The 72089-nt window shown below is 40.7% G+C and overlaps 2 protein-coding genes across 8 annotated transcripts; one reads left to right on the top strand and one right to left on the bottom strand.

Annotated features, from left to right (window-relative positions):
- Positions 1–25613: 25613 nt before the first annotated feature.
- Positions 25614–49646, bottom strand: plekha4 (pleckstrin homology domain containing A4). 7 transcript variants are annotated; one of them, XM_080835263.1, is made up of 22 exons: positions 49541–49646; positions 45090–45162; positions 44896–44994; positions 39633–39705; positions 39317–39417; positions 39106–39224; positions 38728–38907; positions 36895–37111; positions 36536–36655; positions 36286–36354; positions 36068–36148; positions 35841–35978; positions 35487–35600; positions 35245–35353; positions 34611–34636; positions 29497–29580; positions 29310–29388; positions 29129–29202; positions 28503–29021; positions 28169–28251; positions 27568–27644; positions 25614–27477 (listed from the first exon to the last, which is right to left on the bottom strand). In XM_080835263.1, exons 1-22 carry the CDS (start codon positions 49573–49575, stop codon positions 26471–26473), a joined length of 3477 nt encoding a protein of 1158 aa, XP_080691389.1. In that variant the 5' UTR covers positions 49576–49646; the 3' UTR covers positions 25614–26470. The 7 variants fall into 7 exon arrangements, with proteins under 7 accessions (XP_080691389.1, XP_080691390.1, XP_080691391.1 ...); XM_080835264.1 differs by having other exon boundaries at positions 28503–29018; XM_080835265.1 differs by having other exon boundaries at positions 29497–29571.
- Positions 49647–66004: 16358 nt separating this feature from the next.
- Positions 66005–70943, top strand: LOC308362037 (potassium voltage-gated channel subfamily A member 1-like). Its single transcript, XM_080834528.1, has 3 exons — positions 66005–66181; positions 66721–67502; positions 69695–70943. Exons 2-3 carry the CDS (start codon positions 66798–66800, stop codon positions 70550–70552), a joined length of 1563 nt encoding a protein of 520 aa, XP_080690654.1. The 5' UTR covers positions 66005–66181; positions 66721–66797; the 3' UTR covers positions 70553–70943.
- The last annotated feature ends 1146 nt before the right edge of the window (positions 70944–72089 follow it).

Raw genomic sequence — 72089 nt, 5'->3', positions numbered from 1 at the left:
CTTCCAGAAGGCCTTTGGTTTATCCAAGTGCTCTCGGGCAAAGTTGAGACGGCCAGTTTTGTTCTTTCTTGAGAGCAGAGGCTTCCTTCTAGCAACCCGATCATGAATGTCATGTCTATTCAATTTTCGTCTGATTGTAGACCCATGTACATTTACCCCAGATGCTGCCAGAGAGGTCTGAAACTCTTTAGAGGTGATGTGTGGGTTGACTTTTACCTGATTTATTCTTCTTCTGGTGCTTCTTGGGGATGGTCTTGATGGGCGTCCACTTCTAGGCAGAGATGCGGTCATGTTGAATGCCCTCCATTTCTAAATTATTTGTCTTGGATGGATGGATGGAGCTGGAATCTTTTGGAGATGGTCTTATAGCTTTCCCAAGACTTGATGGGCGTCCACTTCTAGGCAGAGATGCGGTCATGTTGAATGCCCTCCATTTCTAAATTATTTGTCTTGGATGGATGGATGGAGCTGGAATCTTTTGGAGATGGTCTTATAGCTTTCCCAAGACTGATGGGCTGTCAGAACCTTCTACCTGATGTTCTCAGATATCTCGTTTCCTTTTGGCATTGTTGATCTGTGTGGGTACACCTTGGCACTACAGTAGTTTGGTTGGTTTCCTCTCTCTTTTAATCTGTGTTGCCCAAACCTTTCCCTAAGGATGTCTCAGATGATCGGTTTGCTTAATTAACTAATTAAGCACCCAAATAAGTTTCACTGAATCTGTTACCTGCTTGACTTTACCAATTCAGCTGGGGGTTCACTTACTTTTGAAATGGACTAATTCCATGTTTCATGTAGTCTTTTGGCTACTCAAACAATTCCCTCTAAAAAAAGTACATGCAAATGATAAACATAAACCTGACATTCCTTCTATGGAAAATTGGTGATGAAAAAAATGAAAAATTATGGTAAAACAACAGAAAACTCCTAAGTGGTCAAGGGGTTCACATACTTTAAAGTGGCACTGTATGTCACAATATCATGATATTTATTCCCATTCTATTCCTTGGCTCTGTTGGAATGCTACATGTCACAATCATGATATTTATTCCCATTCTATTCCTTGAATCTGTTGGAATGCTGTATGTCACAATATCACAATATTAAATGCATGGGCCTTTGGGCCTTTACGTACGTTCAGGTGGAAAACAAACATTACATTTTTTGACTACAACAGATCAGTTGAAACTGTTTCATAATGTTTGTCCCTCCCATCTCTGGGTATGTATTACAATATAACATGTACCTCAAGAGTCCACTATTATTGTATTGATTAATAAAATTGATTTTTACTAATTATCTGTTAATGAATAGTGCTTCCAAGCAAAGTTGTTATTCCTGGGCATTTTACTATTCTTTTTACAGAGTTCTCGAATAATTTGAATAAATTAGAATAATTAGAAAGTTCATTCGAACTTCATTTTGTACGTAGGTCTTGTACATTTCAGCTATGTTTTTTTCTACACTTTTTACTTCAGTAAATGCTTACATAAACAGGTCTTAAGGACTCAAGTTGTTTCCCCATAATTCACCAGAAGTCACCATCTAAGGGCTTATTTTTCTAAATTGTCTTCAGGAGGAGCATGCCTCCAGACCACCCTAGGATATTAGGATAAGGGATATTATATTATATCTTCTGATGAGTGAGTGTTTGTCTGGGTAGTCTAAGCTGACACTGAAGATGCTTCAAAATGGACAGTGTGGAAAACATATTGCAAAAGGATCCATGACAGCATGAAATAAATCTTAACAAGCCAAATTTGCTTAACGCACTGGCAGCCAAATTTGCTTGTTTTAAGCAAAATCTGCTTAAAACAAGCAAATTTGGCTGCCAGTGCGTTAAGCAAATTTGTCTTGTTAAGATTTCTTAAAATAAGTAATATTTGCTTGAAATAGGCAAAAATAACCTTACCAAGAAAGCACTAGGTAAGTACAATTTAGCTAGAAACAAGACCAACTAGATTTTTTCATCTCAATATAAGAGTAATAACACTAGGTTAGAAAAGCATTTTTGCAGTGTAATATTATATTTCATGGAAACCATAGCCTACAACTGCCAAGGGACAACGGATGAAAACTAGCTAACTCCGGTGCATTTACATTTTCTGGGAAATGTTTATCAATGTACACTGTCCCTTTTTTAAATAAATGCAAAAATAAAATAAAAAGATGGAGAGTCTATACATGCTGCTGGCTCCACCCCAATACTATGCATTTGAGAGAAATATATACAAATACTTGGTTCAGAGCAAGGTAACATGGAGGGCAATGACACACCTGGATTGGAGTAAAAACTAAACAACAATTTTATGGTAGGTCACGTTGAGACATTCAGGTTGCTACAGATGTAATAGCTCTATACTTCACATGAAGAGTAAAGAGACCAATAGGTCTATGGAATATGGATGTCACAGAGATAACTACAATCAAAGTTTGCTTGGCAGGGTTGGGAAAAAAAGTCCTTTTGCTTACTAGATTTCAAACTAGTAGGAGATGCAAAACTCACAGAAGACACAAAACCAAGAAGTTAACAACAAATCTAGAGCATGGAATGAGAGAGAGTTTTTGTTTTCGGTGTGTGTGTTGCCTGCAATAGACCAAGATAATTGTAAATGAAGCATGACAAGTGTTTGTGGGGTTTTAACTGACTACAGCTACTGACCAAGAGACATGTGGAGACGTTTTTAGAATACGGCAGAGTGCCAAAGGTAACAACAGCAATGGGGAGGATATTGATATGTGATATTGCTATATTTCATTCTGAAAAAATTCAGTGATCAAGAGTTGTATTGTGATTGTATTTTCCAATGTGGTGCCTTAATATGTTCAGATCAGACTCATTCTATCTGTAATGGGCTGGTTATGTCTGTGATCATGTTTAGATCGAACTCATTATATCTGGTATTGGATGGTTATGTCTGTAATCATGTTCAGATCAGACTCATTCTATATGATATGGGCTGGTTATGGCTGTGATCATGTATAATAGAACTGGTACTGGGCACCTGGGACCTGGTTTTTAAAGGTTTTTATGCACAACACCTATTGTTGTCGATAATTAGAAAACCGTATTTTGTGTGCTTAACAAGTCAATAATGGGCATGTCCATTTATGGACATCTGTGGGACTTTTGTGGTATGTATCAAACATATGGTGCATATCAAATCTTTAAGCATCTGTCCAATGCTGGCCCTTGCATTACATTGAATATGCTAGTCACCCATTGGGTAAGACATCGCCTGGGGTTACCAAACCTTGCTTGTGTAGTCCAAGGCCATTTAACATCTTTAATGCCTGAGCTGAGTGGTTAACAGACTCTTCCACAGATATGCGCTTCTGTTGACTCTCAAATGCTGTTTTGGGTCTACAAACTTTCCTGATATTAAAGGTACAGTGAGTAGTTTAAATTGACATCTAGTAGTAGAAATGGAATATAGTATTCACTATTGAATTAGTGTATAATCACCTGTAACTATGAATCATTGTGTTTTAGTTTGCTTAGAAGGAGCCATTCATAGGGAGCGGGTCAACATTTACTGCCATCTTGCAGTCTGCCATGTTGCACCGCCATGTTTCCTCATTCCATTCTACATGACAACCACTTATAACTACAAACTATTCCCTTGAGCAATATGGTGTGTGACTATAACTCTTACCCCAACCCTACCACACACAACATCCTTTCTACCATCCCTGCATTTAAAGTTAATGCTTCAAATCCTTGCTGTGCCATGCAGGCCAGTAGGTCATATGCTCCTGGCCTAAATTATCACTGTCACATGACCTCAAAGCCTCTGTCATATATTTTGGGAGCTGTGGTACAAATATAGATTCAGGGTTACGTATCTACACATGTCACCACACACAATTCATAAATACTGTCTGAAAGTGTGTTGGTAGATGTTTCCAACAGCAAACTAGTTGATGAAAGGTGTTGAAAGAGAAAGATAGTAGGCCTACATACATAATACATACAAGATGTAACTGGATGAAAATGGAGAGAGCCGGTGTGTATTAGTTACAGAACAGCTTAGTGGGAACACAGTGTCCTCATAAGGTTACTTTTAGAAGGATAAGCAGAGCAATGAAGCAGAAAACTGTCAGTGATGGCATTCGTTTACAGTATGGAAAAACAGGTTGACACACTTGAGTAGAACCCAAGACTGTCTTTTATTGGTGAGCTGATTTTGAGAAATTTTATTTTTCTTCAGGCTGTCCAGCAAAGGGTGTCACTTGTTGCTATGGTTGCCTAGTTGCTATGCTAGCTGTTAAACTAGCTAGCTAAAGGAAACTAAATTACCTTAAATGGTTCATATGACAGAGTTCTATTTGCATGACATGATGGCTAGTTATCAACCTGATGTTACCGTCTCTTGTATTAGAAATTATGCAAATTGCAAGGGTAATTGTATAAAAGACGTCATGTGAAGTGGAGAACTGGGGTGATTGTTTTTTCTGTCCTTGAGAATATAGTGTGCTGGAACAGTGCTGCTCCCTGTTATTCGTATCTCTGTAACCTTGTTAAATAGACACGGCCTGTGGGTAAATGATTTAATTCTCACAGACTGCTTGCTATTCACTCTGTGTGTTTCTGATCCTTCTGCAGAAAACTAATAAACTTTATAATTATCTCTTTTTATGAGACTGATCTCATTAGACTGATTTCCATCACACCCCTCACAATAATAGGAAAAGGAAGAAACCCTCAGGGTGCTTGTGCAACTTCTAACAAGAGTTCATATTAACACAGCCTAGCAGCTGTCAACTGTCAAGATGGTTCCCTTAGCACCATCCCCCCCTCGCAGAGGTTCAAGCTTCATAGCATCCCATTAAATAGGCTACTGTTAGGCTACGTTTCTTTATCTTTATGGAAGACAAAGTGTTAATAAATAGTCGATAATAGTTAACAAAAGTAAAACTTAGTAACTTTCTGTGACGGACCAAGCCACGGATTACCGTCTATATGTGGGTATGGCCAGAGTCAGAGTGAGGGTTCAAAGTTATATGGTTTTATGAACTCAAGCCTCTCAGTAAACAAAGGACAACATTCAGCAGTCTCTGGCAAAACACCTGCTAAGCCTCTTAGTATGCAGAGGACAACATTCAGTGGTCTGTATAAAAAAAGAAACAGATGACAAGTATGCAGAGGACACATACCTGACCAGACTTACCACCTAGACAGCGAAGTGAACATATATGAAGAGGTCATATAATATAATACGCAGATCACAACACTAAAACACAAATACGGTATATCTCTGTGATAAATTAATTTTCCAGGCATATAAAAAAATCACCTACACATAATACCATGAAGCAACAGAGGTTACATGCACTTGCTATACTATCAAGTGTAAGGGTGAGGAAGAGCCCCTGGGATCACGAACCTGGATAAGAGTACAGAAGGAACTGGGATACGAACCCTGATCATTTTAGACACCCAAAGAGAACAAGTCGTATGGCCAATCCAGGAATATCAACGACATATGTATGATATAGAGGGAGCCGAGGAGGTAGAAGGAGAGGTTATCCGGCATGATGTATGGGAAGTATGTTGCAACAGGTGCTGGATCTTGATGCATAATTCCTAACTGTAGGATGCACTAAAGAGGAATGTTTTAGACTAGACTTAAAGATGGAAAGCGTGTCCAATTCTCAGATCAAGACACAAAGGATATTGCATAGGACTAGATAGCAGAAGGCTTTGCCTCCTACGGGATGGAGTCTGGTAGACACGTTGATGGTTTAGATGAGATCAGGGAAGTGAGTTCAAGGAGGTCAATAAGTGTGAAGGATTTAGGAGTAACAGAGGTAGTCAAAGGGCATCTTGAGAGGATTGTTTACATTTAATTTTGAAAAAAAAGGCAATTACAGCTACAGGTTTTTAGCCTGGATACCAGCCTGAACTCCGCCCACAAAAATTTTGGTCTGGGAGATTCAGTCTGGAATCGAGTTAGTTGGGAGAGATTTAACGTTTCAAAAAGGTTGAAACGCAATCTAAACCAATCAAATTGTAAGGGCGGGCTTTATACGTTGATGGACAGAATAGATAGAATATACCGGAATATACATCGAACAAAGATGGCGCCGTCTCGGGAGCTTAGTGGGACATATTTTATATGATTTAAGCTATCTACACGACTTTTTTATGTCTACATTGACTCGGTTAGTTGTGTATACGCAAAACGAGTGTTGCCGAGGATTTTAGGTCCTAACTAAAGCACTCTAGACCATTATTGATCGGTTATGCTAACGTGTTGGCCAAAATAATCGTTAAAACTAATGGTAGCTTCTAGCCTTGAGTGCTAATTAAGTAACGTGAGCAGGCATATCTCAGCAGATATTGACAGCGCATTCATTTTGAAAGAGGAACAGAGAAACGCGATCAAGGCATTTGTCGATTGAAAAGATGTTTTTGCCGTCCTTCCTACGGGAGCAGGTAAAAGTTTAATCTGTCAGATGGTAATACTACGTTGCGCTGATTGGTTCTAGGTATCCAATTCAGAGAAGAGGAATTTTCTTTCCTGGTTCGTTGAAACACGCCCCATAATCACAGCCCAATTGTCCGATCTCAGACTCATATTCTGACTAGAATTATGAGTATGACATCGTCAGGCTAACAGGTTTTAGGAACAGAGTGTTCAACTGCATTGTGTTTTTACATCCCTCTCTAATATCGAAATACCTTTAGTTTGGTGTAATACCATTTTCTTTCCAGTTTTCGTGAAGTTTGTTTAAGTACACATGTCTGATTGATGCACCATGGGGCCGGTCTTTTCTTGTTCTCTTAATCAGTGATGAAACGGTTTTGAGGGTTGAGCAAAGTGCATTTGTGACACCTTCTGTTAGTAGGTGGACAGCAGATGCGGGTCTGCTAGTGCCACCTTCTGCACCTGGAGGAAGAAGTGAGGCAGGGGCCTCTGGTAGGTGAAGCATAAACTCTGTTGTAGTCTTGGTGCACAGAGTTCTTATTGCATATTTAAAGTTATTTGGTGATAACTGATAGGACAGTTCTTTGAGGTAGAACTATTAGATGATTGATTTCTAAACCATATGTTAATATAAGATCAATGGTGTGGTTTCAATAATGACTGGGGAGCTGAGGGGTAGCTGAGGTAGTGGGAGCAGGCAGTGTTTTCTAGGGAGGGAAGTGAGCAGTCAGTGATTTTTTGGGGTGTGTTAATTATTCTTCGGAGGGTTCCCTTGTCTGCAACAGTGCGACAGGAGTACCACGGTAAAATGCAGTATGCCAGTATGCTTTCGTGGTGAAGCGGTAAAAGGCCACCAGTGGCTTTAACTGCAGGGTGCTTTTTGGCAACGGTTGCTGTGTTGGCAGAGGTCATCATATATGTGGGAACTGTCCCCGGTGTTGTGGAGTGGGGCTGGGTCTACACTTCACCTCTGGAAGTCCAGAATGATTTCTGTAGTTTTTCTGGTGTTTAGTCTCAGATTGTTGTCTGAGCACCAGACTGCTAGTTTTTGTACCTGATCTCTGTAAACTGATCCATCATCTCCTGAGATGAGTCCGATCACAATAGGGATTAAAAACAAACAGACAAGGCTGACTTGAGTCAGTTTCTTTTTTTGCCACAAGTGATACACTGTGACACACACATGGATTTTATGGAGGCGACACAAGACACACACACACAAACACACGCAGGCTTGAGGTCGCTGTGAATTTTACGCTCTGCTTTTTTCTCAACCCCGACTGTCCTTCCCCCAGGACCCTCCAGGAGCAGTGGGCAGCTTCTCAGCACCCTGGGACCAAGTGAACCGTCCGTCTCGGTCACAGACGGACAGGAGAGTGTTCTGTTTTGCATGTTTTTTTCTGTTGGGGTTCTTATTGGAGGAAACCCCTTGTGAACACGGGAAGAACATGCAACTCCACACAGAAAGGCCCAGGAGATAGCCCACCTGAGCACTGAAGGTCTGGGGAGGACCTGCCCCCCAGAGCCAACAGCACCCCATGCGGGAATCGAACCCCATGACCTTCTTGCTGTGAGGCGACAGTGCAAGCACCTGAGCCACCGTGTCACATTATGATCACAATAGTCACCTTAAAGAGGGACTGCACACATAAATGTGAACTAAACTGGCTGTACTGTGATGAAACATCAATGCTGGTGTTTTTATTGACAAAATGACCATTTTTATAAAAATCAGCATTTATTGGATTGAAAATAGCTCAACACGCCATGCACTATTTAGAATCATCCATGTTACCCCTTGGTAGTGTAATAAGGAGGCACAAAATCGACTATCATAGTTACGCGGATGACACCCAGCTCTGTATTTCTGTAACACCCAACAACTACAGCTCTATTGATTGTTTGGTAAATTGCATTTCTGATATAAATGTATGGATGCTCCAGCTCAACCAAGATAAAACAGAGGTAGTCATTGGTGAAAAAAACGAAAGAGAGAAACTATCTGCACATTTAAAAACACTAGCACTTAACACCAAGCACCAAGCCAGAAACCTAGGTGTCATATTAGACTCAGATCTCAATCTCAAAAGCCGATGCTGATGTAGCGTTTGGGACTTGTTTAAGCCCCACCCCATCACCCCACCCAACTATGCAGTGGGTGGAGTTAGGCTCAGAGCTGGGGGATGAAGTTATTGTAATTTATAGTATAATTGATTGTCATTCAAGTTGTATTGTATTGCTTTTGTTTTTGAATGGCACAGTCAACTACTAATACTTTCAATGTGGTGTATGAATAAAGGAATGACCCTATGACATAAATATGCAGCATAAAGATGTTCAACTGACAAGTGTTTGACAACTGACAACTGTTTGCTTATTTTAGCAAAGGGCATGACACATGATACAGTGCCTTGCAAGCGCATTCAACCCTGTGAAAGTCATCACCATTTCCTAGTTAACAAAAGATACTTTCCCATGTTTTCCCAATCTCATTGTGAACAGTTGTGCTGTAGTATTTCTAAAAGCAAATCAGTTATTTGTCTCCTAAAATAAAAATAAACTAAAATATACTGCTTACATAAGCATTCAACCTTCATCCACCCAGGCTTGAGTCTTTTGAAGTGAGTACATACCAGCTTTGAGACATGTTAGATAATCTTGGCTGTGTGGATGACAACGCCAATGCAGCCAAATATACTACTGAAAACTAAGCCACTATTAGACTTTTTATAGGCTATAGATTGAGCAAAATGTTTTACACTTGTGAAATTGAAACGGAATACCTATAAGAAGTGGATCTCATTCATGTGTGAATTATTCAAATAGTTTAATTGATTTTATTGAGCGAAATATTAATTTGGCCTTTCACCATTAGCCCTAATAGTGGTGCTGACGATGATGATGAAACTGCGTGTCGGCGCTCGGAAAGTTCTGAATTCCTGCAGTACTCCAGTATTGCCACAAGGAAATGTACTTTCGCGAACTAGAACCAGATTAGAGATATGTCCTTTTCCACGTTTAAGACGGTTTTTATAAATCTGTACTTTGACGTGGATTTGATCGCACGCACACTCTAAGATCAAATCTGTGCGTAAGTAGGTTTTTATAAATGAGGCCCATTGTCTTATAGTGTAGGTGTATGCAGTAGGCCTTACAGGATTGTCTTATAGTGAAGGTGTATGTAGTAGGCCCTACAGGATTTGTCAAAGGGTCCCCATTTTTATGTTACAGCCCTGCTTCTCACCAGCCTATTTAATTCCATTTTGAATTGAATTCCCTAACATTATGTATTGTATTACAACGACATCAATGCTTTTTGCAGAAAAAACACAAGTGTGTTAAGAAAATTGATCACCTTTGAGGTTTGGGCGCATAACACCTCAGTAAACATGTAAAACTGCTGATGAAATTGTAATTAATGTACAACCCCAAATCAGAAATCAGAAAAAGTGAAATTCAAATTAAAACTGAAAACAGTCCTCTGTAAATTATCTTTGACCTGTATTACATTCAAAACAAAACAACAGCACATTATTTGATGTACCTCATAAATGTTATTGTTTTTTCAAAATAAACACTTCATTAAATCATTTTTTAAGTATTTAAAAGTATTTACCACTTTGTAATGTTTCCATTCCTTTTTACAACACTTAAAATAAGTTTAGGGACTGAAGATACCAAGCGTTTAAGGTGTAACTTTGCCCCATTCTTCCTGCAAAGTCTTAAGGCGTGCCACAGTACAGGGTCTTAGTTGTCGCATTTTGTGTGTCAAAATGCGCCATACATTGTCTTTTGGGGACTGCTGGCAGGCCAGTCCAGCACCCTCTTCCTTAGCCATGCCTTTGGAATGTGTGCAGAATGTGGTTTCACATTGTCTTGTTGAAATATGCATGTGCTTCGTCTTGAAGGCAGCATAAGTTGCTCCAAAATCTCTATGTACTTTTCGCCATTAATGGTGTTGTCACAGAAGTGTAAGTTACCTGTGCCAAGGGCCCTGACACAACCTCATACCATGACAGACCTTATATGCTGGACTCGTTGCTGGTAACAGTCTGGATGGTATAAATCACTGCTTTCTTTTCTGTTGCATTTTCCGTACCGTCCCAACTTTTTCCGAGTTGGGTTTGTATGTTCATAAAACATGTCAGATCAACTCATGGCATTGCCTCTAAAATGCTTGACAGTACCTTATACCTTGATTGTGCTCATGTACCTCTTGGCTTTCTGTCAACTCAGAAACAGCCTAACAGTGAGTGACTGAATCGCAAGTACTCTCATCTGACGTAAACAGACTATCAACAACAAATCTAAATCGAATTAAAGTAGCATTATGCAGTAATTGTACTTCAGGGTTATGGTTAGGATAAGCAGTTTAACCTTAAAATAACAGCTTAAAAAAATTGGGCATCTACAATCACTTTTAATATGAAGAATCGCCCCGGTGCCATTGCCCCACCAGGGTCTGTAGGCATATCAATTCTTTCAAGAGGTTTCGCTAGTTTTGGCCGCTAGCATCTCAATAGCGATTAGCAATTAATCCGTGTTACGACCCCCTGCGCCCCTGCAGACATTGCAGTGGCCATGCATGACCTGCAGGCAACAGTGGGGATGACATCACGCCCACAACGGGTTGATTGCCTGATCATCTACACCTGGGGAGGCGTGGGATATAAAAGGACTACTGGACACCTGGCTCTCTCTCTCTCTCTCGAGCTGACTAGGACAGCTACCGATATTACCCCTAGACATTTGAGCTATTGATTGTATGGACTAAATAAACACGCGCTATTTTTGTATAAAACGGTTGCTGTCTGCCTCCAATGTTATTGTTTCAGTCACGAGCCGGCTGGAACGTAACAATTGGGGGTTCTCGACCGGGATTGTTGTGTGTTTGGAGTGCAGACAGTCTTGTGGTGAGTGAACTAACTGTGTGTCGCTGGGTAAACGGAGCTAACTCCTGTAGGTAGAGCTCTCCAGCTGCGTCGGGTGCGACGTTTCCTTCGGAGTGCTGTTTGTTATTTTCGTTTGTTATTTTTCGCGGTAATCCCGGGTGGGGGTACGCTTCGGGGTTGGAAGTTGACTGTGTCTATGGTCTGCTTCCTTCCCGCGAGTTCAGCGTTTCAAGTTGCCTCGAGCCTGGTAACCCGCCGAAGACTAGCAAGGTAAAGTTAGTTTAGGCTATATACAGCTAGGTAAGGAGGGGAGAAGCTCTAACCCTAACAAAGGGATTGTTTGTTGGCGACACATAGTGAATACAACTCACCATGTTTGTTGGTTTTTCCGTTGAGGGAGCATTTATTTGTGTAATTTGTTAGACGGATTACTGTTGTGCAGGGTGCACATTATAAGTAACGGAGGTTTGTGAGTGAAGCTTCATTTATCCATTGAGCAGCGTGAGGCTGGGCTACTATGGTAAGCCATTTTTTTCTTAAAGTGACTGTGGCAAGTTTTGGGAAACTGAGAGTGCCTAGAGTTTTGTTTGCTGCTGGATTGTAGTGTGGGAGAGGTGGTTTCCACTTTTTCCTGATTTATTTGAACTTTGTTGTAGGCCAGATTGTATAAGGTGTATGCATTTGTGCCTGACAACTGTAAGGTGTAGAAAGTGGTTTACATCTTTGTATGTGTAGTTGCTGCTAAGGCTACAGTGTTAGTTAATAGAGATAAGTGTTCCTCTGATAGCACCTTAGGTAGGGTCAGTTAAACTGACATGGCTTCAGAGGCGAGAGAGATTGCTTATGAGCAGAAAATGATGAACATAGCATTTGAAATTAAGAAGTTAGAGTTCCAGAGGGAACAAGCTGAGTACGAATGTGAAGACAGACAGCGCGAGTATGAATGTGAGGAGCCTGAACACCAGCGCAAATTTGAATTACAAAAATTTGAATTAGAGTTGGCTGAACGCACTCAGTCCTCTTCCATTGCCCCCTCGTTTGACATCTACAAAAATGTCAGGATGGTTCCACCCTTTTCAGAGCAGAAAGTAGATCAATACTTTTCCCACTTTGAGAGAGTGGCTACCTCTCTGAAGTGGCCCAAAGAGTTCTGGACGCTGCTTTTGCAGACTGTGTTAGTAGGGAGGGCACTGGATGTCTATGTGTCTTTGCCCATTGAGAAATCTACCTCGTACGAAACCCTGAAGCGTGAAATACTTAGCAGATACGAGTTGGTGCCTGAAGCATATCGCCAACGATTCCGCCATTGTGAAAAGCCTTACCAGCACACTTATGTTGAGTTTGCACATCAGAAGAAATATCTGTTTAGTCGCTGGTGTGCCTCGCAGAAAGCAGACTCCTTGGAGCTCCTCAGGGAGTTAATCCTCCTTGAGGACTTCAAGAAGAGTGTTCCTGCTGCTGTGGCTACCTATCTTAGTGACCAGAGGGTGACCACACTGGCTCAGGCATCTGTGTTGGCAGATGAGTTTGTGTTGACCCACAGAGGCATGCAGAAGAGATATAGTGGTGATCAGGGCAGGTCCAGAGTTCCAGTCAAGGGCAGAGTGATCAAGCCTAACCCTGTGTCTAACCCTGGGGATCATAGGAATTCACCTGTTTTAAACTCCTGTATGTTGTGTTTTTACTGTAAAAGGTCAGGGCACAAGATCTCTGAGTGCCATGCACTTAGGAAGAGGAAGGCTAAGTCTGGATTTGAAAAACGCAAAGAGAATAAGTCTGAGATTTCTAAAAATCAGACTTTGGAGCTCGAAAAGCTGTCAGGGAAACTTGAAGCTGCGCTTAAACAAAACTGTGACACCCAACTGCAAGTGAACAGTCTAAAACAGGACGTTTTCGAGAAAGAACAGTGCTGTGAGCGAGCGCTAAAGTCATTTAAAGTTGAGCAAAAGAAGCTTCTGGCGGAGGCTAACGAACGGGTCGATGAGCTTCAGCACCTATCAAAGCAGCTTGAGGACCAGCTTGAGCATAAGAAAGAAAAGTCAGAAATCATATCTCCTCCGGAGCAGCAGTTGGAGAATGCCAACAAAGATTCTGAAGGTCAGATTGGGAAGTTGAGTGTTAAGCCTGAAACCCCTGTTGTGGATAAGGAAAGACTTGCAGAAAAATCAGAAAGTTTCTTCAGGATTAAGATTAATTTGAATAACCTTTACATTTGGCTGTTGATGCCAGTGACCGTGTTGGTGCTGTACATCTCCAGTGGGGCTCAGATGGTGTTGAGCATCCTGCTATGGGTTAGTCCACTGTGGAGGAGGCACTACCCCACGTCATGGAAGTACGGTAGTATGAGGTTTATTTGGGTTCTGCCTCTGATTTTGTTACGGTCTACACTGATAACGGGCCTCTGGGCCGGATGAGGAACCGCCATAACAAAATACACTGGAGTCTTATATTCCAGCAGTATCATTTATTTAATTGTGTATATTGGAGTTGTTGACTTCCTTATTGCTGATGCTCTCAGGAGCTTGAATAATTTGCCTTGTGACTTGTCTCTCTCTTTGTTCCTCTAGTTTCCTAGGGCCCTGGATGCTGGGGGACTGGAGTTTGTGCAGGGTCACAGAGGGTCTTTTTCTGTTCTTAGGTTTCCCAGGGAAACCTTTTTAGGGAGGGAGGTGTTACGACCCCCTGCGCCCCTGCAGACATTGCAGTGGCCATGCATGACCTGCAGGCAACAGTGGGGATGACATCACGCCCACAACGGGTTGATTGCCTGATCATCTACACCTGGGGAGGCGTGGGATATAAAAGGACTACTGGACACCTGGCTCTCTCTCTCTCTCGAGCTGACTAGGACAGCTACCGATATTACCCCTAGACATTTGAGCTATTGATTGTATGGACTAAATAAACACGCGCTATTTTTGTATAAAACGGTTGCTGTCTGCCTCCAATGTTATTGTTTCAGTCACGAGCCGGCTGGAACGTAACAATCCGTTATGCTACTTTAACATAACATCTACAAACAAAAACACACAACTGCGAAGCAGTTATCAACTTCAAAAGGCTGTTTCTCCTTTTCAAATAGAACTTTGAAACAAAGAAGACAAACAAATGCCTCCAGGGAAACAGAAGCGCCTAATGGCAGCATCCAAGTTAAAGGCACCCAGTGCAACTTTATAGGCTTGAGACTTGAAAAATAAACATTCAATTTCTAGTCTTTTTTACACGTAGTAAGTTTCAATAACTCCATACCATTACATATCGACATTCAAGGAGCAAAGATGAGACGTCGTTGTGTGGTGAGAACTGATAGAAAATCGTAAACAACAACAATCGCCGGTGGGGAGAGGCCATTTTTCCATTGACTGGAATCCTGCTTTATTTATTGGTGGCACCGATAAATAAAGAAAATGGCGCCGATTGTTGTTGTTATCGATTTTCTTTCAGTTCTCACCACACCACGACGTCTCATCTCTGCTCCTTGAATGTGGATATGTAATGGTATGCAGTTATTGAAACTTACTACGTGTAAAAAAGACTAGAAGTTGAATGTTTATTTTTAAGCCTCGAAAGTTGCACTGGGTGCCTTTAACAAACTCTACAGAATGCAAGGAAGCCTATTACTTCTTCTCTGTTTACTAATACTGGGTAACAGGGGTCACTTATTTCCATTAAAGGAACAAACATATTTAATGATGATTGAACACTTCTTAACATAAATAGAACAAACATTTGTATTCATGATTGATCACTTACCATAAAAAGAACAAACATATTTAATCATGATTGAACACTTCTTACCATAGACAGAACAAACATATTTAATCATGATTGAAGGAAGCATGTTTGTTCTTCCCCACAGGGGTTGCCTGTTCATACACTTTTTTCATTTATTTTTATTTTATACTATATCCAGAAGTGTCTCAGTTGTAGTGTGCCAACCTAGAACAGAAGCTGTCGATAGGGTTGTTATAAGTCTGGAGTGGGTCAGGCTCATATTATCGCCTTCATTTTCAACACGTTTTTTTCCAGCCCTTCTCCATCATCTGAAGTGTCTTCTTTCCTGTTATGTTCCCTCTTATGTTACTGGGACTTCTTGGTCAGCTAAAAAAACTAATCCTCTAAAACTCCCTTCTGAACTTATTGGCACGTTCTACATAGAACTTGCAACATAAGTTGAGTAGTTTACTCCACTCCAAGAGCTACCACATACTAGTATTGGCTCCCCAACTCCATCAGTTGAAAATAGCAATGCAGTTATGCTCTTTTTACAAGGTCTCATTTTTGTCCTCTCTCTCCGGCTGTGTATGTGTGTGCATAAAGGCATGTGTAGAAGTGTTGACACATTGTGGTGGCCAGCCTATGAAGAAGGCATCCCAGGTATGTTTATGATCATCCTTAACGTTTAGGGACTCTAAGGTTACACATGTTTCAAGTGTCATTTCTAACCTATTTACTATCTTTACCCCCATCCCAACAGTGTTCAGCTACAGGACCCCTATTTCATCCTCATTTCTGTCATTTCAAAGGCATCTCCCCTTCGCTCACCAGTATAAGAGAGAGCCTGAGGCTGACCAAACCCTTGTAGCATCACCTTTGAAGAGAGAGTAGGAGAGCTTAAACATGCCAACTAAAACTCCTACCAGGATAAGGCCTGACACAAAGAAATCAGGTAGAGTGCATGTCTGTGTGCTGTGCATGTTTTCTACATTTTGATTTAAATAAAAAAGAAATTCTATCTGAATTTTCAGATGTAAAGAAACAATGTTGAAAACAATAAAAGGACAGCTAAAAGTATTTTACTTGCTTAATTGAGTGTTCTAATGCAATGTGTTTTACACACTTTTGGTCTACTGCATAGTCTCTTTGTATGGGTGAGGTTAGCATCAATTTATGCGATGGCAGTGAACTTGTCTTCTTGGTTAGAAGGTTATTTTTTTGCCAGATCAATTCCAGAGGCAGCTACTATGTGGGTTGGTGTTTTGGAATTACTGTGTGTCATCCTCACAATTATGTCTTGATCATGCAACATTACATCAATTTAGTTTTATAACAAAGGCTTTTTTGCCTTTGCACTTAGCTCAGTGTTATACTTTATCAGGACATTTACTTGAAATGAGTCAGCAAGTTTATAGTAAAATGAGACCAAAGTCAGCAACTGTATAGTAAAATGAGACCAAAGTCAGCAAGTTTATAGTAAAATGAGACCAAAGTCAGCAAGTGTATAGTTAAATGAGACTGAAGTCGGCAAGCGTAAGTAAAATGAGACCGAGGTCGGCAAGCATAAGATAAATGACAGATACTTGTTGGGAACAGAAGTATGTCCTTTAATCTGTTTAGCTGTTCTGTTCCGGGCATGTGTGTTAATTTGGAGGGCAGACAAATAAACTACCAATAATTTTACATTGATGATAAGATAAATAAATAGCTCAGTAATATCATTATTTTTGGTTGTTTGGTTCATTTTATTGAAGTGTTGTTTTCATCCTTAGGACACAAAATTGCAAAACCAACAAAGCCAGGAAATAAAGAATCAGGTAAATTCCTTTGGGCCAAACATCATGACAGTAAAAACTCAATAATCACAGCCTCCTAAAATAGCTGGGTACAATGTCCTACTTTGTCAAATAAACACCACTCCTGAATAACACGCTTCCCTCTTATTGGACTGGCTTGACTGCCACATTTTTGTATTCGAACAGCTCAATTATCCTATGATCCTTGAGACAATTGTATTGTTATGGCACTATATAAATAACATTGAATTGATTCGATCCTGTGATTGAGCAAGCCATTAATCCAGTTTCTGTTATTTTGCATATTTTAATCTTTTCTTTTTATTTGCTAGTCTCAGATATGGCTTTTATTTTTAATTCTTCCTAGAAGGCTAGCATTACAGTTACCTATTCACTTTTGAAAATTATCTTGCTGTTTTGACCTGTGAGGGATCAGTTTTCCAAACTACAGATTATCCACCTGCACACTTGTGCCCTGGGTCCTCCCAAGTCTCTTTTTTATCCCTTTTAGAGCCAATTTACACTGTTCTGGGAAGGGAGTACAGAAGATAAGATAGGTGCACAAACATAATTACCATAAGATAATAACATTTGATTCACTGATATACTCTGCAATTGGCTCACAGCAATGAATATCGCTGTACACCTACTGAAATATTCCATTGAAAATCAGCCTTTTCAAGCGTAAACAGTAATTCACAAAATTATCATTGTCAAGTCTATCTGATAATTTTAATATTATGAAATTAAATAATTGAAAAAAGGGAGGAACTCAATAACAAGGATATGCCAAACTTTTGAACAGTAGTCTATATATTTGTTTAATTGTTGTTGTTTCTGCTATGATTCGAATCTGCTATCATTACTATGGTTGTGCTCATAAGCACATTTTGTAAGTAGCTTTGGATCAAAGCCTCTGCTAAATACACAACCGTAACACCTTCTCACTTCTCACGTGCCCTCTTCCCTCTAATCTTGTGTCCACAGAAAAGGTGCCCATCTACGAGCCCAACATCACAGAGCCAACATGTAGAGCTGAGCTACTGAAATGTAAGAAAATTCCCTGTTACTGCCTGCCTGCCTGCCTGCACTAGGATGGAATATAATACTCCCTGTTGGTTGAACACATTTGTAGGTGATTGGCAATGAAAGTCAGCATATATGAGAACATTTAAAATGTATGAATGTTGAACTTCTTTATCTCAAAATACAACAATGTTAGAACTCTGAAGTGTATTCAGTGTGACAAAGTTTGAATGGAAAAGGCTATCAGGGGAAAATGGCCGCAGTATGTCTCTATCAGTGAGCACAAAATAATAGTTACCCCACAAGAGATTTTTTTTATACAGATCCTCACAATGCCTTGGAATATTCTATCATGGATGAAATATCTGGGATGGAATTCATAGAATGGGACATTGCAATGTTCTTGAAGTAGTCCAAGTAGGCCAAGTAGTTAATTTACCTATCACCAACTGGGATGTCTCATTCTGGCTCAGCAAGAGAACATCAATTTCACCATCCCTCAAGATCTTAATTTTGTTTCAGTGCTAGTTTAGCTTATGACATTTTTTGCAATGGTTGGCAATACCCAGTGGCGTCGTAGGGGGGGGGATAAAGGGGACTGAGTTACCAGGGCCCCATGTGGGGGAGGGTCCTTGAGGAGTGTGGAATTTTATTTTTCCTTTAAATATTAATATCATTTAAAGGTCCAAATTTTCTTGCTAACTAATATAATTTTAATGTTTTGGGTAAATACATTGGTTGAATGATGGATTGAATTGTGTGTCCTAGTCAACATATAATGTCTGGAGACCCTCACCCCCCCGGCTCACGCACAAAATGGTTTAGTCCGCCTTCAGTGTGCGTTTTACGTATAGGCGCATTTGACGAATGTTAACGTTCATTCGACTGAGGCAACGGTGCGCATTGAAGATGTCCAAGAACGTTAAATCCGGGTTTCAGAAAAGAAAAGAAAGGCAGGCAAGAGAGAGAAAAAGAGACGAGGGAAAGCAACTACTAACAGACTTCTTTCCTAAGAAAGGTGAGCCCGAATGTGAAAGCAAACACCCTTCATTAAATTAACTCATGATGTGGTAATAAAACAAATCAATACCACCGCGATTGTCATTGCTAAAAACGGCATAACACAAAATTAGAAATAACATGCCCTATCTGTAATCTGAGGTAAACTCTAAATACATGTTTGTTTGCATAGCCTTCCACAGTTGCAGAGTGTGTTGCACGCACATCCAATCCAGGTGCAGGGTAAAAAGAGATCCGTAAAAATGAAAGAATACCCACACTGTTGCTGCTGACACCTGACGAACACCTGACGAAGACCAACAATGGTCGAAACGTTGTGCCAATAAAATACACGGGAGCTGCAGCAACAGTGTGCGGGTATTCTTTCATTTTTGGTAGCATGCCATTATTCCGACGCCCCTTTGGTCCGACCCGTCAATATTCCGAAAATTTCCCATTAATCCTACAGCCCACTAATTCGAAATGATTAACATAAACCCATTGCTCCGACAGCTCAATGTTCCGACCAATGGCTGTTTGGGGTCGGTCAACATAATTCCCCAGGTCGTATGTTCCTCGCCCCTCTTTTACCCGGTGCCAAGTAGACTGCCGCTGTAAGGACAGACGCACGTTGTTGCTGCTCTACTTTGCGCCCAGACACCAGAGACGCAATTGAGAAAGATACGGACAAGTTATTTCGATTTTTGGTCGAGCTAGAGAAGTCTAGGCCAGCAGCGTCTTTGCAAATGTAAAATAAACAAAACAAACCAACTACGGATGGGCTAACAGCAGCATAGGTCTACTGCAGCCACGCACAGTTCGAGGACGGGAGGATAGCTTAATGGAAAGAACCCTGTTTGCGCTGCTTTTCGAGAGCTGTCATGGAAAGATGATTCCGCTTTGGTTTTGAGATTCGCAGTTTTCTATCGATTTAGCCTATATAATTATAGTAACAATAATAATAATAATACTATAGGCCTGTAGGCATGCATTATTTTATCATGAGGTGACGGTGATCTAAAGCAGCTTTTGGTCGGAACATTGAACTGTCGGGACAAAGGGTTTCAATTTATTGGTGAAAATCTATCTAAGACTAAGGGCTGTAGGATCAATGGGACATTTTCGGAATATTGACGCATCGGACCAATGGGGCGTCGGAAAAATGAGCTGACCCCTCATTTTTATGCATAGCCTACCACACCATTGCAATAGTAGGTCTATACTAATTAGAACATTTGGCTAAATTAATATTTGTTAGGCCATAACATAATTAGGCTAATAGCCTTATTAAGTAGGGCTAGTCTAGGCTCAATAAGTTCATAAGGTTAGGCTGTCAAATTAGTTGGCTAGCAAAGTTAACTTGTGAAACATGGCACTCAGTTTCAGAAGCAGCTAGTGATGCAGACCCCTCATCCTCTGACACTGTGGTCTGGAGGCAAGGTGAGCAGTTTAAAATTAGGGCTGGGGGTAAACGATTATTTTCAAAACGATTAATCTGGCGATTATTTTATCGAATAGTCGACTAATCTAACGACTAATTGGACGATTAGTCTAACGATTATGTTTCTGTTGCTCGATTAAAACCATAATGTATCTCAAATAAATACCCCAAAAAATCTTAATAATATACTTTAATGAGCACCGTTTTGCACAGCAAAAGTCCAACAATGCATTTCATGTTTATCTAGAGTTCACAGTAAAATGTTTGGTACTCAAATGAGCCCTATCACATTTGGATGTGGTGCTCATTCATTTAAATGTTTTCAGTGCTTATAAAAACATTCATTCATTGATGAGCACTGCGCACCACCTTATGTGCAGCCCTGTCCTGGACATTGCTTGGCTGCATTAGTTGACATTGGCGATCTAACGTGGTAGTGAATCATGATACATACTATAAGCTGGCCAACGTTAGTCTAATGTTATGTGTTTGACTCGTAAATGACCACAGCATGAGTTAGCTCTCTGTGCCGTTTGTTGGTGCTTGGTTGGCGTGTTCTGCAGCCGTAAGTTAACGTTTACTAAACTGACACAGCTGTCTAGCCGCTGCCGCTATAGTAGCTAGCTACCAAGCACGAACAAACTGCACGGAGAGCTAAGAAGATAGTTAGCTAGCACCACCGAAGTGCGCAGAGCTCAAGCTACACAACACACTGAACAAACGTTAAATACGAGACGTTTGAGAATGGAGATAGAAACGCACCCCATTGTCTCTCGTGAAGGGGACAATAAGTAACGTTGGTTACATTAATTTAACGTTTGTTCAGTGTGTTGTGTAGCTTGAGCTCTGCGCACTTCGGTGGTGCTAGCAAACTATAGCTCTCCGTGCAGTTTGTTCGTGCTTGGGTGCTAGTAGTTAACGTTAGCTAGCTACTAGTGTGTCAGTTAAGTTAACGTTAACTTACGGCTGCAGAACACGGCAACTAAGCATGAACAAACGGCACAGAGAGCTAAGTCATGGTGTTGGTCAGCTTATAGTATGTATCATGATTCACTACGTTAGATCGCCAATATCAACTAATGGCGCCAAGCAATTCCCTGGGTTTCTGCTCTCTCAGTCCTTGCGCAATGTTTGTTTCTGTTTGGGTCAACCACGTGTATGTGCCGAAGCGTCGACGTAAAAATATGGCGTCGACGTAATTTTGAAATCGACGCGTCGACGTCATCGACGCGTCGCTACAGCACTATTTAAAATGAAAGTACATAATTGTAGCTATTTATACTGTAGGCTTAGCAAATAGCAACACAGGCTGTTCCATCCAAAGGTGACTTTTTTTTGTTGCAATCAGGGTGTGAAGGGGATTTTAAGCAATATAGTAAAAAGTGTTCCAGGAAAACATCCCATACTCTACCTTTAAACATGTTCAGTCACACAAATTAGGCTACATTGGAATTGCCTGTTACAGTAATATCTATCAGATGCTTCATGCTTGTAGAGGGTTCTGTCCAGGAAGATGGAGAAAATGTGGTAGAGGATGACACAAGTGAAGGAAGTGATAGCAGAGAAGATTCTGAGAAAAGTGAAAGGGATGAAGAGAGGTCAGAAAGTAGTCAGAGCAGCGCCAGGGAGTGTATGCCAGAAGATCCAGCACTATGGACAGAGAAATGAACTAATGAAGAGAGAGACAAAATTGTTCACAGACTGGCAAGCAACATAAAAACAAATAAAATTACATAAAAAAGACAAGGAAGGGAAGCCATTTCCTAACTACCTTCAATTTGCACAGTTTCACCGTCAGGGGGGAGGGGGCGTGGCACTCTTTTTTTTTTTTGGCGGGGGGGGGGGCCTATGAACCTACTGTGTATAGGGCCCAGAATCTGGTGCTACGCCCCTGGCAATACCTGTTACTTTTAAGTTGTATTACATTACAGAAATAGAAATAACGGAAGCTAGTAATTGCCAAAAACATTATTCCAAGTAATATTTTCTGTGATGATCCTTTTTACTCTTGCACTACTTTCCACTACTTTTAACACTGTCTCAAGTAATGCACAATGTTATATAGGGCCAGACCTATCCTGTACCTGTTATCACCCCACTCCCTTTGTACATGTTCTCCCTATGTGTATTGTATTTATTGTATTGTAATGTAAGCTACTGGATGAACTTAATTTCCCTCTGGATCAATAAAGTATCCATCTATCTATCTATCTCTATCTTATACTTTTTGAAAGTAGCAGTATAATAAGCAAGATAATGTATAGCCCACCAGTAAATCTTTAAAAAAAGAAATCCCTTCTGTCCTGATCATCCTGTTGGGAGATATTTTCAGGGATGATTAGCAGACTACATACAGTATTATCCATCACAATGGTACATGAAAAGGGTTGCATTAATTCATTAAATTCAACAGATGCAGTCGAGGATATTACTTTTTGAATTTGAGTGTTTGTTGTTCTCTTTTGTAGATTGGTTTAATCTATCCCTTGATGACAAAACAGCCAACAAGATGCTATGGATTTCAGACACAGGGTCTAAAGTCACTCGTCGGACACAAGAGGTGTGTCCTTGCTTGGATCGTCCAGAGCGCTATGAACTTTCACCACAGGTATTGGGCATAATTTATTAATTCTACCATTCTTGCTTCTCTCCATATTAGTTTAATTCATCCTATTCCAATCTCCTTTTTGTCTTGCTCCCTCAGGTGCTGTGTAAGCAGTCTCTGTGGTCTGCTCGGGGTTACTGGGAGGTGGAGTACTCAGGATGGGTGGTCATTGGGGCCGCCTATGAAGGTATGGGGAGGAGAGGGGGTGATGGTCCCTGCGGTCTGGGAGAGAATGAGGAGTCTTGGGCTCTGGAGTGGTCTGGAACCTGCTATCAAGCCTGGTTTAATGGGGTCAACAAGAGAATCAGTGGGGTGCCACAAGGCTCAACCATTGGTGTCTACATCGACCAGCCTGCTGGGATCATCAACTTTTACTTGGTCCAAGGGAGGAAAGAGGGGGAAGAGCAGAAAGAGGTGACACTACTCTACAGAATACAGACTGAACTGACACAGAGAATTCTGCCAGGCTTCTGGATGGGAATAAACTCCACCTGTACAATCCTCAATAAAGAATGAGAAAAGGTGGCTATTGCCGTTTCAGACATTGCGCCCCATGCAAAAAAACTAAAATAGTTCTTGAGTCTGTGGGAGCAGAGTTATATATTTCTGGGTCCATACACTTTATATAAGAGTTGATATTACAATGAAATGAATGATGTTATGATTTTATGTTGATTCTAGGTGCAATATTAACTGAAATTAATTTCCACTGATTGTGTTTGCATGTTGATTTTATACAGCTCAGAATACAATTATGGCTTGAAATGTTGTTAGTATTATACTGGTTCCAGATTCTATAGGTTAGTATCGTAAAGTATAGGTATAAGTATCTACAACTTCCCACCTGTGTTTTGTGACTCTCTGCACACATCCAATAAACAATCTGAAGAACATCTGTGTTATTTAGGAGATTAGTTCATAGATTGTTGTATGCAGTTGTGAGGGACTGAGGCAGCCACCCCACGTGTTGGGATGTGGGCTGACTGGAGACGGTGGTGAAGTCAGGGGAAAACGTTGTTGGTGATAGTTGTTTTGTTAGACAAATATATAATGATTTATTTGACCAGGGTAGTCTTTCTAACAACCCCAAACATGTATACAAAACAAACATATATCAAAAGTCAACTAGTACTCACAAAAACTAATCACCCAGGTCACACAGGATTCACGGTATTCACGGTATTCACAGTATTTACAGTATTCATGGTATTCACAGTATTTACAGTATTCATGGTATTCACAGTATTTACAGTATTCACGGTATTCCCTTGCAACCTTGCAGCAGGTAAGTTCTCCTTCTCTAATGCCCCCCTCTGAAGGAATGAGGCACCCTTTAAATAATCCTGCCCTCTGGGCTAAATTGGTCAGCCCTAGTTAGACACAACCATTGAATCACATTAGTCCCAAAGAAAACATAATAATAAGTGGAAGTAATATATACATACCAAGCCCACCACCAAGTTAACTAATGCACCCAAAACCATATATTTACAATATTTACACACCTTACACACACAACACATATCATCATCATACATACATAACACAATTAACATCCACCACCTCTCAAGACAGTCCCTTCTCCCTCCCCTGTGGGACGTGGAGAAATATCACTCCTCAGCAGCGCGCGCTTCTGCATACGAGCAGCAGGACGACAGTGTGCGTAACCTTATGTATGAATGATCCAGGGTTCTAAATGGAGACAGAGATTAAATGGGACATGAAACAGTGGGTACCGCACTACATGCCATGGATGGTGATGATAATAAACGGGCGAACAGTGTCAATGTTGGTTTAAGTGTTTTCTGTTCTACAGCGAGAAAATCAAGTTGTAACCACGTAATGGAGACTCTTATTTGGTTAACAATGAACAAAGCAGTATGAGAGAACACATTCCACCAGTTCAGCAGGCATTCACTAGTTTAACAGTCTGTACAAATTGCATGAAAGACAAACACCCGTCATGCAAGCCATGTTAAAAAAGCGTCTTGTCCTATACAGTCAAAACATAGCCATACTAGCGAGCTTTACTCTGATCGTAAGGTTTTATAGGATCATTCCAAATATATCTGACAAAAAGTAATCAAAATATGAATATGAGAAAATAGTCAATATATAGAATTATCAGACTGTTTGATGCTTGTAAAATATAGATGGTCTATGGCCTACTCACTTCTCTCCAAAAAACTCAGTACAAAGGCTTGAGCTAAACATTGTGTCTAGAAGTCATTGAATTTTCCAATCTGGTCTTTAATACTCTTCAATGTATTTGCTTTAAATACTTACTTTCCACACTTCAGTGGGACCTACTCAGGAGGAAGGCAAATGCCAAGGCTCTCCTTGTTCTTTCTCCAGGGCTAAGACCTCCCTCCACATATGTGCTGGAGCCCCCCAAACATGTCTCAGTTCTGATGCACCAAATCTTCCCTTAGTCCAAATTGTAATTTGATTGACTGTTAATTGATTAGCTCAAATATCATGCACATTTTAATTGACTGTTAATTGGTAAACTCAAATATTAACCACATTTGGGCAGAATCATGGACTGCACCTTTAATATATGTATTATCTTTTTAATGTCTGTGACATTACAAGAACCAAATTACAATGAGTTCACATTTACATTCATCCTTTAATGAACCGAGGTTTTCACTAAAACAAATACTAAATAAATGCATACAGTAGCAACTGTATGAACTTCATGAAATTCATAAAAAAAAGTATTCCAGTAAGAGCAATATAAACAAATCTTTATTGCTTCTTCATTTTCCAAGGTGATCAAAAGAGCCCTGAAATAGGCAATTGTTAATATGGTACATCACTGTTTATACAGTGTTTCATCATCCAACACCCAAGATAATGTAGGGTAAGGTACATAATAAGGTCATGTACTTTATTTGTATTTCAATTTTAAATGTTCATGGTCATCTCAGGAAACAGACAGATGTCATTAAGTGGATTTTAATCTAATACATTACAACATCATTATGCATTAGTAATGTTCCAAATGTAGGTATGTCATCGTGCTGCAATGTTACTGTACTGTTCATAAATGCACCCTGAATGCTTCCTGTACATGCAGTGATTGTAAAGCATGACCACAAATCTATTTCTATTCTGCCTGTTTTATAAAATTGTTAATGTATAAATATAACTGTAAGCACCTACTTGACCTTCTCTCCATTTTTCTCGGCTTTGCTTTCTACCCTCTATTTTATTTCTCTCCCTACGTATCTTGTTTTCTTTCTGTTATGTTCCTCAACCACCTTCATCTACCAAATGTCACATACAAATAAATAAACCTTCAGGATGTATTGAAATAGTTTGTTGAATGTATCCCACCAGAATTTAAAGATCTACAATGCCCGCAGCAAAAGCACACACTGTGACAAATAAACAAATCGTCAATTCCAAATCTCTATAAGAAAGCTGGTAGGTTGTTCATAGTGGATATGTGTGATAACATCTATGAAATAACACCAAACACGCTATCATATGTTTCAAAAATATAATCACAACGCCTGGTGTGAAAAAACTAATTATTCTGGATGTTACTAATGGTGTTATAAACTTGTGCTGTCCACGGTAACCTTTCTCCAAACAAATGAAGAACTGCGATTTTCTGCTCCATTCATAATAGCACTGTACACTGATTGATTACCTTTTCGGCTTTGGCTGTTTTCAGGTATACTTCTCTGTGGCTCACTCTGTGGACATCTGTTTTTTCCTACCATAACATCCTCTGGACTTTCATCTACACATGTATTTCTTAGCTCTTGCTTCTCCTGTCCTGAGTCTTCGGTTGTTAATAAATCATCGTCATCATTTTTAGATTTTTTACTTTGAGAAGAATAATCAACATTGGGTATCTCCTCATAAATAGACAACTCAAGGCTTAACTGGTGAGGTAAACAACTCATACTCTTGTCGGTTGATACAGATGTCGCCATTGAACGGTTGGGAAATTTGTTTTTCTCATTTTTGGCCAGACTACCATTTTTTGTACCATCATAACTGCAAATTGCTGCTGGTGTCATGACCAATGACTTTGATGGAAGTGATAGGCCACCTAACCTTTCACCCTTCCTCTCTTGTTTATGTCGACTTCTAAATGCCTCATTGAGTAACTGCACTCTATTGTCCTTGCACCTGGGTCTTGCTCCTGATGTGTATGTCTTGTTTGTGTTTAATGGTTCATCAGCTGACTTGTTTTGCTGCGTTGTAGATGAGTGCTCTGACAAATCCTCCAGTTCAGACTCAGTTGTATCATCATAAGAAAACGGTTCAACTCCATGACTGGCCAAGGATCTAAATCCCTGCCATTCACAAGTTGACAGGAACCATTCAGATCGGTTATTGGTGGATGCTGAACGCTTCTCTGTTGCAGCCTCATCAGTTAGTGCAGTGTTTCGAACTGGGACTGATGATATGAGAGATGATAAATTGTTGCAGGTTTCATGGATGATGCTTTTTGCAGGCCTGTGGCAAGAATCCAAGGCTTTTTTGGATTTTCCAGTGTCACCATCATGAATACTTGAAGAGGTGTTGTCAGATACCTGCTCTTCAGAATCTGAAATGGAAAAGAATGTTGAGTCAAATATTGAGACGAATTTAACAGAACAACCAGAGCAAAATATGAAATGTTAAAAAGATGAATTACCTGACAATTCAGTTGTTTGGATTGTGGGGGTAATGGGAGGAAGATCGCCAGTCAAGATAGGGTTCTCTTTAGATACACTGAGAGAGAAATATATGTATAGATATGGACTTTTAAACTTGTATTTAAGACATATTCCAAGGGAATAGGTATTTTAGTTTTTATCAGACTAAAACTGAAGCCATAGTGACACGGACATTACATATCCATTGACTAACTCTGATAGATCGATAGATCGATTGATAACTTTATTGATCATCAAATGGAAATTGCAGTGTTGCAACAGCAATTCATATAAATCACGAAACCCATAACTTCTATAAAACAGAAAATGAGGTAGGTCAAAAACACTGTATTTACATATACAGTATATATGTATACACAGTGCTATATATGCTATTATTTAAGCACAAACTCAGCAACACAAATCTGAGAGCAGTAAGAATGCCAATTAGAATTTGTGGATAAAAAAAACCCTGAGGTATTGTCAAAAACAAAAAACAAAAAAGACAGTCTGAAGCTAGATACAGTATGTGTTTAGGATGTGTATATTTTATAGAACTTGACCTGAATGTAAGTCAGTTCTTTCATCTGGTCAACCCACCTTCTGATGACTCTCTGTCTGATGCGCTCCACTCGCTTCAGCTTGGCTTCTCTCTGCTCAGGACGTAGGTGGAGGTCTGAGGTCTGGGGAGAGGTCAACAGAACACAGCATATAGTTGTACATGTTATTGGATGTAGTCACATTAATGCCATTATAAACACGGGCTATAAAAGGTCCTTTGTACATTTGTAACATTATTATCTGACCATGCATTCTTTTTCTGTATATGAGGTTTGTCTGAGCATGTCTTTATAGATATAAAATCTTTGACCAAATCTTTTATTCAGTTGAGCAAACACCACTATGTGACACGTTTAAATCTTATAAACCTCACCTTCTCTCTTCTTTCTTCACCGCCATTGCTTGGATGCACATTCCTCTCCACCTCTTGAGCAAGCCTCTGTTCTTTGGATGTTGATAAATGTCTCCTGTTTTGTTGAGTGGCTTCTCGAGCAATGAATTCCTTCCTTTGTTGTGCCATTCTGACTGATCTCTGAGCTTTCATCTCAGTTTTGCGTTCTTCTGGTACCCTGGGTGCAGTGTGTTGAGAAGACATCCGTGTGGGTTTGCTTGGAGCCCTTTTAGGCAGCGTTTGGGGGATTTGCTCCGGAAGTGGATTAACCAGTTCCATTGGTGGGTCCTGCACAGAGACTCGATGTGCCACGAGTGCAGAGGGCAGGGTGGCTGTGATGACACGCGTCACCGTGAGGGGCATGGCTGTGGCTTCATGCACACTTGAACTCCAATCCTGATCAGTGGCAGAGGGTTTGGATAGGGATGCTTCCCTCTGGACATCAGCCGTTTCCTCACAGCTCTTCGTCTCCTCAATTAGTTCTTGCTCTCTCCTTCCCTTCTTATTGATACAGAGAGTATTGTGTGTGTTAGCATCTGTTTACATTGGCATCTAACAGTGGCAGTGTAGGGACAGCTTTGGTGTAGCTACACATTTTCTTCACTTACTGTGTCATCCTTTGTGTTTGTTTTAGAATCATTCACAGCTGGATTTGCCGATGGCCAGGTATGAATTGTTTTATCTATGTCAACAAGGGAAAGAACAATTTATGTAAGACTAACAACCTTTTTGGGGATTTGCTTTGGATTAAATTTCATTCTCGTAGTAGAAAATAATACTTTGAATTACCTTGACTCCATTCATCCTGTTTCTGCTCCTGGTAGCAAGAAGATACTTTACTATAGATATGGGAATCACATCTTGGAGTCTAAAAAAATGATGTGTACATATACAGTCATACATATGGTGAGTTATGATGTCATCATTCCTACATCCAATGAAACAATGTGTGTCATAACTCAAAATGTAGCCTCACCCTACACAGGTTTGGGCTGGTTGTCCAAAGGTTGTGAGTCAGAGGGGGAACAAATGGGGCCTCCAACTCTCTTTCCTGCATTAACTTTCCATAATTAACATGTTTTATCATTTATATACACCAATACACACAAACACATATTCATCATTATTACGTTTCCATGATTAACATGCTTTAACATCATTTATATACACCAATACACACAAATACATATTCATCATTATTACGTTTCCATGATTAACATGCTTTAACATCAGAATCAGAATCAGAATCATGTTTATTGGCCAAGTACATTTTCATATACAAGGAATTTGTTGTGGTGTTTAGTTGCTCTCAATGTACTTTAACTGAAAATGTGCAATATATCACAACAGTTTAGGATCAAATAAATAAATATAATGTAATATAAATATAATAATAAATATAATACATTTTCAAGTGTTCATTAAGGTGACGACAAGGGGAAAAAAACTGTTCCTGTGTCTGGTGGTTTTGGTGTGCAGGGATCTGTAGCGCCTGCCAGAGGGGAGGAGCTGAAACAGATTATGTCCAGGGTGTGAGGGGTCTGCAATAATTTTCCCTGCCCGTTTCCTGGCTCTGGTGGTGTACAGGTCCTGGATGGTGGGCAGGTCGGCACCGATGATGATTTCTGCTGATCTGACTGTCCGTTGTAGTCTGTTCCTGTCCAGTTTAGTGGCCGATCCAAACCAGACAGTGATAGATGAGCAGAGAACAGACTCAATGACTGCAGTGTAAAACTGGATCAGCAGCTCCTGAGGCAGGTTGTACTTCCTGAGCTGGTGCAGGAAGAACATCCGCTGCTGGGCCTTTTTGGTGACCGATCTAATGTTTGGCTCCCACTTCAGGTTCTGGGAGATTGTGGAACCCAGAAACCTGAAGGATTCCACGGCAGACACAGTGCAGTTCAGTATGGTGAGGGGGGGCAGTGATGGGGGGTTCCTCCTGAAGTCCACTATCATTTCAACAGTTTTGAGCGAGTTCAACTCCAGGTTGTAGCGACTGCACCACAGGGCGAGCTGTTCAACTTCCCTCCGGTATGCAGACTCATCTCCATCTCGGATGAGGCCGATGATTGTAGTGTCGTCTGCAAATTTCAGGAGCTGAACAGACGGGTCTCCTGAGGTGCAGTCATTTGTGTACAGGGAAAAGAGCAGCGGGGAGAGCACGCAACCCTGGGGAGCACCAGTGCTGACTGTCCTGGTACTGGATGTTATTTCTCCCAGCCTTACCTGCTGCTTCCTGTCTGTCAGGAAGTTCGTTATCCACTGACAGGTGGAGGCGGGCACAGTGAGCTGGGTGAGTTTGGTGAGGAGGGCTTCCGGCATGATGGTGTTGAAAGCCGAGCTGAAGTCCACAAACAGCATCCTAGCATACGTCCCTGGGGAGTCGAGGTGTTGTAGGATGTAGTGCAGTCCCATGTTTACTGCATCTTCAACTGACCTATTAGCCCGGTAGGCGAACTGGAGAGGGTCCAGCAGGGGGCCTGTGATGACCTTCAGGTGGGACAACACCAGTCTCTCAAAGGACTTCATGACCACAGACGTCAGAGCGACCGGCCTGTAGTCATTCAGGCCAGTGATGGAGGGTTTCTTGGGAACCGGAATGATGGTGGAGCGTTTGAAGCAGGACGGGACTTCACTCAGCTCGAGAGATCTGTTGAAGATCCGTGTGAAGATGGGGGCCAGCTGGTCAGCGCAGACTTTCAGACAGGAGGGTGACACACCGTCTGGGCCTGGAGCCTTCCTGATCTTCTGTTTCTGAAAGAGCTGACACACATCTTCTTCACTGACCGTCAGTGCCGGGGTGGAGTTAGGAGGGAGGGGGGAGGTGATGGCAGGGGGTGCAGATAGTTGGATAAAGTCTGAGTTAGAGCGGGGAGTGGATGTAGGGTGATCAAACCTGCAGTAAAACTCATTCAGATCGTCAGCTAGTTGAGGGTTCACTGCAGTGTGGGGGGACTGTTTCCTGTAGTTGGTGATGTCCTGCAGGCCTCTCCACACTGACGCAGGATCGTTGGATGACCTGATTTTAAGCTTTTCAGAGTAGCTCCTCTTTGCTGCCCTGGGGCCGTATTCACAAAGCCTTTTATCTTACCACTAGGAGTGCTCCTAACTCGCGCTAAAACCTTTTACGTAGGAGTAATTTCTTAAAAGTGATTCACAACGGCTCTGAGACCTACTCATACTAAGGATAATACCAACTCCTAAGCTTAAGATAAAAACTCCGTTGCTATGGATGACGTCGCTTCTCATGCACGAGTTTAGAAGGGGTGAGGACGGTGATTGGTTGTTGACAGGCTCTCTCATTAAAAACTCATTCGTGACGTCTCTCTAACAATCCCACTATATCGACTGAAAATAAGAGAATAACCTAGGCTTCAAATTAAGTCATATTAAATAGTTATGGACAGTGCAGTTAGCAGAATGCACACGCATGATGACAAGTTTGTGCATCCAACGGGAATGACACTTAGCACGTTAAGAGAAATATAAAGCGATCAATATAAAATATGGCAATTGCATGTAATCAAGGCAGTAATAATTAAAGCACCCAGCAAACTGTTAGGATATTATATTTCCAGCCCTTGACCACTTCAAATATCAGCACATACGGCCCTTCAAGCCCTCCAATCTTAATTGATCAAAGCGAAACGAACGTAAACCGTAGCCTAGGCGAAAGCCTACTGGTCCCAATAGCCACTGTCACCCCAGCGGCATCCAGCTGGTAAGTTCTCAAAAACCTGCGACCGCAAATGCACCAGTCATCGGTACATCCAGGCCACGGTGGACGAATTATTGTAATGTGTGTCCCGTCACTGGACATTCCTGCGATCGCCATGGAATTTACTTTGATATTGTGTAATAAGCGATTGTCTGGATAAACTGTTGGATGATGTGGGGTCTACAGTGCGTTGATAGTTTGATGAATTAAACGGCTGACTGATGATTCCCAGTGTCGTCAGTTGCGTTTTCCGCGAAGCCAAACAAAAATCTTTATGTTTCCAAACATTTCACTTCGGGACACATCGTTGTTTAAAGGCGTCATTGCATCCCGCGCTAATTCTACGACAATATTAATACCTTCACGGTTTAAGCAATGTCTTTTATCAATTCCAAGTCGGCTGCAGCCATCTTACGATTTTTTGTGAATAGGTCTTAGTGATTTAGGAGTCCTCATGAGGAGTTTTAAGCTGTCCTAGACTTAGGTGCTACTTTTAGGGATAAAATATTTTGTGAATTGCTCTTAGTAAAAAAAATTAGGAGTCCTACATTTAAGACTGACACGCCCATTATTTTTAGGAGTTTCTCCTAAATTCGCCACTTATGACCTACTTTTAGCCCTAAGATTCTTTGTGAATACGGCCCCTGATCTCCTTTGTCAGTGTGTTCCTGGCCTGGTTGTAAAGGATCCTGTCCCCACTCCTGTAGGCCTCCTTTTTGGCCTTCCGAAGCTGTCTGAGCTTTGCTGTAAACCACGGTTTATTATTGCTGAAGGTGCGGAAAGTTTTGGTGGGTACACACATGTCCTCACAAAAACTGATGTAAGATGTCACAGTGTCAGTAAGTTCGTCCAGATCTTTAGATGTAGCCTCAAAAACACTCCAGTCAGTGCAGTCAAAGCAGGCCTGTAGCTCCAGTTTTGACTCGTTGGTCCATTTTTTCACTGTCTTGACTACAGGCTTTGCAGATTTTAATTTCTGCCTGTAGGTTGGGAGCAGATGGACCAGGCAGTGATCAGAGAGTCCCAAAGCTGCACGGGGAACAGAGTGATATGTGTTCTTTAAAACTGTATAGCAGTGGTCCAGTGTGTTTTTGTCTCTGGTCGGGCACTTAATCTGCTGCCTATATTTTGGCAGTTCGTTGCTGAGGTTTGCTTTATTAAAATCCCCAAGGATAATGAGAAGGGAGTCTGGATATTTTCTCTCCATGGTGATTATCTGGTCAGCCAGGTGCTGTAGCGCCTCGCTAACGCAGGCCTGAGGTGGAATGTAGACACCGACCAGAATGAAGGAGGAAAACTCACGCGGAGAATAAAACGGTCTGCAGTTGATGGAGATAGTCTCTAGGTGTGGAGTGCATATTATCCTTAATACTGTGACATCTGTACACCAACCTTCGTTAATGTAGAAGCAGATTCCGCCTCCCCTAATTTTCCCCGTTAATTGTTTCACACGGTCTGCACGGTAGAGTTGGAAGCCCGGCAGGTGTAGAATGCTGTCAGGGGTGGACTCACCAAGCCAGGTTTCAGTAAAACACAGGGCAGCAGAACGTGAAAAATCCTTGTTAATCCTATTTAAGAGCAGCAGTTCATCCATTTTGTTGGACAGAGAGCGGACATTCGCCAGATGTAACGATGGAAGCGGTGTACGGAACCCCCGCTGTCGCAGTTTAACCAGCGCTCCAGCGCGCTTCCCTCGCCTGCGTCTCATCCAAACTCCACAGGGTGCTGCTGCTCCTCCGATCAGAATCTCTGAAAAGGATTCCGGATGTATAAAGACAGGTGAAAAAGTTCGTGGACTGGACCGTCGGATATTCAATAGGTCTTCCCTGGTGAAAGTGATAGAAGACGGAGTAATGAAAACCGCATTTGTTTTCATCTCCATGGTAACACCCGAAACCGGCACCATTGTAGCCATTGACAGTGCTCCTCCGACCAAAACAATCTTTTAAAACAATAGTTTGTAAGTGTGTGAACACCGGAAAAATGTTTGTAAAGTGGACTAACGAGCATACAGTAGTTCTTCCCTGGTTAAAGTGTCAGGAACGGGAAAACTGAAGACACAATTTAAACAAAACAGAAAAATTACAAGAGAGCGATACACCGAGGCTGCCATCCGAGGCGCCGTCTATGACGTATCATATATATATACACCAATACACACAAACACACATATGCATCATTATTAAGTTTCCATGATTAACATGCTTTACCACCATTTAGTATATACACCATCACACACACACACACATATCCATCATAACAAGGTGATCAATCTTTATAGAGAAAATAAACTTCATGTCTTAATACAGTGTAGCAGAGTAGTGTCACATAAGGTTGTGTGTTTAAGTATTCTACTGACTAGAAGAACTTACCAAATTGTGTCCAAGTATTTCTTCACCTGAGGGGTGTAAAATGAAATAATAAAGTAACAAAAAGGTGAAACTAAATACTTGAGATTGATGTCTGTGAGACAGATTCTTTTAAAATGGCAATAATAAATAATGATAAGAAGTCATTTCATGCCTGTGCCAAATAATGTTTCAATAACAAGAAATTACGTTACGTTTTCTTCCTTTACCAATTCACATAAGGTAGCACACTAGATTACATTATAATAGACTACATTGTTCAACAGAGAAACAAAGTTTTAATCATATGATCTTGTGAACAAGCTTGGCAAATACAGTAAAAGTAAATTTCAGTAAAAGCAATGCCCAGTAAAGACAGAAAAGAGCTTGCCAGGTAAAGACAGAATAAAGCTTGCCAAATACAAAAGTAGCCGCTAGTGTTCCAACTCTGTTTGGATGTACTGGAGCTTAATTTCGACTTGACAGTGAAGCCATAATCCACTACACTTGTGCAGATGCCTTGATGAATGACCTTAATGCCCCAGTAATCATCTACATTCTCTGCTGGTCCTCATCATAGTAATTAGTGTTCTGTCTGTCCTTGTATCTGGTCCATTTACGAGGGTGGCTGGTATAATGCAGATACTTTAAGACTTACCTGGCTGATCTTGCAGGCTTAATACAAGCCTATAGTGATTTCTGCTGTCTCTCAGACCACACAGAATGTCCTCCATCATCCAAAGTTGCTTTTGTGCTTTATGCTGCTCCTTACAAAAGAAGTGAACGAGACAGGATATTCCTTTTGAGTTTGTCCTTACTCTGCTCAGAAGTGATAACCATAGTTATGTTAACCATATCAAACCAGAAGTGATAACCATAGTTATGGGAACCATATCCAACCTGAGGTCTCTGTACCTGATGCATGCCATAGTGGCATACATGCTGAAGCTGCGAGCGAAACACGGCCAGCTCCGATTCCATTCTTTCATACTGACACCACACATAATCCATGTCCTGTAAAGCACACAGAATACAATCAACTGACACATTATTCTCTCATACTGACACCACACATAATCCATGTCCTGTAAAGCACACAGAATACAATCAACTGACACATTATTCTCTCATACTGACACCACACATAATCCATGTCCTGTAAAGCACACAGAATACAATCAACTGCCACATAGTGTTGCCATAACAGTGATTGTGTCTAAACAACTAGCATAATGTGGGTATTTATAAACGTACCGTTGACACATCACATATTCTGGCTCTGATATTGACCAGCTCTTCCTGTAGAGAGGCCTTCTGGGTCATTTGTGCCTCTGTATACCTGCACTCATCCCGCTGTAAGTGGCTCACTTCAAGAGCAGCCTGAAGACTCTCCTACACATAGAACACACCCACCCACCTGATTCATTGGTTGTTAAGTCATATTAATCTTTTCAGAGGACATTTGCGAAGACACTGCTTACCTTTTCCACTTGCAAATGGGACAGTTCCATACAAAGGGACTGGAGTTGCTTATCACATCCACAGAGTTTGGTTAAAACAGCCTGAAATGGACAGACAATGAGTCAGAGTAAACAGGGAAAAAGGAGGAAGGGAGGAGGAAAAGGAAGAGAACATACAGAGATTATAACCCAATCCTTGCTAGCAATTTAATGAATCAATCTTTGTGCTGTTCTCTTACATCAACATGGTTGTCAAGGGTTTTGCTGGACTGAATTTCACTCCCTTGAAATGCATCATACCTTTCACTCTGAAAAACAGAAAACTGTATTACAAACAGTAATTTCATACAGTATTATTGTGTAATCTCTTAGATGGGGACACTGAGAGATGCTAGTGAAGGAAATGGGCACAAGGATGGACCAGCAGACAGCGTGACTGTTACATAGCCAAGCAGAAACACATTTGTGCACATCACAGGCTGACAGTACCAGATTGGGTAGATGCTGGCACATATATGATTGGTTGCGAAGGGACTGAGAGTGTGGATTGGCTGGATTAGGGGAGGGCCTGGGAGATGGCAGAGGTGGCAGCTGGCTGCCCACGGACCCCTGGAGAAAGAGAACAAATGATGGCATGATGGCTGACATAATTAAGACAACCCCTGTCTACCTTACAACATTGTGTATCTGTTTGTGTGTGTATGCATGCTATGTCTCTGTCTGTGTTTGTGTTTCTTACCTTGTGTGTATGTTACAACATGTTTATGTCTCTGTCTGTGTGTGTGTTCCTTTACCTTATGTGTATGTTACAACATGTTAATGTCTCTGTCTGTGTTTGTGCTCCTTACCTTGTGTGTATGTCTCTCAACACCAAATGTTTGTTTGCTGGATGGTGGTAGTGGTGGCAGGTCATTATGAGGTCTGATGTCCACTCGCCCCACTGGAGTGTGTGGCCGGGAGTCTAACTGCCCTCTGGAGCTCAGGGATTGAGAGTAGGAGGAGAAGTATTGAGGAACAGTGAGGAAGGGGCTGTTGATGTCAGTCTGTTGTTTGCTTGATGGCACGCTAAGAAGAGCAAGAGAAAAGCCTGGATTGGTCAAATATGTTTACATCCACTTCATTGAATTGTCCTCAAAGAACACAAAAATCCATTAAAGATTCTACAGATAAAAGTAGCTTCTAAAAGTCTGTTTCCCATAGCAATAGGAAAATATATACCGTAACAAGGCCATTGACATATTTTTACATGAGGTTATTTTTTGTACACATTGAATGGTGTGCCAATTTTATTTAAGTTATAGTGTTTATTGGACCTTTTGACAAAATGCAAAAACGTGTAGTCATACATGATGTATTTTTTTGTATCATATTTGCAACATCAGGCCTTTGAGTCAATTTATCGATCAAACAATTTGTTTTTGTTAAGAAACATTGCATTTGGAACATTTTTGAATATTTCATGCAGGAGGTTCTTTTTTTAAAACCTTTCTGTTTTTTCGCCTTGTCATAGGAAAAGTATATTTGCATGATTCAGCATCATGAATTGCATTACCTTAAATACTTGTCATGTCATATTTCATATTTGATATAATGATCTTAAATACTTGCTATGTCATATTTCATATTTGATATAATGATCTTAAATACTTGCTTTGTCATATTTCATATTTGATATAATGATCTTAAATACTTGATAGATCATATTTCATATTTGATATAATGATCTTTAATACCTGCAGTATCATATTTGATACAGTTTCCAACAAGATTTCTATATAAAATAAAGTATGAAATATTAAGAAATTATAAGTTGCTTCTATACAGAACATATTTTTATATTCAAATATAAGTTATAATATTAATGTTATTCTTACAGTAACTTTTAAAAATTTGCCAAAGATTTCCCTGCCAAATACAAATAATGCCTTTTTAGATTTTGCATTCAAAGGCCCAATACTGCTAACAGTGCACCTACAGTGCACAGATAATCCACCAGAGGGTAGAAGACATGTGTTAGATGTCATATGCCAGGTTTTTCAGGGAAGTATTCATCATGATGATGATGACATTTCAAAAACGAATGTAGCATATGATAGAACATGCATTACAGGGATAGGTAAAACAAATATGCCATACAGGGTTAAGTAAAACAAATACGCCATAAATGGACTGCTAAGTGTCAAACGAGGCCAAAAGTGGCCACAGTATTGGTCGAGCTATTGTTTAAAGTGCTTTGAGTCTACCCCACTTCAGGGCACTATAACGATGGGACACGTCCATCTAGGGACCCAAACCTTACATTCTGTATCAGCGATGTGGCGCTACAATCATGACAATCTGATAGGTGATTCTCATTGTCAATGTGTCATTAATGTGTAAAGCGCTTTTTATGTGCTCTCTGAGTAGAAAAGCACTAAATGCAGTCCATTTACCACATTCACAGCTCTATGTATACTAAATAAGGCATATAGACATATAACGTATAGAGGTACATTCAAGGCCAGGAAGGGATCTTTTGAAGGAAAAATAAAATATTTTGAAGAACAGAGTTTAGGGATTTAATCAATTCCAGGAGAGGAACTTTGAGGACTTTGTACTGTTCCTAGTCGACACCATTCACATTAGATTAGTAGTAAGAACCTCTAATAAAGTAAGTATCTGATGCTTTTATTTGACCAAACCTCCTTTGACCAGCCTTCTTCTGTCCTCCATCATCTATCTGAGAGTCTGCTCCCCCCTCTGGAGGCTGAGTTGGTTCAGTCTGTTTGTTGGTTTGTACATCTCTCATAGAGGCACTATGATGAAGATGCTCAAACTCACTGCTGCCTAACTGTGTGAAATCTTGGTAACTAGAGCAACGCCTGGAAGAAAACATACCCGAATAAACATCAGAGTTAACTACAACTGTTAACGCATAATAATAAAAATAACACATAGTATACATTTGCATGTTTATCCTGTGGTGGGTAAACAGACCAGTTAAAATTGGCATCTTTGGAGTTGAAGTTAAAATTATATTAATAGTCTTGTGACAGAAAAGTTTAATAGGATTAATTCACTTATTAATGGTAGACTCTGTATCCATGCTTCCTGATTGGCTGATAGCTCTGACCCAGCCCAGCATATCTTCCTGGGTGTCTGCACTGAAGAAATAGGTGCGCATGCCTTTATGTACTACCTGTCGAACACAGACACACATTTACATTCGTATGGTATAACGCAATAACATGGAAGATGTCAAAAAGTGGTTATATTTCAACATTTCCTTACTTTAAATGTGTATTTCCGGTTCCTGCATTCCCTTGGGGTACAGAACAGAACGTTGTAGCTGGGCAATGGGATGCTGCCCAGGACGGTCTCCTCTCTGCTGTCTAAGGGAAAATGTCCTGACTCTTTGATCTTTATTTCATAAAAATTCACACATACTCTGCACCAGATTCAAAACATATGTGGGTATTTTGTGTGTAATCAATTTTTTTCTATATGAACTTCAATAATAATGAGTTTAAGTATCAACTTGGTCAAATCAAATGGGAAAACTGTGACTGATTTCAATTAAATGTCTGCAGGTTCTCTGGTTATTTACCTTTATAGTAGAACAGACAGTACTCTGAGAGCACAAACCATCTCCGCTTCCACAACTTCAGGCCACTGCTATCCTATAATAGGAGCCAAATTCCAAGCAAGACATCAAAACAAATTCTTTGTGCAAATAAGGAAATTCTCTGTTGTCTGTTCTGCACTGTTCAAAATTGTTGTAGCGAGAATGGCTGTCTCATCTGTGGGTCTATACTGAGGTCTTAATGCCCTGCATTCCTGTAGGCCTACTCTTTACTGTATCACTGAGCTCCTGTAAGTGAAAGTGTCTAAAGAGTCTGCATAGTCAAGCGAAAGAAAAGATGAGTCAAGATCAAATCATCTAAGTTAGTTAAGTGTTAAAAAGTAAAAAGGGACCATTTGAAACAGATTCATATTTATATACTCTATATAGTAATGCATTACGCAGGTTTTCACCTTCATGAAGTGTTACCCAAACTCCCTTTCATGGTGAGCATATCAGAGGTAGACACACCTGTCACTCCCTGATGGCTTCGCTGCCCAGACTCTTCTTTATGACTCATTATTCAACACCTCACCAGAAGCATCTTACTTCATGTCATGGATTTCAACTGATTCACGTAACTGTGAGCAATCTTAAAACTGGCCTGTTTTTTTGTTACCAATTGTAACATGTTGGTGAGTAATTTTTGCTACCCTGAATCAACATATTTATCTAACTAATTGCTCAAATCTGAATGGATTGAGCCAAAATTTTAATTAAAAATATTTTAAAAAAAAAAGTATTTAATTGTCTGTATTTCAAAGTGAAATCCAATGGACATCATCTGCTGGATGCAAGCATTCATTTCAGTTCAATAGCCAACATACAGCCGTGGAAAAAATTAAGAGACCACTTCAAAATTATCAGTTTCTCTGGTTTTACTATTTATTGGTATGTGTTAAAGTAAAATGTACATTTTAGTTTTATTCTATAACCTACTGGCAACATTCCTACCAAATTTCAAATAAAAAATATTGTCATTTAGATCTTTTATTTGCAGAAAAATGACAATTGGTCAAAATAGCAAAAAAGATGCAGTGTCTTCAGATCTCGAATAATGCAAAGAAAACAAGCTCATATTCATTTTTAAACTACACAATACTAATGCTTTAACTTAGGAAGAGTTCAGAAATCAATATTTGGTGGAATAACCTTGATTTAAAATCACAACTTTCATGTGTCTTGGCATGCTCTCCACCAGTCTTTCACATTGCCGTTGGGTGACTTTATGCTACTCCTGGCGCAAGAATTCAAGCAGCTCGGCTTCTTTTCATGGCTTGTGACCATCCATCTTCCTCTTGATCACATTTCAGAGTTTTTTTTATGGGATTCAGGTCTCGAAATTGGGCTGGCCATGACAGGGTCCTGATCTGGTGATACTCCATCCACACCTTTACACCTTTAGCAAAAGGAAGCAAGTTTTTCTTCCGGGACAACGTTGTACTTTGCCTGGCTGAGGTTTGTAAAAGACCATAAGGATTGAACCAAAGCGGACTGGAGGGTCTCCTAGTTCGTCTTCTCTGATGAGTCCAATTTCACAGTAGGTGCAAGACTCTGTGGCTTGTAGGCCTCTCCAGGTCTCCCTCTAACCATCAGACGACCATGTGTTGGGCAAAGCTGAAAATTGGACTCATCAGAGAAGACGAACTAGGAGACCTTCCAGTCCGCTTTGGTTCAATCCTTATGGTCTTTTACAAACCTCAGCCAGGCAAAGTACAACGTTGTCCCGGAAGAAAAACTTGCTTCCATTTGCTCTGACAATGTTCCCCAACTCTGAGAAGTGTTTTTTCCAGCAGGGCAATGCTCCATGCCACACAGCCAGGCCAGTAAAGGTGTGGATGGAGTATCACCAGATCAGGACCCTGTCATGGCCAGCCCAATTTCGAGACCTGAATCCCATAAAAAAAACTCTGAAATGTGATCAAGAGGAAGATGGATGGTCACAAGCCATGAAAAGAAGCCGAGCTGCTTGAATTCTTGCGCCAGGAGTAGCATAAAGTCACCCAACGGCAATGTGAAAGACTGGTGGAGAGCATGCCAAGACACATGAAAGTTGTGATTTTAAATCAAGGTTATTCCACCAAATATTGATTTCTGAACTCTTCCTAAGTTAAAGCATTAGTATTGTGTAGTTTAAAAATGAATATGAGCTTGTTTTCTTTGCATTATTCGAGATCTGAAGACACTGCATCTTTTTTGCTATTTTGACCAATTGTCATTTTTCTGCAAATAAATGATCTAAATGACAACATTTTTATTTGAAATTTGGTAGGAATGTTGCCAGTAGGTTATAGAATAGAACTAAAATGTACATTTTACTTTAACGCATACCAATAAATAGTAAAACCAGAGAAACTGATAATTTTGAAGTGGTCTCTTAATTTTTTCCGCGGCTGTATGTGGGTTCAGAGCGGTTTTAGCCCCTGGGGTGTCAAGTATAAAAATCAATTTCAAATGTATACATTTGTATAACGTTTGCATTAAAGGATTTGACTGGAATCTTATGATTACAATTGAAAGTTAAAACATGCAGCAGCATGACTTAGTAGCTGGCCATTATAAGTGTAAAATGGCAAGACAAACAGAAATTATACATTGATTTTGATGTCCATATCCATACATGATGATCGCACTTCATCGTCCAATATATCATATAATTTATTAAATGGAGCAAAATGATAAGTAATCAGTAGCACTTTACTTCACAGATTGGTAATACGTGGGTAGTATCATGGCAACAAGTGTTTAAAATCATGGTTACAACTCATAATGAAAAAAAGAATTGCATAATAGTTTCCGAGTTGTTTTTAAACAATAACCCATAATTTGTGGTAACAGTTCCGTTACAAAATGGTGATATCTTGTAGTTGATATGGAATTACTTTTAAAATTTAGTAATTAATGGTGAGATTTGACGAAAAAGTTGATGAAAAGAAATTTGGTGAAAATATACAGTATTTTTCCAGTAACGACCCAGAAACAAAACCATTCATTTCATATCTATTCCATGGAATCAGGGATTGCCCTTTTCTATTTAATTTCTCTGCAATGGCTAGGACTGGCCTTCTAATGATGGTCCTAAAACTGATGTATTATACGTACATACTTTAGTTTTAATCTGTTTATTGTGTTGGAGACATGTTAAGAGCTTGACAAATGAAATACCAATATCAATAACAGTTCAACACTAGCATTCACAAACTGAATACAAATTTCAAAAAATGACACCAGGAGCATGCTCATTTTGAAAAACATGCTAGGCAAAGCTAAACTCATTACTCTATTTATATTACTCTATGTATCTATTAATACATAGATACAACTAGACTAACATATCTACAGAAACAAAGGACCTTGCCTTCTCAGTCAGAAAACTACATTTAGCCATTTGATCCTGAACTGCTTTATCTTATAGTGCATCTGTATGCAAGAAGAAAAATGTGCTCGCCAAAATAAAATTCCTGCAAATGTTAACATTCAGACATTACAAAATACAAAATACATTGGTATAAGGTCAACCAATATTCTTATAAATGACCCTGCTCAACAAGTATGAGGCTTGAGTTTTCTTCATATACTTTTTGTATCATCTGAGTGTGAACATTGAGAGGATCTCTATTTTAGCCAGCACTTCTTGTTCCCTGCACATACAGGTAAACCACACAGTGGAAGTTGCCTAGAGAATTGAAGCTAAATGTCCCGCCTATGGTTCCATGGTCTTACAGTTAGGACCTGACTTAAAGGGTGAACAAGTAACATCAATTCTACAAATAAAATGTTATTTGATTACTTGTATCTGCTCTCTTTGTTTTTTTATGGAGTTATGAGTTTAGCTATGTCTAGCATGGATTAACATAAGCTGTGAAAATGAGTGAGCTACCAGTGCCATACTATGACGGAAATGACGGACGTATTACTTTGTTTCGTTTGTCTAGCTCTTAACATATTTTCATTGCAAGAAACAGATGTAAACTGAACGTTGTATGGAAAATCAGGTTTTGGACAATCATTCAAGGCTAGCCTTCCAGCCACTGCAGAGAAATGTATGAATTTGTTTCGGGGTAATTACTGTATCTTACCATTTCATTACTTCATTTACAATCTCACCATGAAATCTCACCATTACTGGTACATTTAAAAAGTGCTTCCATATTAACTACAAGACTTATTCCACAAGTGGCTATTTATTCCAAACTCAAGGCTGCAGTGACACGCCATCCCATTGGATTATATCAGGGACCAGAATGCCTCAGGCTATGGAAGGGCTAGCGTACCAAAAAGGAGAGTGATGGAGTGCAGTATCAGATCACCTGACCTCCACAATCACCCAGCCTAAACCCAATGGAGATGGCTGGGGATGAGTTGGACTGCAGAGGGAAGAAGAGGCAGTGCCAACTCTCAGCCAACTAGTTCTCGGCATATGAGGGAACCCCTTCAGCATATGAGGGAACCCCTCCAGCATATGAGGGAACCCCTTCAGCATATGAGGGAACCCCTCCAGCATATGAGGGAACCCCTTCAGCATATGAGGGGACCCCTTCAAGGGGAAAAGCATTCCCAATGACTACCTCATGAAACTGGTTGAACGGATGACAATATGCATGAGTGTGCAAAGCTGGCATCAAAGCAAAATGGCATCAAAAAACTCCAATTGATACATATTTTGGAGTGTTCACACACCTTTGCTCAATACATAATTGCAAATGTGTTATTTCACACAGTTTTGCCTTCAGTATTCATATAAAACATAGAATATAATAGAAACAAAGAGAACGCATTGCATTCAAACATGTTACTGATACTGTATACTGAGTGAGATCACTGACACAGGAATGTGTTTGCTAGCACACACCCTTGCTTCTTTCTTGTCCCGCCCCTAGCTGTTTACACTGTAGTGATTCAACTTTGTCTGGTCATTACAGTGAGGAAAATAAACATATTTAAACATCTTCACATCTCAAATCTTTGATCTTAAATCCCCATTGCTGATTTTAGATTGTGACTTAACTCTGTAATTTTAAATTGGATTTCTTTTTTTTTTTAATCAATGTTTTGCTAGGTAAATATGCAGATTGCTTCCAAAGTAGTTCTATAGTTCCAATCAACTTTTCCTGAAAAGGTCTTCCCCTATTTTATGCACATATACTGCAAATCCATAAACTCCTTTGTATCAAAATAACAGAAGGACGCAGAACACACATTCACCCACTCATTCAACAGCAAATAACAAAGAACATCAAAGTTATACCTTTTTATAGAGCCATCCTCTTATTACCACTGCGCAGTTAGGATCTCGCTTTACTGCATGACTTCTTTTCCCAAACGTCTGAAGCTTCTCTTCACCTGTCTATACAAACGATCAAATAAAATGGATTCTTCATCTACATGAGAATTCCACTACACACATGTGTCAGTATTGTTTAACAGGGTGGTGTGTTGTACCTGGGACCTCACAGGGAATGAGGAGATGGTGACCACGCTTGAGGCTTGACTCAGTCTGTCCTGTTCATCCATTCTAAAGGAGATCAAGAAGAGGGGTCTATTCTGGACACCATGCAAACATTAGACAATTCAGTTAAACTTATACTGATATCTAATAAAATAAATAAGGTAAATCTTAACGTTTAAAATGTAAGGAGACACACAAAGTCTCCCCTAAACTTCTTAAAATGACCTATGTGTGGGAAATATGTGAAAATAAACATACATGTTCTATGTGGGTACTCCTACAATACTACCAACTCTTTCCTTTGATCCACGAGATCACCCATCCCCACAAACAGCTACAGTTAATGCCACTAAAAAGACAAATATACCTGAGGTTTTTAAGCAGTCAGATCCATGAGATGTTTAACCTTTTGTGAAATTGTCTTCTGAGAGTTTGTGTGAGGTCTTAACCCAGCAGTGTGATCCCTTTCCGGCTCTGGCCTGCTCTAATTCTATTTTCAGCAGCAGCAGCAAACTTTACCCACCACATGCTCTTACTGACAGCTGACAACCTCTTGGCTGTAGTAGGGGAGGGGACTAGACAGAAGCCAGGGAGATGAAGAGAATGCCACACATACTAGTGGTCGAGTTTGGTAATATCCAATCTCCCTCGTGTGTAACACTCACAGCCCTAATTTCATTGAAGTGTAACCTGCTTTGTTGGTCTGTTGGCAAGGACATAACTCCTTGACTGAACAAACTCATTTAGGTAATTTAATACCACAAGTCTTAGGCACATTCGAGGGCAAGCCAATGCCTTATTTGGAATTTCATGCCATTTGTACTGTACAAGGTTCATAATTCATGCCAGGCTATGTGCTAAGTGCATTAATGTTGCCTTGCGGTCAGATTCATTTCAATTCAATTCAATTTTATTCATAAAGCGCCAGAACAATAAAATTGTCTCAAGGCGCTTTACAGAGCCCAGAGACTGGACCCCTTTTGTCAAATCACAATGGCAACAGGGGCAACTACCACTTAAAGCTTTGTTCTATCTAAAATGCAATTGGAGTTATTGTAACAGTTCCAGTGTTATGAAACTATTGCTTTAATCCTACATATAATGATGATATATTCATTGTATGTGTGTTGTAAAACATTGAAAGCTTGGCCAGATGCTTACTATATCTCCTTTATTCAATTAAATTGAATTCCATTCAATTTTATTTATATAGCGTCAAAACAATAAAACAGAGCAAGGAGAGATGCTGGGATATTTAGGAAACATTGCCTCCTTTGAAGACAAAGGGATGCAAGGCCAACACAGAAGAGACACTTTGGTGCGGACAATATCTCGTAATCAACCCTACTTCTCTCTCTCTCCATTGTAGCATGTTGTGTGCACAGATCACACCTACACTGCACTCTTCACGGCAAACAGCCCAGGTCTGAGACACTTCCTCATCAAGGCCTCCCCTCTGCAATACAAGCAGGCACTTGGGCCTCTAAGCACCTGGGCCTTCACTGGACCACAGGCTGCTCTGCCACTCTGTTTCACCTGGAAGTTCTCAGGTACTGCTGCTCTCTATAGAGATGAGGTAAGGGGCTTGGTAGCATGGTTCCAAGACAACAACCTGTCTCTCAACGTCTGCAAAACAAAGGAGATGATCGTGGACTTCAGGAGGCTGCAGAGGGGGGGGAGGGGGGGGGGGGGGGGCACGACCCCATACACATCGAGGAAGCTGAAGTGGAGAGTCTCCAACTTCAAATTCCTCGGTGTGTACATCAAGGATGACCTAACCTGGTCCATGCAGGCAGGCTCAGCAGTCAAAACTGCACAGAAGCGGCTATACTTCTTGAGGAGACTCAAGAAGTTTGGCATGTCTTCAAAAACACTTCCAAACTTCTACAGATGCACCATTGAGAGCATCCTCTCAGGCTGCATCACTGCCTGGTATGGTAGCTGCTCCGCTGCCGACCGCAAGGCCTTGCAGAGGGTGGTAAAGACAGCGGAGCGCATCACCGGCAGCCATCATCTATCACACTAGATGCCTGAGGAAAGCACAGAAGATTTTAAAGGACCACAGCCACCCAGGCTATGGAATATTCTCATTGCTGCCGTCTGGTAGACGCTACCGGAGCATCCAAACACGGACTACCATACTTACAAACAGCTTTTAACCCCGGGCTGTAAGGCTTCTGAATCAGCAACACTGATCCACTGAACAGTCGCCACCACCACTTACTCTCTGCTCCCCCACTCATACAATACACTTCCTACATACATTTGCACAATTTTAAAAATGTTTTTGCTTAATTTTAATATCCCTCACTTCACACTTTAAACTGCTGCTAGCTAGTCTGGGAAGTCCCGCCCCACTTCTTCCGGCCAAATTGATTTTGCCTCAGAACTGGGTCTGGCAAGCTTTGGATAGCCGTTCATTTCAAGATTTCCAGAATCCTTGGAGCCAATCACAAACTGGCTTTTGGCTACCTGGCGCGCCATTGGCGGATTTAAAATAACCACGTCTACCGTAACAAAACGAAACTTAAGAGAAAAGCACAGTAAACTATATACTGCTTTCGCGGCTGTCTTGGATGATTTCAAAGGCAAGTTTTCTTTGAAAATAGAACAGAAACCTGCTCTGGAACAATTCATACAGAAAAAAGATGTGTTTGCTTTATTACCGATCGTTGTATCGTTGTATAGTATCGTTGGTCTGATTGGTTAAAGGCGTGTCCAATTACGTGAGTGAAGTGGACCTCCATTGAGGAGTTGGCCAGACTAACTGAACAAATGAAATGCAGTGAAGGGGCGGGGAATTCCCAGACAAGCTGCTAGCCCTTCTTCTACTTAAATTGTTGTATGTTAATGTTATATGTTATATTTTGTATTGTTATAGTGTTATAGTGTTACAGAGTTGTATGTTGTCCTTTAAATTGTTGTATGTTACATGTTATATGTTATATGTTTTATTGTTATAGTGTTATAGAGTTATATGTTATTTTTTTGGTAAATGTTACTTGTTATCTGTATGACGTCTACTGCGTAGATGATGATGCGTGCCAAGTCTTAAGAATTTTGCTGTACTGAAGCTATTTGGTGCATGCAACAATAAACACTTTGACTTTGACTTGAGATAACATCGTAATGCCTATGTCATTCAGAGGACAAAGAGAGAGGTAGGATAGGTGTAAGACTCATTTTAGGTGTACTGCACCTATATGGGTCAAAAGTGGCTCGATGGGTGAAAAAAAAGCTACTGCTTGGTATCTATATGGTCCAGTTCATGGAAGATGCACGATTAAGGCCCAGCAGAACCCATAAATCGTGAACTTCAGCTCTAATGCAGTGGGTAATAGTAATCACAGGACAGGAGAATTCACTGTCCACAACATTATCAATCCATCAGTGTTTCAACATGTCCCTGGCTGTTTGAGGTAAGCGAATTAGGATGCAGTCGCTAGCCCATAACGAGGACACAGACAAAAAAAAACAGACAAAGAAGCAGAAAATGGAAAAAAATTCCAGAATATTTCCTAACCCCCTCACTACACCCACTCAGGAGAGTTCATCACATAGCCCTGTTGTTGAATCTCTGAAACAATGAGTGCACACAGCAGTGCTCACACTGTACATTAAGAAGTAGAAGACCTCCTGTAAGAAATTCAGAACAATACATGAGAACAATACATACAAATAAAGCTTTAAAACAGTTTGGATTTAGATTACACATACAGCCTGATACTGTTTCCTATTTACTTTCTGTCAATAGGAAATGAATTGACAGAATTGACATGTTGAATGTGACAACGCAAATACTGAGAAGAGTACCAAAATGTAACAAAAATGTTTTTAATTCAATGCTTCTATTACCATAATATTGGTAATATCAAGATTAAAGTTTTAAAAATACCATCACAAATTTACTTTGTGTAAGCCTTGCTTCCTTGCCAGCTTAGAAATCTTAATTAAATCAGTACAAATTTTAGGTTTTGGGGTTTGTTCGCAACAGTTAATTGTTAAAACATTTATTTTGGTAACACTTCATTTGGATAGTGTGCCTACAGATACTTTACAGATGGTTTGTTGAAATTCAAGTTCAGTCTATAAATTGTAGCTAACATTCAACAGATAGTTTGCTTATAATCTTACTGTAGATAGTCTTTAAAGGACCATCAGAATAAAGTGTGGTCTTTATTTCTTAGGATGAAAAACTGCATCTAGCATTTCTGAATTCACACCTTATTCACGTAGCTGATACTTTCATAGAAAAGGTTGCTATAGGTTGCAAATTCAAAACGTAATAACTAAACTATATTATACTTAAAATCCTATATTTCATCCTTACCCTACTGTTACTGTCAGATTGTTAGACTACAGTGTTTCCATTATGTTTTAGCATTTTATGTTAGTACTGGCTACATGTTTATATGTGGTATATATTTAGTGGAATTCGTTGTACCTTTCAGTTGAATTTTCATCGGATGTCCACCACATAACGTTTCTCCAACAGGAATGGCTTCTGCATTCATCCAGTGTCCCATGCTCTCCCCCTCTCACTCTCTCTGTCCTCTGCCTACACTGTCCATTAAGGCCCAATCTAGTTTGTTTTCTAACAGTAGCTCCTCTGTCTGCCATTTCTCCCATGCCCAGCTGTTTGGCTCCACCCCCACCTCACACACATGCCACTAGTCTTTGACCAGATTCACATATTTCTGTTCCATTAATAATTCAAAGATTCACTCCAAAGTCAAATATCTACAGATACAGTCTGCTCAGATTCAGTAGAAAAGCTATATTTAAGAGAGGTGGAAACTTGTATTTTTTACAGCACCTCAAAGGAAAGGTCACTTTAAACTGAAATACTCAGTAAGAAACAATAAGACACCAGGGTAGAATATAACAAAGAGATACATGGAGTGGCAATTTGATGTTTAAGTGAGTACTCATGGTGCCCTGATAGAAAAGAAAACTCAATATACCTTATATGAGCTTATGAGAAGCATAAAACCAACATTTACTCACTTGGCGTGGTGAGGCCACTAACAACATATAATGTAATAACACTGTATTTGTAACAACTAGGAGTAGAACAATAGTTATTTCAGGATTTAGTTTTATATCCGGTTTGAGGTTTACAATTTTTAATCTTCACAAATCAACAAAGCAAAGCCTAATAACACTTTGGTGAACATTCAGAACTGGCATTTTTTTTTTTACTTGCAAAAAACAAAACATCATATGAGTGCAGTCTTCTACTAGACTCTTTCTTGAAGAATCTTGGACTAAACTTTAAAGCTGTATTTTCTAATTCAATTTGAATAAGTTGATTGTAGATGGAATACTTGACTGCAGGGAGATCCATTTATTCCAAATGACAAAGTTTAGAAAATCTAAGCACACAACGATGTCTCCACAGTGTGATCCTCCACAGTAAGCCCAGAATACGCCATAATCACACAAAATACCAACACTATTATAGGGCTACAGAATAAACATACTAAAACAATGGAATAAAAGATTTTCCACATCTGGGGATGCTTTTGGGGAATATAAGGTGTGGGCTTAACAAATTAGTAGCTAAACTTATTAGGCTCTATTTATATATATTTATATACAGAATATTCTAACCTTTTGGCAGGAAGGGATTACGTGGGTGAGGGGAAACAAAATGTGTCACCTGCCTGTTTTAATTAAAGTCACACTATGCAACAATTTGACACTTTTTGATATATGGTTTTATAGGCAACTAGTTTTGGTACCATCCTCATTGCATTGTGAAAGTTAAGAAAAGTTCAACTCCTCAAGCAGCAGCACAGGCACCAGCCAGACAGCTCAACTTTAAAATAACAGATGGTGGACTAAACTTCGCTGTGGATGATCCTGTTTGTACATTAATGTAATTCGTTTTTTTTTTTTTTTTTACTAAAATTTTTACTAAGCAGAAGTCAATGAGAAATCTAAAAACCTCGATATTGTAACCAAGTAACTGAGATGATTTGCAAGGCATATGCTAGCGAACTATCTAACGTTAGCATGTTAGCAGGCTAACTACCTACAAAGTAGACAGTTTAAAAAAAAAATATTTACATAGCACATTTCAAAACAAAAGGAGTTGAATGTCAAGGTTAATCATTTGACAGAACAATAAACAAGCATAATAAAATATGAGAACAAATAATTAAAAGACATTATAAAAACATCAGACGAGGGGAGGAGAGAATCCCTTGCTGGAACATAGGGGGTCAGGAGACTTTAAATCAGGACTTTCAAACTGCCGGCCCTCCAAGTGATTTCACCCGGCCCGCCGACTCCTCAGAATGTTGCAAAAAGTTCCATTGATTTGATTGGGCCACCCCAACGTTTACGGGTTTTTTCGCTTCTAATTAACACCTTTTATATCATTCCGCAAGTAGTCCAGTCATTGAACGTAACAGAAACTTAATTTAATTCAGCAAGTAATGGGTTGCTATGCAACACCTGAACCTTTAAAATTCTATACTGCTAGTGCCAATACTAGTGGTCGGGGAACCAAAGATAATCACCTCTGTCTTTTCATCAAGTTTGAGGAAACTATCTAGTATTCAATAACGACAGTGAAAAAGGGACTATAGATTATCATGATCAGGGTTAAGAGTGTCATCTGTATAGCAGTGATAAGAGTCCCCATGCTTTCTAAATATTTGGCCAAGGGGCAATAGATAGAATGAGAACAAATGGAGACCTAGAATCTTGTGGGACTCTAGATGAGAGGGCCGCAACATTTGATAAGATGCCATCCATATTGACCACAAACATACTATTCGAAAAGTAGGAGGTGAACCACTGAAGCATCACCCCTTAATGCCAACAAAGTGCTGCAGCCGCTCAAATATCACTATATGGTCTGCTATATCGAATGTGGCTCAAATAACACTCTATGGTCTGCTGTATCGAATGATCGAAGATCTGAGAGAACTAAAGATGAACAGCTCTTAGAGTCAACTATGACAACCAGATCGTGTTTTGTGCCCTGATTGGTACATATCTAAGATCATCAGATTTATAATTGATTAAAAAAACACCTTCTCAGGTCATTTTGATAAAAATGGAAAGGAGAATCTGGATTCAGGTTAGGCTTTTTGAGCAGAGGTTCCACCGCAGCATGCTTAAAGGATAAAGGTACAACTCCAGAGACCAGTGATTTGTTTGGCTTGGGTCTGAACATTTTCATAGATGCAATAGTGTCAAGGACTGCAGAGCTTACACATGCAACTAACCAATCGACATCTGAGTCCGACTGACAGCCAGGTTTAAAAGAAGCCCAAAAAGGGCTGGCCGAAGAGATCCTTTTCTGTCGCCGGACTCTAGAGGGCAAGTGTCTGATGGTGGGAAGCGGCAGACACACTTTTAAAACAATTAGTAGGTGATCCATACTCAATACTTCTAGATCACCCAAAGTAAAACCATGTCAACATGACATCTGTGTGCTTTGGGAGGCCTATACACCAAAGCACAGAGACATGGTTCAACACAAATGTAGCTTTAACAACGGTCTGCAATCCATAGCGGTGTGATCTATTGTTGATAAGATAAAGATAAAAGATAAAGATAAAGTAGCTTTATTTGTCAATTACTTCAAATGTCAAGACATCGTAGTATTCGAAAAAAAACGTTTCCCACTCTCCTACGGTGAAACATATAAGTGCACTGGCACAACAGAGAGGACATACAAACATACAGACAAGACATTACATAATACAAGTAGAGCATACAGACAGGCCCGGTTCTGAAGGGGTAGCAACGGGAGCAATTGCACCCGGGCCCGTGTAGAGGGGGGCCCGTTCTCTTTGATCCTTTCTGATATACCGAGTGTGTCTCTAACAGCACAAGTTGACCCTGTGGCCTGTGCAACGCAATCTCCCTATTGGCTGTTAGCGTTTTTTTTTTTTTTAAATGTATCAAAACACATGTATCACACCCCCCTTCCCCCGTGGGAAAATCGCGACGCAGGCTGGTTAGTTAGACGCGAGCCTCGCAGCCTGCATTCTATCAACGAATGTTACTAGATGAGGTTACTAAAATATTCTGCATGTCTACTCAGTTTAAGAAGTGCTTCCCAAGTAAAGGTTTGAAAAGAACTTCAAGCTTCAGACTTTCTGTTAGGGAAGCTGTTATCTACCTGCAGAGCAAATGTCAGGCTCATACAAAAACATTAACGTGAATTAATTGATGCTAATACCTAGCACGGTGTCTATAGGATTTCCCATATACGTTTGCATTAAGCTAACGTATTTTCTACCACAGTAAAACCTGCAATACTATGTGATTGTTTTTAGAAAACGAATGTTACGTGATGAGATTACTAAAATGTAGTCTGCATGTCTGCTCAGTTTAACAGTGCTACCCAAGCAAAGGTTTGAAAAGAACTTCAAGCTTCAGACTTTCTGTTAGGGAAACAGCTTTCTATCTGCCAAGCAAATGACAACACGCGCAACCTTTGGGAGCATGAACTGCACTGAGTTTTTGCGCAACAATTAACCCCAACCTGAAGCAAGCAGCCGCCTTTAGTAGGCTAAAATGTCGGGACACAAATCCGGTTCGCTAAAGAGAAAGGAAAGTAAACAGAGGAGCGAAGGTACAAAAAAGGAGGCAGAAAATGCGAATTTATACATCTTGGCTGAGTAGGCCTAGTAGACAAACGGCAGAGGATACGGGCCCTGAGACAGATGTTGGCGCATCCACTAGACCAGGGGTGGCCAACCAGTTGGAGACCAAGAGCCACATATCTGACCATGTTACAGCAAAGAGCCACATCGGCACACGGGCACATGAACACATAGGCACACAAACATTACCCATTCTTCTGACACACACACACACACACACACACACACCTCTGCTCAGTCAGATTTGTCACACACCAACATGACGACGGAAATGTACTCCTACAATACCAAGACACAGGCCAGCAACGTAAAACACATCTGCACAAATGAGCATCACCCATCCCTTCCTCTCTCTCACACACCCACACCCACACCCACACACACACACACACACCTCTGCCAGACAGATGAATTGTAATGTAATTGCATGTAAATGCCACACCAACATGATAACAGAAATGTACCCCAGTAAGATCACAGGCCAGCAACATCATACATGGGTACACATCCCCAATAGTCTCTTCCTGACACACACACACACACACACACACACACACACACACACACACTTTTCAAACATCAATATAGTGTGCACTTACTATGCATGTTGCTTAGTGAGACTTCTGGCATTCCTTCCCTTGAACAATCCTCCTCAAATCTGGCTCGTACTCCGTTGTTGCCACTCGAAGCAGTTCTTTCAGATGGGTGTCATTCAGAACAGAGCGGTGTTTTGATTTCACGAATTTCAAGGTAGAAAAAACGGACTCGCAGACGTACGTTGAGCCAAACATTGACAGTATTTTCAGTGCAGCCCTTTTGACAGTGGGGTATTTGTCCATTGATACACGTTTCCAGAACTCGATGGTCCCTTCCATTAAAGCAGGTTTCAGTTGGTCCTCCTCAGCGAGATCAATCATCTCCAACCAGGGGCGGAGTGGCCATCGGGAGCACCGGGATTTTTCCCGGTGGGCCTGTCGGCCAATTATCTCTCGAGAACCAGCCTGCAGGCCGGCCTTTGCAGCCGTTGAGTCAAAGCCATGAGCGGCCCATCGAATTTGCATGTACGTCAAATCATGGTCCCGTGAAAATCTCTAAATTCTCCGAAAGTTATAGGATTGAACCGTCCAACCACTATTTATAGCACTATTTGTCTCTGTACATCACACCTATGGTGGTGTCTGTCAAACTCACTCCCATTAATCCAACCTTCTGATTTTTGTTTAGCCTCCTATATTGATGTAATTCTTTTTATTCAGACGCTCCATTACTTTCATGACCACAAATATAAATTGGCCAGCGATTTAATTCGTTTTTTTGTTGAATGTAGAATGGTCGAGCAAAGCATCCTGGGAAATGTGTATCGTTCTGCCTTTATCAAGTGAACCTAGGGAGATAAATTAGCGGCTATCAGGGAGAGAGAGCAGGTGAAGCGTACCTGATGGAGGGACATAAGAGAAAGGAGAAAGGAGGGGGCAAAAAGGCCAGACTGAAAAAGAGGCGGATGCAGGAGGAAAGTGCATCAAAATGTACAAGAATTACGGATTTATTCAACCAGCCGTCAACTATATGCGAGTGAGTTGACAGGACACATTGTTGCGAATTAGCATAACATTTGAGCCAATACGGGAGTCGATTTGTTCCGTATTTCCATAAATGTACTTATACAAATACACTGTCACTGTCACTGTCATGTCTGTCACCCACACATCAACTCTAAATCTAACAATAATGATCTGTAGTTGTTTCTGTAGTTGATATATGGGAGGTGGAGGGGATGCGGGTTGGGCCAGTTGTGGGCACGTTGTGGGCACGTTGTGGGCCGGTGGTGGGCCGGTGCAGTTAGAATTGTCCCGGTGGATTTTTGTGTCCCACTCCGCCCCTGTCTCCAACTCAGCGGCTGCCTCATCAGCGACCAGCGGGGCTTTCAAACAGTCCGTATCCGCATTGAATGGGTCGACGAGGAAGGTGATTTGTGGCCTTTTCAGTTGTAGGTCACGGAAGCGGATCACAAAAGTGTCGTGCAGGTTTTCAACCAGAGTTGCATATCTGTCGCGTTGCTTCTTCAGGGTGGCACTGGTGACTTGCCCGCTAACTTTGAGCAGATTGGGGAAATGCGTTAAATCTCCCTTCTGAACGTGCGCCTTGAACAGCTTCAGTTTGTTGACAAACGCAAAAACACTCTGCACCAAATCAGGCAGCACTTTCATTTTACCCTGCAGGTTAAGGTTCAGTCTGTCCAAGTGGCTCAACATGTCAACCAAAAAGGCCAAATCCATGATCCATTTTGGGTCCGAGAGCTGTGGATAGTCCTTGTTCTTCTCTTCCATGAAGAGTTTCACGGCATCCAAAAGTTCGAAGAAGCGAGAGAGCACCTTTCCCCTTGACAGCCACCTCACGGTGCAGTGCAGAGGCAGGTCACCTGGAAGCTCCTCGTCCAGCTCTGCGATGAAATTCTTGAACTGCCGGTGGTTAAGAGCGTGTGTGCGGATGTAGTTGACTATTTCCATCACAGGTTTCATGACGTTGTCTAAATTCAATGATTTAGACACCAGTTGCTCCCTGTGGATAATGCAGTGGAAATTCCAAAAGTCGGGAAATGTTTCGTCGGCTTTGCACAACCCCACGAGCCCGTTCACGGATCCAATCATCGACGGTGCGCCATCCGTGGCTATGGCTGTGAGCTTATGTAGTGGCAGGTTTGCTTTCTCAAATGCACTGATCATGGTTTCTTTAACATCTACCCCTCGTGTTCTCTCTTTTAATGGCATAATGTCCAAGAGTTCCTCTTTGATTACGCACTCAATTGACACAGAGCGAGCAAATATCGCCAACTGAGGCTTGTCTTGTATGTCACAACTCTCATCCAATGCAACACTGAAATATTGGCATGCTTGAAGGTCAGAGTGAAGCTGTGATTCAATAGCCGTGTTAATTTCAGATATTCTGCGTTCTACGGTGTGGCGGGACAGTTGGAGGTCTGACGCCATGCGTTGTAGTTTGTTACTTTCAGGAGACAAGATTTCAACAGCGTCAGTTATGCATTTTTTTATGAACTCCCCTTCGTTGGCTTTTTAGCCCGTGCGATGTTCCAAGCCAGTTTATATGATGCAAGCGTTACCGTCTCTGACTGATTCGTAAATTTTTTGAAAATTTGTACCTGCTTTTCTGCCTGACTTTTCAAAGCATTTAACTTGTGCTTTCGTAGCTCACTCCCTTTTGGGAAATCCTGGTCGAAGTTAGCGTGGAGGGTATTGAAGTGGCGGTGAAGATTGGAAGCCTTGTAATGCGCCAGTGACGACTGGCATATAAGGCAGAATGGCTTGCCATTGCGTTCGATGAAAAAATATAAAGTCTCCCACTCAGTTAGAAAAGTTCTGTTTTCCTCTTCGTATTTTCTTTTAGCAGTGCACTTTTTTCCTGCCATTTTAAAGTGAAGATCGTAGAGCGCATTTGCCATGATCTCAAAATACCGTAATGAACGCAAGCGACGCACACTAACAAAATCACCGTATGACACGTAAGGAAAGCGAACACGCACATAAACACACACGCAAACACAAACTTGGACATGGACTTGAACATGAACGTAAGAGCCGCAGGACTCCAGGCAAAGAGCCGCATGCGGCTCGCGAGCCGCGGGTTGGCCACCCCTGCACTAGACTGTCTGCGTTGGCTGTGTTGTCCATCGAAAACCGCACGGCAAGACAAGTGGATTACAGTGACATAATCGCAAGATTTGCTGCGGCCAAGACACGACGCATACAGTTTTAAGGTAGGGCAATGGGGAATCAAGACAGTCCGCTGCGGCTGCATGCTTTCAGTTCAGTTGTGTTGATGTTGTTTAATTGATCGGATTTAGACTAGGGGGGGGGGGGGGGGGGGGGGGGGTCTGGCTGTGCGATGTTGCACCCGGGCCCAGAATAGCGCCGGACCGGGCCTGCATACAGATAAACATATAGCACCATAAGTTACATAAAGTGAGGTTATGTATTGCAAAAAAAGGGCAATTTGGTACTGGCAGCAAAAACATCTCAGATCTTGATTTATCAATCTAGCTATAAACATCTGCAATTGGTAATCCCAGTTGTGCTGTGAATTACCAATTATTGTGAAATCCGTACATACATGCATACATACTATATCAGGGACGTGCAGTGAGGTTCGGAGCTGGTGAGGCACAGAAACCGGAAGTGATTACGTCATTTTGAGCTCTAGTTTAAACTATATATATAATGTATATATACATGTATATATGTCTATGGTTTTAAAATTGTCATCTGATCAGAACTGAAAAAACGTTGTTTTATTGTCTAATACCATTATTTTCAAACGATTGTTTTTTTATTGTATTATGATGAGTTATTAATAAGATATTAATAGTTGCAAGCTAGTGTATGTAGCCCTCCCACCAATGATATGGCTCATTTCATTTTGTCTGGAGAAAATATAACTACGGTGGTGGGATGCTAATTTAAATGACCATTTAACCAACTCGGACAGCTTCGAAAAAACAATTCCATATTTATTTACACAACATATTAACATGTAAACAGTTAAACACCGCATACATAGCACACAATACCAAAATGTTCTACTGGCCAGTATAATTTAAAGTTGGTGCACTTTCGTTGGAGCTCATAACCGTCAGTTTGAGGTGAAACAAAATTAATCCACTCACGATTATCAGTATAGATCAATGGAAATCCGTTGTCCTCTTCTTGAGTGAATGCAGTCAGTGGCTAGTTTAGCTCAGGATTAGCACCTACCTAGTCTGCTCACAACTTCAAGGCAACTTTCCTGCATCAACAGCCTTTAGCTTCTTTAGGTTCGTGTTGCGCATGAATATGTAGTCCCGTTGGGAAACGTGAAATACTCCAATGCCAATGTGTAATACTACTGTGTTAACTTAAAATACTTAAACGTTCTTAGTTAATTCAACATGCCTCAGGTTAGCAAAGCAATCTTCCATTTTCGCTGTCAAACTCAAGTAGAGAAGTGAAGAAGAAAATCCAACGTCAGATTATATACCCAACAAGTGCCCTCTCGCTCGCCACCCTTCTTGAATCCGTGGTAGTGCGTGCCTCCCTTGCAATATTTTTCAATGCGTTTTCAGCTCAACTCAAAAGGTTCTACGCTTGCGCACGCATGCGTAACACCCAGTTTGGAGTGATTTCGCAATCCTAGGGGAGGCACTGCCTACCCTGCCCATAGACTGCAATGCATCTGCCTCCCTTGACCGCACGTCCAATGTTCATTGGCTGATCACTGGGAACCGGAAATGCTCAAATTCAGCGATTTTGATAATAAAAATGCTCGAAATGATCGGAATCATGCAGAAATGACACTCGTAACACAGATAACTAGAGAAATATGAATATTTATAATACATAAATATATATGATTATTATACAAAAAAAAATATATTTTTTTTTAATATATTTTTTTTTTACTTTTCAAAATGACAGGCTCTGCCTCCCCTGCCTCCTATGACTGCACGTCCCTGTACTATATCATATCTGTTTGGAAGATTTTCACTTTCCCTGCTTTCTTCTCAGACTCATGGCCACGCCCCTTTCCCCGCCTGTTAATTTCCCCATTCTGTTTCACTCAGCTCCAATTAGCCCTGATCACTTGCCACCCTGCCACCAACCTTATAAGCTGCACCTGTGCTCACACAGCCCCTTTCTTTCACTCAGAGACACAGAAACTTGAATGCTGCTGCATGTGCTCATCCTGTGTGTGTTATCTGAACAATGTAAGTTAATTGTTGCCCTACTTTTCATGGACTTATCTTGTTTTTAGTTAAGAGATGGAAATTAAGTATGATGTGCCTGGAATAGTTTGCTAGCCTTATTCGTTACCTTAATGGTAAGCTAATGTATTGCCTGTGTAGGCCGAGACTTTGTTGTTGTTTATTTGGCACATTGCGTGATTTATCATCTTATATGGTATGACTTGAGCGCACTTTGTATGCTGTGGCATCCTTTGTACAATGTAATATTTTCGAACTGATTTATTATTATTTCTCATTCCCTTCTAAAAACCACACACCTTCCTATCCACACACAAGCCTTCCTTAAACCCACCTTCCTATCCACACACAACTTCCTATGACACACACATGCTTCTACACACACACACAGATCCATACAGTCGTACTCATTTCCTGGAAACTAAATGAATCGTGAACTTTGAATCCTGACCGAACAAGTGTGTTCTTACCGGCACCCCAATTGGTCTCAAGCCAGCCACCCTGAACTCCTCAAACTCCTTCACTATCCAAACCTTACGCTTAATGTACACCAGTGGGCGCCCCTCGCCCACTGGTCCACAGATGCTGGTTGTGTTTCCCAAACATGAGCATTGGCCATGGAAGTTTACAGGTGTCGGCATCTATGGCTGCCATTCATGCCTCACATACAAAATGTCTTTGTACCTGAACTAAATGATCTGATGAACATGAGCTAAGTTCTGTACAAGCATCACAAAGAAAGCAAACTAAGTAAGCAATTACAGCGCAGCACGACAGACTCACCAGGAGATGACAATGAACCTAAATCACAATCACTGGGTTAAATAAAGCTCACTGTCTTTCACCTCCAAGTTGAAGTCAGGCTGCTGTTCTTCTCTATGTTGGCTCCTGTTGTACACATGCGGATGCTAGGTAGTTCTGTCAGGTGTAGCTAGTGACTGCACCTCATACTTGTGAATTTTTTTTTTTCTACAGATTTCTGCGGTACAAATTTGACAAAAATCAAAAAACGAATAGAAGGTAAGTCACTCACAGATGTCACAAGGCCCACATACTCAGAGAAAGTGAACAACAAATGTGTAAATATAAACGCTTAACGTGTGAAATGAATAAACATATAAGTGAGGCGTATTCGCAAATCACGCGCTGTTTGTACTGGGGGAAGGTTCTCCCCAGGCCTTCAGTGCTCAGGTGGGCTATCTCCCGGGCCTTTCTGTGTGGAGATATTATGTTGTCCCTGTGTTCACAAGGGGTTTCCTCCACTAAGAACCCTAACAGAAAAACATGCCAAAGAACAGAAAAGATCACTCTCCTGTCCGTCCCTGACCAAGGACCAGATTTATAAAAAAGTCTTTAGACGTAGAAAAGGACGTATCTCTACGTCTGGTTTCAGTTCGTGTAAGTACATTTCCTTGCGGCAATACTGGAGTACTGCAGGAATTCAGGACTCTCTGAGCGCCGACAGCCGACACGCAGTTTCATCATCATCGTCAGCAACACCGTCACTATTTGGGCTAATGGTGAAAGGCCAAATTAATGTTTCGCTCAATAAAATCAAATAAACTATTAGAATAATTCACACATGAATGAGATATTCCGTTTTAATTTCACAAGTGTAAAACATTTCGCTCAAACTTATAGCCTATAAAAAGACTAATAGTGGCTTAGTTTACAGTAGGAGATATGGCTGCATTGGCGTTGTTAGAGGATATTGCCAACTGTGCAATAAGGAGAGAGAGGATTTGTATGTCAGGATGATGTATGTCTGATAAGCAGGTACCGCTTGCCGAGAGCGTTGTGACCAAATGGCCTCTCGTCTAGAGAGGCGCACCAGAGGCAACCAGGCCATACACGTTCAGGTATTGTCCGTTCTTGGATTCCTGGCTACAGGAACGTTCCGATGAGAAATTGGAGACCAGTCGAGCAATCCCCGTCATCATTTAGCACAATTTTGCCCGATGTTCTTCGCAGTATACTATCCCATATGCCCGCAATTTATTAGATTTCCATACAGTGCCCAGCAAAATGTGAAAGAGGATTTCCTGCGTAAAACAGGGTTCCCAATGTATTCTCATCCAGATTTCGCACACTCAGAAAACCTAGGAAGCCCACTTCAATACAGCACAGGTCGGTAGTGGAGCGCACCAAAGCCTTGGTGCTGCTGCCGCAGATGCGGCTTCTGGTGCTCATCGTGCCGCAGATGCTTGTACTTCGGAGACGTGTCAAAAACTTTGCTTTTGCCATTACGCCACTAGACAGGCTTTCTAACGATGTTTTGGCCTGCATCTGCTCTTCCATCAGCAGAACGTCGATGTCAGCCTTACTTTAGTTCTTCTGTTTACATGTTTCTTCCTTGCTTGCCACTGTCACAGAGAGTTTGTGCATTGAGGATGCGCTCTGTTTGTGCATTGATAATATGCTGATTAGATTAAATAGGGGCGTTTTGAGGTCGGAGATTCAGTTGCGCACAATTTCACGACCATTTGTGATTTATAACCGAAGGATTGGCGTACACGTGTTTTTTGTGTGTACGTCTGTTTTCTGTCGATCTCACTTTCAGGAAATGTCTTAGACAAAATGTAGGATGGTTTCTACGGAACTTTTTATAAATGAGGCCCTATAACACACATAGTAGCCTTAGCTGCATGCTAAATGATCTGTTAACTGGGGACATTTGTGGCTAGTATTACAGGCCTCTTGTTGATGTGACCGAAGCTTACTAGCCACATGGAGTTGTCTAGTAGCCTACACAAACATGGTCTCAATGTGTGTAAGTCTAATAGGTCCGGCTCCATGACACACAAAAGCCAGGAACCAGGCTAGGAGCCGCCTCGATGGCTCTAGCTTGATGCTATGCAATCTAACTTGTCAGGGTTGTTGGAGGTATGTGAAATTATGTGTGTAAGTTACAAAACCCCCAAATATAACAGTATCTAATGATTTTGAACTTATTTTGAGACAACAGCAACCGAGTGGGGTAAGCTATATTTTGTAAAATGACAGAATAATTGAGATCTTTACTGTATTTTTATTTTTTTTACCTTTACTGTTTTCTACAGTTAGAATGTTACTTTAACATGAATACATATGTGGCTGATGTTTGCTTTTGTCTTCTACTTTCAGATCACTTTTGGGCCAAGGTGCGTTTGGACCGGTTGGCGAATCAGTCCCAGTGTCTTTTGCTATCTGAGAAGCCATTCAGATACTGCTCCAGCTGGAAGGTCACAAACACTCTTTTCTCTTAAGTGACAGACGTGATAGCATTATCAAATTGAGCTAAGAACAGGAACTGCTCTGTTGTCGACTTGATCGACCAACACACATCACTATATCAACCCCCGTCTCTGAGAACAGAAGAGTGGATGAAGTTTATCTTTAATGGCAAGGTCCCAGCTACAGTCAGTAAAAACCTGTTTGTGTGTGTGTGAGAAGGTTAAATCCCCCCTTCTCACTGTGGCACCCAAATGTCGGTGGACTCATATTTCCCTTCAAAGGCAGGAGAGACTTGGACTTCCCCCACTACAATGGTTGGGTCCAATTGGCCCAGGTGGCAGGCTATTTAAAGGGTGCCTCAATCCTAGCCAGGGAGAAGCATTGGAGGAGCATGGAACTATTTGAGATGCATCAGAGAACACTTCCCTGCTGTGAGGTGAAGTGTTAATGGTGTTTAGATGCGTGAACACTGTGTGCCTAGTTTGTTGCCTAGAATGTGGCCTAGAATGTGGTCTAGAATGTTGCCTAGTGCGGTGCCTAGTTTTGGCTCCTTTGGCTGTTGCCTAGTTTTAGTAGTTCCAATGTGCCTAGAATTTGCTTTAGTTTTATGAGTACTCTGTGTGATTTAGATTTATGTTTGTTTATTTTGTGTGTGAACATGTTTTGGTGTTGATATAAACAGCCCCCATGTAAATAAATATATATATAATTGTATATGAAGCCACAATCCCCTGCATAGATTTCCCCCCCATCTTCGCCTCCAAGTCCAGTCCCCCACATCCACAAACATTGGGTGACCGCCTCGGTCCCTTACAGTTTGTTGACCATTCTGATTTCTAAAAGAGGGATGACATTTTAAAAAAAACTTTTTTTAATGATGCTGGAAGTAGCTGGCAAGAATGTGGCAGTTATGAATACAAAATTTGAATAACAGTATTAAATGAGGCATGTAAGGTAATACATATTTGTGAACCTAGTTGGTGAATGAAGTCTGATTTCTGATGTGTATGTTCATGCTTCTGTCCCTCCCCTTCTGCCACATGACTCCCCCTCCCCCTCTTTCTATCTCTACCCAGCCGGCCTCAAGCAGATGGGCCCCATCTATGTGCCGTGGTTCTGTTTAAGGGTTCTTCTCTGATTAACAGGATGTTTCCTTGCCCCTGTCACCATTGTCCTTGCACTTAAGGGGTTCAAGCATTGTGCTCTGTGGGACTATTTTATTGTTTTGGCGCTATATAAATACAATTTAATAAAATTGAATCATGGTAGAAAGCAGTTTTGGCGTCAGTACTGCTGGATGAGAACAATGAGAGAATGGACAGTTAACTCTTTAGGTCAGTGGGGGTCACTGGATTTGTGCCATATTTTCTCAGTTGCGCTGAGATTGGAGCACAGCTTTCACATGCTATTAGTCAGGGATGACTGGTTACACAGGCTACTAACACAAGAGCTCTGTGTAGAGCAGAGAGCATCAGTGGCATGATTGACCATGGAGGAGAAGTGAGAGGGTAGGAGTCTGTTAACCCTTCCAGCCCCAAGCTGCCCCTAGCGCAGTTAGTGGTATTTTGATTAATAGATTTTAAAATCTCCGCAAGTTTTTGTCCTACAAACATAAAACTAACACCCACAGCAACCTTGATGTTTCAATGGTGGGAGGACAGAGGGCTGATCCAGGAGGTGCCGAGGAAAGACTAAGAGTGTCTCTGGAACAAGAATTCGTTCTTGAGTCGGAGAGACAACAAACAAACACGTTTCAAGTCCAAAGAGTTTAGGGGCAAGAAGTCCAGTGAGTTTGGATTGTTTGTGGACGTGTAAGTGGATGAGGAGAGGACAGCCATGTTCAGGAATGGAAGACAACAGTGTGTCTAGCTCATCCACAAAATCACCCATGTGTCCTGGTGGGTGGTAAATGACAATCAGATAGGATTTCACCTGATGTCACAATAATACAACCTTCTTGAAGGAGGCATATTTGTTGACGGTGGCACTCTATATCAGTGCACCTAAATGATCCCACCGTTGTGCCAGAAAAGGTCGGATTGTATGTGCTTGGTAGGGCCAGAAGTAGTAAGAGGCACCCGGATAAAGGGCAAAAATAAAAGTACTGTTTTGATAGTCCACCTGGGGGCGGTGCCCTGAGTTATCCTAAGCATTGTTGACATTTAAAAAAAATAAAAGTTCCCATTCAATACCCATTCCCATTCAGTGTGTCAAAATATCAGGGAGTCTAGACGAGTGTGCACTGAGACATTTCAAGAGCCCTTCAGCCTCCAGACACTGGCTGAAAGAGCAAACCTGGGAACTCTGGATTAATTGAAGGAGCGTTTGAGAGATATAAAATATCACATGAAAATCGAAGAAGCCATACAGTATTCTGTATCATCGTGTGGCAGTGATGTCGTTAGGTCCAACCACTCTGGGGGATAGCCCCAAATAATGTAAGCAATCGATAGCATTTAATATTCATCCCACAGTGTTAACCTGTCCAGGTTACCATTAGCCAGGAAGCTTAGTTACTTGACAATAACAATGGTGTACAAAGGTAGCGGCTCCTCACCACTCTACCTTACTGCAGAATGTGCAAAATTGAAGCTCTCTGAATATCTCAAATACTGGTTGTGTAACATAATCAAATTCATATATGTATGTCTGTTGTTCATCTGTGAGAATGATTGAAATCCAAAAAGTGCTACAGCAAATTGTCATAATGTATTTATTTCATGGGGTTCAATGCAAACTGATCAGCAGGTTCCTTCATATTGCTCTCACATGTCTTGTCAGATGTAACCTCTTGTTTCCCGCTTCACATGGTAATGGCAATTCAGGTTTAAATTAATTGTTGTGTCTGGATCATTTCAATCTAGTTGAGATTTAGTATTGGGTGGAAATTATGAATTAATATCATATAATTCATATTTGAGAGACACGTGAAAAAGGCTAGACTGTACAATCTGCTGTATTAAGGCTGCATTTCTCCAGTCCAACTATGGCTAGTGTACTTGAACCAGAGGCCTGCTGCAGATACTTGTGTGTTTTTGTGTCACGGTAAGTGTGTATTTCATGTTCGTGTGCTGGGCTAGTGGGCACAGTCATCAACAGATATGCTGCCACATTGAGATGACATTCAAGAAGGGTGAGATCCCTCATAGTTACTAGAGATAGGAAGGTAGAAGACGGAGAAGGGGTTGAATTTCAACACGCCAGCATTCTCAAAAAAATGTTCGACAGGCTATCTGTTGCTGTGAGTGAATCTGTGGAAATGTAATGGCTATGCCTCCGTAGAGACAGCTATAGCAGGATATTTTCAGGAGAACATTTTGACACTAAACACACGGAGGGAAAGGAAAAAGAAGTTGAGCAACTTGGAATTGAAGAAGGAAAATGAATAAGTTTGAATATATGAGTCCTGTGCCACCATGTGCTCCAGGGTCACATCTGTTACAAACAATGTGAGGCCATTACAGCAGAGTGTGTCCAACGGATTCACTGAGTAAGTGTCCTTAATGTTTAGAGTAAATTAAGTGTCCTAAATGTTTAGAGTTCATTAAGTGTCCTTAATGTTTAGAGTTAATTAAGTGTCCTTAATGTTGAGAGTTCAGTAAGTGTCCTAAATGTTTAGAGTTAATTATTCTTTAATAACAAAAATGTGATAAGCTTTTTGCATTGAGCTACTAATATCCTCATCTCCAAGAAAGACTTGGAGTGAAAAAAGGGTAAAAAAAAGTCTGTGCTCTGCGTTTGTCTTCTATTTAACTATTGGGGCTTTGTCTCAACTGTGGTCAAATGTGATAATCAAAGTAGCTATTAATTCAGCTGTGTAATGTAAAACTTAAATATTTTATCTTAATTTGAAAAATGTAAAATATATTCATAGTTAAGGCTGAAGAAAATCATGACTTCAAAAGCATGATTATGGCACAATACTAATTCATGTTAAAAAGCATATTCATTCAAGTAGACATATTGTACATTTAACACAATTTCTTATTTCTATGTATATTTACATGTCACATATTCCTTTTATTTAAGGTGCAAACAATATCTCCATGTCCATTAACTTCCAAAAGGAATAATACAAATTAGATTTGGGTGAAAAGGAATGCAGGATGGAGAATCCGAATGGCCTGGGAAAAGTCAAGGAGGGAGAGATCCCACAAGTGTGTAGTGAGAACTGTCAAGAGATGACCAATCAACTTTATGCAGAGGAGAAAGGTGAATTAGAGAACAAGCTGGGAGCGAGAGAGAAGAAGGAACAAGGAAACCTTAAGAGAAAGAGATCCCACTCTCGCACCCGTGGAAGGGTAGGCTTGGGGTTGAGTGAGCGTCTATCCATCAATGTATCAGGCATGCGATATGAGACACAGCTACGCACGCTGGCCAAGTTCCCAAACACTCTTCTTGGAGATCCACAACGTCGGATGAGGTTCTACGACCCCTTCCGCAATGAGCTCTTCCTGGACCGCAGCCCAGCATGCTTTGATGTTGTCCTTCACTTTTACCAATCAGGGGGCAGGTTACGGCGTCCAGCCAACATTCCTCTCGACATATTCATGGATGAGCTTGAGTTTTATCAGCTTGGGGATGAGGTCATGACACGATTTAAAGAGGATGAAGGTTTCCCAAAAGAAGAGGTGTGTGCCCTACCAGAGAATGAGCTGCAGCGGCGCATATGGATACTGTTTGAACAGCCAGAATCCTCTGGAGGTGCGCGGATCATTGCTGTAATTAGCGTTGTGGTGATCATCGTATCAATCCTCATCTTCTGTCTGGAAACCCTGCCTGCTTTCAGAAATGAGAAAAACATGCAAGAGGTAAAAAAAAAAAAGATGACGAGAAGGATTTCTAGAAGTATGCTTTTTTGTCATCTTGTTGTCAAGAAATGTGCTCTAAAATGTGAACCACTACTTTTAAAGTTCTGCTTAACTTTTCAAAATATTCAAATCAATTTAATTTAATTTATACAGCACCAGTAACAATTGAAATTGTCTCTAGGCATTTATTTTAAAGTAAATATGAAGAATAAGGACACATTTTTACCCATTATCCAGTCCCTGTCTACACTTCATTCCAGATTATTAATTTACTGTTTATTTATATATTTATAAAGGTTCATTAAACCTTTCTTAGTTTTTGAAGCAATATTGTTATTGTACAATTATTATTTACACAAAACAGACCATTAGTTATACTACAGCTATGTTAATCTACAGACAATTTCCACATTTTTGTCTTTAAAGCAACAGTAAAGGCTTTGGTCAAAAAACAACAAGCTCACAACCTTGTGCCCTCTACCAACCGAAGAGGGCACACATCACCCTGCTACTCATGAGCTACACTGGCTGCCTGTAGCTGCATGCATCAAGTTGCATGCATTAGAAGTACATGCAGTGCATTTGCTTGTTCTGAAATTAATTTGTAATATGTAGGCAATTGGTTCAGGTTTTATGGAGCTGTACTTAGCCTACATCATCTGTACTGGATTGCAGTGCAATGAAATAATGTATTCATTAATTATATATGTTGCATACATTTGGGCAGCCCAATTTATTGCACCTTTTTACTACCTACAAGTAAAACATGTATTCTCAAAATAGCCAGTGTGAATGATGGGTAACATCGTCTAAACGTCCCTTAAAAAACAGCATTTGAATGCAGTCTTTACCAAAATAGACAATTCAACGTCTCATCCCCTTATGCTGATTTATCATCACCCTGTTCTACATCTTTAGCTTTAGGCTGGCCTTTTTCCTGCACAGCAATTCATCAATTCAATAGACACTAACCATGCTGGTTGACTGCTGACATTGGTCGAGACATACAGGGAACGGAGAGAGCCTTATTACTATCCAAGGGATCATTTAGGCCTACTTATTACCAGTTTATATCACTTCTGAGTTGCTAGCCTTCTGGTACTAGGCTAAACTAGTACCAGCAGGCTAGCATATTATGTCTAAATTGAGCTCAAATATGGATGTGTTCAGAGAAGAACTGGTATTATATTAGGAAGAGTGTCTAATGCTATATATGCGTTTGAAAAGGTAAACTTATCTCCATCACGTTACTATTTGTGGGAAAAATAGTAACAATCTATACAAAACGATATGCCTATCTTACATACACTAAAGAAACTATTAAAAAACAATAATAAATTCAATGAAATGATAAATTCTTATTTTCTTTTGTATTTTTGTCATATTCAGATTCAGATAATCAGCATCTTGGCAAATTGAGAGACTGCAGACTGCTGAGCCATCTCTGCTCTAAAGCAGGCCAGGAATGATAGGAGTTGGGCACCAAACATTATTGCTATGTCCCTGTTGTAGTGGTCAGACAAACGTTTTGCCTGATCATATAGCTCATAATTGCCTGCGACCTAATGACCACTACAACAGGGACGTAGCAATAATGTTTGGTGCACAACTCCTATCCTTCAAACTGCTGAGCCCTTATTTAACAGGTAATAGAACCCAACCCTGCCAGAGAAGTGCACCAGTAGAAGGGGTTTCCCTCTTGTCATTCCATATACTATCACAGTTAACAGTATGACTAGGAGGGGGATGACAGCTTTTGTAATCTAATACACATGTTTTGGCTCATAAATTAGTTTCATTTGTCAGTTTATTTATAAATAACTAAATTTAGCAGGACCAAAATACTGATCAGATCTGTTTCAGCAGTACACACCAGCTGCGTCTCTCAGATGACTGGAGAGATATCTGTGGATCAGACCTATTGTTAGACCATAACATGGAGCTGCTTTTAGATGCTACACTGGCAAACTCTGGAACCAACTTCCTGTTGAAATCAAAGATGCGCTAACCTAAGATTGAATGCACTGTTCCTTTTAATCTTTTATTTTCTGTTCATTAACTGTAAGACAACTATTTTCAATCTTATATTTTACTATGGTGCCTTATCTGCTCTTTTGTGAAACCCTGTGTCATTTACTGTGCAATTTCGGGCTTTTTAAATTAATGTTCTTTATCTTGTTCTGTTTTACCAGGGGTACTTAAACCATCTTGTCTCCAATTCATCAAACCCTTTGCCACCTGGCCCAAGCCCTCTCCAGGACCCTCTCTTCGTGGTGGAGACCACGTGTATCTGCTGGTTCTCTCTGGAGCTGTTGTTGCGTTTCCTTTGTTCCCCCAGCAAGATGAACTTTTTCAAGGACATGATGAATGTCATTGACCTCATCGCGATCTTCCCCTACTTTGTAACTCTGGGGACTGAGATAGCTCAGGCGAAGGGAGCTACACCTACTATGTCTCTCACAATAATTCGCGTTATAAGACTTGTACGTGTTTTCCGTATTTTCAAGCTGTCGCGCCACTCCAAGGGCCTGCAGATCCTCGGCCAGACGCTGCGTGCCAGCATGCGTGAGCTTGGTCTGCTCATCTTCTTCCTTTTCATCGGAGTCCTCCTTTTCTCTAGTGCAATCTATTTTGCTGAAGCTGATCACCCAGGCACAGCCTTCATTAGTATCCCTAATGCATTCTGGTGGGCAGTTGTCACCATGACGACAGTGGGCTATGGTGATATGTATCCAGAGACTGTATTGGGGAAGTTGGTGGGCTCCATGTGTGCCATTGCAGGTGTACTTACCATCTCCCTGCCCGTACCCGTCATTGTTGCTAATTTCAGCTACTTTTACCACCGTGAGACAAATCTTTCAGTCAGTACAGAACACAAACATGTCCAGACTAGCTTGTTGGAGGATGATCAGTGTGCAGAAGAGGAAGAGGAGATCTTATCTTGGACTTTGTTACAAGAGGACTTGAAGAGGGAACCATATGCAAGACCTCGGAGAGAGTGTGAAATGACTCGTCTTTCCTTGACAGAACCACTAGTTACCCAGGTCTGATTAACAAAGGACACAAACACCTATCTCGCCCACATGTATTCTAATTAGTATTACTGCAGACATTGAATATGGTGTACAAGTCAGTGGCGGTCCGTCAGGGCCTTCAAGGCCTTCTCTGCTGGCCTAAACATCATCAGAAAATAAATGTAATAAAATAAATTTAATTTTAATATTTTCTTTTCATAAATATGTATTAAATGATTCCCCATAGTCCATTATCTTCATTTCATGCTTCCAGCGTTGTTCATTTATGTTAGAGCTTTCATCCAATCATATTTCCGCTATCATGTGTTGCCACGCTCCTTGAAATCTTCCCAGAGAACAGAAATCTTCCCTGAGGCCTTCAGAATTCACATTGAAGGCCCGTGTACATCTGATTGGCTATCACAACTTGCTGTTTCAGTTCATTTAAGTTGAATGAACTGAAACAGACAGTTGTGACAACCAATCAGATTTCGAGTTGGCGACACTGGGCCTTCTAGAAGGCCCGGAAGATTTATTTCCTAGCGTTGAACGTGACACGTAAACGTCCTTTGATTGGATACTGAGGCAGACCGGTGCAGCGCTTCAGTGCTCAGTTTAGCTGGCTAAAACGACGTACATCGGTTTCAATGCTTATTCTTCTAGTTGTTTCAATTGGTAAGACTAAATATAATTACATTAACCAACTCAAATAAATTAGTTTACACAAACTTGATAATTCCAGTTTTTGATACAATTACAACGCCATTTTCAAGACGGAACTTTCAAGAAAAACTGGATATCGTGAGGATGGGAAGTTTAATGAAACTGCTTTGCAGGTGGGACAATGCGATGTTACTTGTTAAACTTGTTAAACCTCACATTGAGTCACATAGGCTACTTTTGGTGGACTTAATAAAACTTTGTAGACTAATCCCTGAAAATCGCCTTTTATTTTTAAGTTGTGACAGTAATATCCAAGCGATCATATAACTTAGAGTTTACTACTCTTAATGTATTGTTAATACGGGTGTATTGATTTGAAATGCTCCGGAAATATTAATACAGTCTGTTGTAGCCTACTCGACTATGTTAAGGTGATGCAATGCTCACTTATACTGCCTTTCTGTATAAAATATACTGGTTCGAGAGCCATGGCGTCATAATGATGGTATTAGGAGGTGGATTCACTCAGTTTAACATCGTGTAGGACATCGCTGAAGGCCTAGTCGTGAAATGCACGGACCGCCACTGGTACAAGTCATATGGCTCTATTGATGGCTTCCAGTGGTTTGCCACTGCAGATAATGACAAACAAGAAGCACTGACATTTTTTAATGGATTGTACTGTTTCATTTACATTTTGTGTTGAACGAAAGTACCCAAGTCTGCAGGGATAAAGGGCAGCAAATCATTGTTTTAAACAAACACATTGTAAGTTGTAGCTTAATGGGGTTGTAGGTTAAAAGTGGGTTGTAATGGAATTTGCATAATTTTGTTTGTCAGCATTAAAATGAAAAAACTATAGATTTTGTCATCATGACCCTTCCTTTGCATATTATTAGAGCTTATGGTA

Source organism: Sprattus sprattus (assembly GCF_963457725.1).
Source record: "Sprattus sprattus genome assembly, chromosome: 3".
Lineage (NCBI taxonomy): Eukaryota > Metazoa > Chordata > Actinopteri > Clupeiformes > Clupeidae > Sprattus > Sprattus sprattus.
This window is presented reverse-complemented; position numbering and strand designations above follow the sequence as displayed.

Excerpts from the sequence above, each read along its gene's own strand:
- plekha4 (XM_080835263.1), bottom strand. The coding sequence starts at position 49,575 with ATGTGGTGGACATCCGATGAAAATTCAACTGAAAG. Across the intron at positions 36,355-36,535 it reads GCCAGCATCTACCCAATCTG|AGTGAAAGGTATGATGCATT; the intron begins GTACTGTCAGCC and ends TCTGTTTTTCAG. Across the intron at positions 35,354-35,486 it reads ATCAGGTACAGAGACCTCAG|GAGCAGCATAAAGCACAAAA; the intron begins GTTGGATATGGT and ends TTCTTTTGTAAG.
- LOC308362037 (XM_080834528.1), top strand. The coding sequence starts at position 66,798 with ATGGAGAATCCGAATGGCCTGGGAAAAGTCAAGGAGGGAGAGATCCCA. Across the intron at positions 67,503-69,694 it reads ATGAGAAAAACATGCAAGAG|GGGTACTTAAACCATCTTGT; the intron begins GTAAAAAAAAAA and ends CTGTTTTACCAG.